Source organism: Mirounga leonina, unplaced genomic scaffold (genome assembly GCF_011800145.1).
Source record: "Mirounga leonina isolate KUSES-001 unplaced genomic scaffold, KU_Mleo_1.0 Mir_176, whole genome shotgun sequence".
In the NCBI taxonomy this organism is placed as follows: domain Eukaryota; kingdom Metazoa; phylum Chordata; class Mammalia; order Carnivora; family Phocidae; genus Mirounga; species Mirounga leonina.
The window spans coordinates 7,638,745-7,710,232 of record NW_023270454.1 but is presented as its reverse complement, the minus strand read 5'-3'; the positions used below and the strand labels follow the sequence as shown (position 1 = coordinate 7,710,232).

General features: G+C 46.8%; 1 protein-coding gene across 1 annotated transcript; it reads right to left on the bottom strand.

Moving 5' to 3' along the window:
• Positions 1 to 20,113: 20,113 nt before the first annotated feature.
• Positions 20,114 to 46,219, bottom strand: SCARA3 (scavenger receptor class A member 3). Its single transcript, XM_035022611.1, has 5 exons — positions 45,203 to 46,219; positions 43,899 to 44,018; positions 39,484 to 39,582; positions 37,311 to 38,354; positions 20,114 to 22,000 (listed from the first exon to the last, which is right to left on the bottom strand). The coding sequence occupies exons 1-5, from the start codon at positions 45,510 to 45,512 to the stop codon at positions 21,549 to 21,551; spliced, it is 2,025 nt and encodes a 674-aa protein (XP_034878502.1). The 5' UTR covers positions 45,513 to 46,219; the 3' UTR covers positions 20,114 to 21,548.
• Positions 46,220 to 71,488: the final 25,269 nt, after the last annotated feature.

Genomic DNA, 71,488 nt, shown 5'->3' with positions numbered 1-71,488 from the left:
GCATACTGATGATTTGCTAAACTCTCCCCAGTCTGGATTAAATGTAAATATACCTTGCTTTGGAAAGATAGCCTAGCTTCTTTACTTTTTTATATTTTAAAATAAAAACAATGCTTAATACAGTCACAAAATCCAAATGGTGCGAAAGAATATAAAGGGAAAGGCAGATCTCCCTCTTACCTCTGTGGCCCATTTCCTGAGCTCCCCTTTCCAGAGGCTTCTATTATCAGGCTTTTATGGATCAGAATTTAAAAACAGCTATGTGTTTTTAAATTTAAATATTTTTCACATGAATGATAGTGTAATGTACATGTTCTTTTTTTTTTTTTAAGATTTTATTTATTTATTTGAGAGAGAGAGAATGAGAGACAGAGAGCACAAGAGGGAAGACGGCAGAGGGAGAAGAGACCCCCCGCTGAGCAGGGAGCCCGATGTGGGACTCGATCCTGGGACTCCAGGATCATGACCTGAGCCGAAGGCAGTCGCTTAACCAACTGAGCCACCCAGGCGCCCTGTACATGTTCTTTTGCACATTGCTTTTTACAAATTTTAACTTTTTAAATGTATTTCAGAAATTATTCTTTATCAGTTTAGAGGACTGCCTTATTAACAGCCTGCCTTATTAAAAGCCTGTGCCTTTTTAATAGCCTCATAATTTTATGTTGTAGATGTCTCATAATTTAACTAGTCTTATATGAATGGGAATTCAGGTTAATTTCTAGTCTTTTGCCATTACATACTGGACAATAAACATCCTTGAACATACATGGAGTCAAGCTCAGCAAGGTGCTGGCCAATCCAAAGTTACTGGGCAACTTCTGATGAGTCTCTCAGGTGCCCTAATATTGGGAAAGGTTGCATCTCTCTGGATAAAGGATAAAGATATCAGTCTCTAGAAGTATGTGTCCTTTGTGATAAATAACCCAAATCAGCTTTCTGGTCCAAATTGGTCTTGGGGGTTGCCTGGGATCCCTTAGGGTCCACCCAGGGTCTGGCTCACCTTGAGCAGAGCTGAGAGAGCACCTCTGGGACTGTTCTCCTCCCACCAGGTTCTGTAATGCACGGGGGCCCTGAGAGGACTGTCAAAGTAACCCTTTAACATAGGGTTCTCCAGATTCTAGAGCAATTTAGTGTCTTCTCAGTGCCGAAACACGCACATCCAAACATAATAGGACTTTTGTTTCCAAAGACAGGGCCTTGGGAAGCCTGTTCGACCCACCTGAATCCCTCCTCTGTGATGTGGGAAGATCATGAGAGATAAGGGAGACACGGCTCAGTGCGTTATCAACTTCACATTGGTTTAGCTTGGAACTGCCACAGAATAATCACACTTGTGACCAGCAGCTCCTTTTTCACTTCCTCATTCTGCAGGAGCCTCCATCCTCAGCCTGGCTCAAAGCCCTTTCCCTCTTAGCTTTCTAGATTCTGAGAAAACAAAAGTTCCAACTGTTCCCCCAAGTCCACCCCCTTGGATAGAACTGTGGGGCCTATAGACCCCATACCTAGAGAGTGGCTCCCCTGGACACTTCCAAAACCGGTTGATCAAATTTCTCTCCCAGGATCCTTTCAGGCTGCCTGGACACACTCCTTTCAGGCACTGCCTCTGATTTCCAGACCTTTTCTGACTGACTGGTTTGGTCACTGACCGGCAGACTGGTGGGTAGGGAACCAGGTGGCAGGCAGGCCATTAAGTTCATGGTAAAGGGTCAATGGCAAAGTGAAGGATGTGGACTCAATTAGCATGTCATTAGACAGTAAAAGGCGAAAAATATTTCAGACACTATATGCCTTATACCATTTGTTTCTTTTTCTTACTTTAATGAAATGTATAGGACCTCCAGCTCAATGTGAGTACAAGTGGTGATGGCAGACACCCTTGTTCTTGATCCTAAAGAGAATGAATTTTCTTTCTCAAGTATGCGCGTGCGCATGCACACACGCACACACACACACAAGGGCATTTTATTAGTGAATGTACTGGAAGATTGAGGGAAGGAGGTGTGGCTATGTTCAGGGATTATAATTGTATGGCTCCGAGTCTGCTTTTTGAGAAGGCCTTCTTCCTTAGGCAGGATCTTCTCTCATTTTTAGGAAGATGGCCACAACCACTCCAAGCTTTCGGTCTTCTGACCTAGCTACCTTGTAAAGAGAAAGTACCTCTTTTCTAATATTTCCAGTGCAAGTGTGGAGGCTGACACTCTTTGGTTAATTGGTCCTGCCTGGGTAACTTGTCCATTCCTGCACTGAGTGTGGACAGAGCTGTGGTATTCCCACCAGTCAGACCTGAGTCATTGGTCTGCTTCTGAGGGAATGTGGGTACTGGGGTCAACCCTATTTGAACCACATGGAGCGATTAGAGGTGTTTATCCAAAGGCATAGACAGATGGGCATTGTTACTTGAGGAGCGAGTGGGGGTTCACTCACTCCAACAGCCATCTGCTAGAGTAGCAGGTGAGCTGGGGGTGCAGGATAGGCAGGACTTAGATCTGGAAAGACAAGCACAAAAGGAATTCTTCTGGGAGGAGGAAATGGTATAAGCAAAAGCCATGGAGGTGTGCTGGAGACCAGCAGCCTGGTCTCCCTGGGAGGCTCTGTGATGGCAAAGGAAGAGCAGGGCCTCTTGCCTTTTTTGTTTTCTTCTTAAAATAACATTTGTTGTTGTTACCATCATTGGCATTATTTGTCTTTTAAGTTGTTATTATAGAGGGTTTCCAACACAGGCAAAGAGACTAGATAATGTACCCCCATGTACCCATGAACCACCCATCACCCAATTTTATAATTATCAATGTTTTGCCAAGTGTTTTATTTGTCTTATCTCATGGCACATTTTTAAGCAAATCCCAGACATCAAATCATTTCAGCTCTAAATATTTCAAGGTATGTATCTTTAACATATGGAGGTTTTTTTGGTTTTGTTTTTTTAAAGATTTTATTTATTTATTTGATAGAGAGAGAGAGCACACAAGCAGGCAGAATGGCAGGCAGAGGGAGAGGGAGGCTCCCCACTGGGCGGGGAGCCCGATGTGGGGTTCGATCCCAGGACCCTGAGATCATGACCTGAGCCAAAGACAGACGCTTCACTGACTGAGCCACCCAGGCGCCCCCATATAGAGGTTATTTTTTTTTTAAAGTAATCACAGTACATTATTACACTTAATAATGTCTTAATATGGCCTAATAACAAATCTGTGTTCAAATTTCCATGATTTTCTCAAAAAATGTCTTTATAAATTGATTTGTTTGAATTAAAATCCAAAGTCCAAACATTGCACTTGGTTGATACATTTAAGTCTCTCTCTTTAATAAACTTTTACTTGAAGATTAATTTTAAACCTCTTTTAATCTGTAACATCCCCTCTACTTTACTTTTCCCATGCCATTTATTTGTTGAAAAAATGAGTCATTCTGGGTTGACAACTCAAGATCATGAAGATGGCAGGTGTTTGTCTCTTTGGAGTTGCCGTTGGTTGACTGGAAGATAGATCTAGGGGCGCCTGGGTGGCTCAGTCATTAAGCGTCTGCCTTCAGCTCAGGTCATGATCCCAGGGTCCTGGGATCGAGCCCCGCATCAGGCTCCCTGCTCTGCGGGAAGCCCGCTTCTCCCTCTCCCACTCCCCCTGCTTGTGATCCCGCTCTCACTGTGTCTCTCTCTGTCAAATAAATAAATAAAATCTTAAAAAAAAAAAAAAAAGATAGATCTAGAGGCTTGATTACAATTAGGGGCAATTTTCTTTTTCTTTCTTTATTTTGGCAAGTCAACTTAATAGGTGGTGCTGTGTACAGCCTATTATCATGTCAGGAGGTATGCGATGTCTGGTTCTCTTAAAGGGAACAGCTTCCATTTTTCACTTTCATGAAAGGTGTTTGCTGTGAACTTTTTTGATAGATACAACATTTTAGGTTTAAAAGTTCCCAGTTTGGGGAGCCTGAGGGCTCAGTCAGTTAAGCATCTCAGGGTCATGGTCTCAGGGTCCTGGGATGAAGCCCCCTGCCGGGCTCCCTGCTCAGCAGAGAGCCTGCTTCTCCCTCTCCTTCTTCCCTCCCCCTGCTTGTGCTCTCTCTCTCAAATAAATAAGTAAAAAATCTCAAAAAAAAATTTCCATAGTTTGATTTCTTAAAAGTCATGAGTGGATGCCTTATTTATGAAATACTTTCTCTGTATCTATTCATCTATTTCCTTTTCTGATTCTGGTAACAAGCTTTTCTATTCTCATGGAATAGGATAAAGTTTCCCTATTTTATCTGTTCTCTGGAAGGGTTTGTGTTGGATTAGAATTGTCTTTGAATGTTTTGGTAGAATTTGCCTGTAAATCTTTCCCCATGGGCCTGGTGTTTTCTTTGTGGGGATATTTTAAACATGGATTCAATGTCTCTAATGGCTTCAGAATATTCAGGTTTTCTCCTTCTTGAGTCAGTTTTGATGAGTTACATTTTCCTGTGAATTTGTTTGGTCCATCTAAGTTTTCAAAGGGACTGGCACTAAATGTTCGTAACATTTCCATTTAATGTCATCTTTTTTATTCCTAGTATCTTTTACTGATGCTTTCTTGCATTTGTCTTGATAAATATTGCTTACAGTTTATCAGTTGTATTAGTCTTTTAAAAGAACCAACTTTTGGGGCGCCTGGATGGCTCAATTGGTTGAACATCCGACTCTTGATCTTGGCTCAGCTTATGATCTCTGGGTGGCGAGATCGAGTCTTGCGTGGGGCTCATGCTCAGCACAGAGTTTGCTTGTCCTTCTCCCTCCCCCTCTGCCCCACTGTGCTCTCTCTATCTAAAATAAATAAGTAAAATCTTTAAAAAAAAGAATCAACTTTTGGCTTTGTCAGTCCTCCCCATTCAAATCTTCTTTTTCCCATTTCATTAATTTCGGGCCTTCATTATTTCCTTCTTTCCACTTGATGTGTGTTCTGGCATACCTCAAACTTTTCAAGTGGGATATGTAGCTCATTTATTTTAGCCCTTCTTCTTTTTCTAATATAAGTATTTAAGAGCATCAATTTTCTCTTCAAGTATTGCCTTGACTACATACCTGAACTTCTGAGATTTAGACATTTCATTATAAAATAGCTTTGAAATATTTTCTATGTCTATTTCAACCGAATTTTTACTATAATTTCTTTTTTTCTTGTTTTTTTTTTTCTAAGTAAGCTCCACACCCAAAGTGAAGCTTGAACTCACGACCCCAAGATCACGAGCTGTGTACTCTACTAATAAAGGCCCTATAATTTCTCTTTTGACTCATGAGCTTTTGGAAGTGAATTTCTATTTTTTTGAATAATTTTTTAAAATTCAGTGTTAATTTACATTCCTTCAGTTGAAATGCACAGATCATGTGTATAGTTTGATGAGTTTTTCCAAGTGCGTCCTTCTGTGTAAGTCACACAACTGTCATGACACAGAGCATTTCCATGACAGTGGAAACTTGTCTTACAGTCTCTCCATCAGTCCCTGCTCTTGCCCTGCACACCTTGAGGCTGCAACTATTCTGACCTCTAGCATCACAGAGTAGATTTGCCTCTCCCAAAATTTAATAGAAATGAAACCATATTATATGTACTCTTTGGTGTGTAGCTTCTCTTCAGTATAGTATTTTTGAGTGTTTTTTTTTAATGTTGCTTGTATTTTTTGGTTGTTGCTTTCTTTCTTCTTCTTCAACCTCATCCTCCTCCCCTTCTTCTCTTTCTTCTTTTGAATGGCTCATAGTCCATTGCATGAAAATACAACAATTTATTCATTCCTCTGTTGATGGATATTTGGGCTCTTTCCAGTTTGGGGCAATTATGATGAAAGCTGCTGTGAATGTTTTTGTACAAGTCTTTTTGTGGAATATGTTTTTATCTCTCTTGGGTAAATACCTAGGGGTGGAAGTGTTGAGTCATGGGGTAAGTGCATGTTTACCTTTACAAGAAACTGCCAAACTAGTTTTCCAAAGAGGCTCTACCACTCATACTCCATTATTGCTGGATATTTAAGTCTTTTCAACTTTAATTATTCTAGTGAATAAAATATGGTATCTTAGTTGCTTTTTAAAATCAATTTTATCGATGTATAATTTAAATGCAATAAAATGCACACATTTTAAGTGTGTGATTTCTTGAGTTTTGACAGATATACACACCTGTGTAATCACCATCCCTAATCAAGATATAGAACAATTCCATCACCTCGAAAAACTCTCATGCCCCTTTCTAGTCAATTACACTCTACTTCTGCGCCAGTAACCACTAATCTTAATTCTATCATTTTTTATTTGTTTTGCCTATTCTGGAATTTCATATAAATGGAATTATATACTATGTACTCTTTTTTGTGTGGCTTCTTTTACTTAACATAATTACTTTAAGATTCATATTTTTGTGTCCAACATTAATATTTCCCTTTTCATTGCTGAGTAACATTCCATTGTATGGACATTTGGATTGTTTTCACTTTTTGGCTATTATGAATAAATGTATATTTTATATATGTTTTTATTTCTTTTGGATAAATTCCTAGGAGTGGAATGGCTGAACCATATGATAAGTGTCTGTCTAACTTTTTAAGAAACTACCAAACTATTTTCCAAAGTGGTGTATTATTTTATATTCTGCCAGCAGTGTATGAGAGTTTCATCCTCACCACAATCTCACCAACACTTGGCATGGTCAGTCTTTTTAATTTTAGCTATTCTAATAGGTTTGTGGTGGTATCTCATTGTGGTTTTAATTTCTATTTCCCTGATCACTTATGATGTTGACCATCTTTTCATGCACAAATGTCTTTTGGAAGTCTGCTGAAATATTTCACCCACTTTTATGGGTTATTTATCTTCTTATTACTGAGTTGCAAGAAATACTTATATATTCTATTTGTAAATTATTTGTCACATATTTTCTTCTAATGTGTAACATGTTTGATCATTTATGTGCCTGGATCTCTTAATGTGCAGATTTTAATTTCATGAAATTTAATTAATCAATGTTTTCTTTTATGGTTAATGTTTTTCTTGTTCTAGCTGAGAAATCTTTGCCACCCAAATATCATGAAGGTATTTTTCTGTGTTTTATTCTAGAAGTGCTATAATTTTTAACATTTATATTTGGTCTTCATCTATCTTGAATTAATTTTTATGTTTAGTATGAGTTAGAGGTCAAGATATATTTTCCCCCTATGAATATTCAATTGTCCCAGTACCATTTTTGAAGAATCTTTCTTTTTTTTCATTGATTTCTTTTGGCTCCTTTGTCAAAAAAAATCAATTGACTATTTAATATTGAGCTCATTTCTGACTTTGTTCTGTTCCATTTGTCTGTTCATCTTTGTGCCAATACCATACTATCTTAAATACTAAATCTTCATAGTAATCACTGAAATCAGACTATGTATGTCCTCCAAATTGGTTCTTTTGTCAAGAATTTTTTTCTTTTTTGCTATTTTGTGTCATTTATATTGCTATATACATTTTATTGAGATTTTATTTATTTATTTATTTGAGGTGGGGGAGAGGGTGTGCAAGTAAGGGAAGGGGCAGGGGGTAAGGAGAGAGAAAGGGAGAGAATCCCAGGTAGACTCCACACTGAGCATGGAGCCTGATGCTGGGCTCGATCTCACCACCCTGAGATCATGACATGAGATGAAACCAAGAGTCTGATGCTTAGCCAACTGAGCCACCCAGGTGTCCCACCATATACATTTTAGCATCTGCTTCTCAATTTCTACAAAAAGACATGCAGGAACTTTGTTTGGGATTTCACTGATTATAGATCAATTGGGGAGAATGTCCAACATTAAGGCTTCCAGTGTGTGAACATGTATATGTCTCCATTTATTTTGGTCTTTTAAATTTTCTCTTAGCAACATTTTATAATATTATATGTAGAGATTTCACACAAATTTTGTTAAAGTTATTCCTAATTATTTTATGTTCTTTGATGTATTGTGATATTTTTTTAAAATTTCATTTTTTAATTCTTTGTAGCTAGTATATAGAGACATGACTGATTTTTATATTTTGCTCTTTGAACTTGATAAGTTGTGTTTTGGTAAAAGTAAGGGTTTTTTTTTTTTATTGGATTCATTAGGAATTTCTATGTATACAATTATTTTGTTTGTAAATAGAGACAATTTTACTTCTTTCCTGTTCTTTATATTTTCTCTGCTTGCCTTATTTCACTGGCTAAGACCTCCAGTATAATGCTGAATGCAAATGGTGAGTCAACACCCTTGCCTTGTTCTTGATTTTAGAGAGAAAGCATTTGGTCTTCCATGTTTAAGTATGATGTTAATTGAAAGATTTTCATAAGAAAACTTTATCAAACTTTGATTCATAGTCTGTTGAGAGTTTTGATTAGAAAACGTTGAATTTTGGTCCTGGGTGGCTCAGTTGGTTAAGCATCTGCCTTCAGCTCAGGTCATGATCCCTGGGTCCCAGGATCAAGTTCTGCATTGGGGGGGGGGGGGGGGGGGTGTCCCTGCTCAGCAGGGAGTCTGCATCTCCCTCTGCCTTTCACTCCGCTCATGCTCTCTCTCTCTCTCTTTCTCTGCCTCTCTCCCTCAAATAAGTAAAATCTTAAAAAGAAAAAGAAAATGTTGAATTTTAACAGTTGATTTTTTGCATCTGTTGAGATGATCAAATGGTATATTAACTGATTTTCAAAATGTAAACTAAACTAGCATTACTGTGATAAACCCCACTCAGTCACAGTGAATTATCTTTTTTTATATATGGTTAGATTTGATTAGCTAATACTTTAATTCAATTTGTTAAGAATTTTTGTATTCATATTCATGAAGATTATTGGTCTATGATTTTATTTTCTTGTACTTTACTGGTTCCCTCCTTATCTTTTGAAAGAGTTTATGTAAGATTGGTATTTGTTTTTTAAATGTTTAAAATAAATTGTCTTTAGGAAAAAGTTTTTGATTATTAGTTCAATTTTTTAAATGTATATATGGGGTTATGGAGATTTTTGATTATTTTATATTAGTTTCTGTAATTTTTGTCTTTCAAGAAATTTTTTCATTTCATCTAGATTGTTGAATTTGGTGGTATAACCTTGTTCACAATATTACTTTATTATCCTTCACTGTCTGTAGGATCCGTAGTGATGTCTTCTCTTTCATTTCTGATATTGGTAATTTATTTCTTCTTCCTTTGTTTTTCCTGATCAATTTAGTTAAGAGCATATCAATTTTATTCATATTTTCAAAGAACTAACTTTTGGCCATGTTAATTTTCCTTATTGTTTGTCTGTTTTTATTGATTTTGGCTTTAATATTTATTATTGTCTTTCTTCATCTTATTTTGTGTTTACATTTGTTTTCTTTTTCCAGCTTCTCAATGTAGAAACATAAATCAATGATTTAAAAATTGTTTTTCAGGCACCTGGGTGGATCAGTCGTTAAGTGTCTGCCTTCAGCTCCGGTCATGATCCCAGGGTCCTGGGATCAAGCCCTGCATTAGGCTCCCTGCTCCGTGGGAAGCCTGCTTCTCCGTCTCCTACTCCCCCTGCTTGTGTTTCCTCTCTCGCTGTCTCTCTCTCTCTGTCAAATAAATAAATAAAATCTTTAAAAAATAATAATAATAAATAAATAAATAAAAATTGTTTTTCTTTTCTTATATAGTCGTTTAAAGCTCTAAATTTTTTTTCTAAGCACTACTTTATCTGCATCCAACAAATTTTGGTATGTTGTATTTACTATATCAGTTAAAAATATTTTCTAATTGTCTTTGTGAATTTTTTTCTCTGACCTATAGTTATTTGGAAGTGTGGGGTTAGAAGCACCTCTCTTTCAAACAGCATATCATTAAGTCTTACTTTTTAAAAAATCTAGTCTGACATTCTCTGCCTTTTGAGCATTTAGTTCATGTACATCTAATGTAATTATTATATAATTTGTTTAAGCCCATATCTTCTTTTTGTTTTTTATTTGTCCTATTTTTTTTCATTAACTCCTCTTTCCCATCTATTTTTAGATCAATTAAGTATTTTTAGTATTTCATTTTACCTCTTCTATTTGCTTTTCTGCTATACCTCGGTTTTATTTTTTAGTGGTTGCTATAAAAGTTACAATATACATCCTTACTTATCACAGCCTACCTTGAATTAATTTTTTTCACTCACATATAATGTAAGAACGTTCCACTTATCTACCTCCCTTTCATTGTTCCACTAATATCACTCATTTTGCTCTTCTGTTTGTAATAACTTCACAATGCATTGTGATGATTTTCCCTTTAACAATACATTTTCTTTTAAAGAAATCAAGAAATAAAAAGAAAAAGTATTTTATATACATAAACTTAGCACTTATGGTATCCTTCATTAGGTAAGGGAATGTTACGTGTGGAACTTAGGTTTCTAACTGGTTTCAGCCCAAAGATCTTCCCTTAATATTTCTTTTTTGTGCAGGTCTACTGGTTATGAAATTGCTCAGCTTCATTTATATGAAAATGTCTTTTATAGTCCACGTTCGTGTGCTTTTACATGTTGACATGGTTTTAATATCGTATTTAAGAAATTGTTGCTTAACTTACTAAGATTTTTCTATGCTTTTTTGATATTTTATATTTTAACTTTTACATTTAGGTTTATAATCCATTTTGAGTTAATTTTTATGTATGTTATGAGACCAGGGTCAAGATTCATATTTTGTATATTACTATAATACTATTGTTCCAGTACCATTTGTTGTAAAGATTATCCTTTCTCCATTGAATTGCTTTGGCATTCTTGTTGAAAATCAATAGACAATATATAAGTAGATCTGTTTCAGAATTCTCTATTCTGTCCCATTGATCTATAAGCCTATCTCTATGCAAATACTACATTATTTTGATCATTATAGCTTTGTAAGTCTTGAGATCAGGCAGTATGAGTCTTTCAACTTTGTTCTTATTTTTAAAAATAATTTTGGCTCCTCTAGGTCCTTTGCATTTCCAAACAAATCGTAGAATAAGTTTATCAATTTCCTTAAAAATTCCTCATGGGATTTTTGTTAGGATTACACTGAAGCTGTATAGAAATATGGAGTAAATTCATACTGTAACAATATTGAGTCTTCTGATCCATGAACATTGTATATGTACACATTTCTTTAGGTCTTCTTTAAGTTCTTACAGTAATATTATGTGATTTTCCATTTTCTAAATTTTAGGTATTACATGTATTTTGCCAAATTTATTACTGAATATTTCACATTTTGATACTATTGTGTTATTATTTTTTATTTCAACTTCTAATTGTGCCTTGCTAGTATATAGAAATACAATTGATATTTGTATATTGACCTTGTGTTCTGAAATTTTATTTACTCATAATTATTATGAATCACTTTTTTTGGTAAATTCTTAGTATTCTTTACATAGACAATCAAACTATCCTCAAATAAAGACATTTTTCCTTTTACCTTTTTAACCTGGATATCTTCTCTTTTCTTTTACTTCCTTTATTGCATTGGATAGGATTGCCAATACATGGTTAACTCAAAGTGGTAAAAGTATGCATCCTTGACTCTTCTCAGATCTTAGGGGAAAGCATTAAGTCTTTTATCATGAAGTATGATGTTAACTGCAAGTTGTTTGTTTATTTGTTTCTTTGTCTTAGGATATTTTTTATCAGATTGAGAGAGGTCCATTCAATTCCTAATGTGATGTGAGGTTTTTCTTAATTAATGAATTTTGGATTTTTTTCAAATGCTTTTTCTGCATCTACAGAGATGATCATATTGGCTTATTTTCTATTAATGTGGTGAATTATCTTGATTTTGAGAGTTAAAACAACTTTGTATTCCTGGGATAAAACATTCATGATATATTATCCTTCTTATATATTGTTGGATTCAATTTGCTAAAATTTTGTTAAGAAATTTTGCTTCTATATTCTAAGGATATTGATCTGCAGTTTTCTTTTTGTATAATGGTTTTCTTTTCCTGTAATATGTATTAGGTTTTGTTATCAAGGTAATGCTGGATTCATAGAATGAGTTAGCAAGTGTTTCCTCCTCTTCTATTTTCTGAAAGAGTTTGTGCAGAATTTGTATTATTTTTTTCTTTAAATGTTTGGCAGAATTCATCAGTGAGCCCAGTTGGGTCTTGAGTTTTCTTTGTGGGAAGGTTTTTTTAACTAAAATTGTATTTATTTAATAGTAACAGAGTTATTCACGTTTATTATTATTGATTTCTTCTTGAGTGAGCTGTAGTAGTTTATGTTTTTCAAGACATTTGTTTATTTCATCTAAGTTTTGACGTTATTGGCTTAAATTGGCTTAAAATTGTTCATAATATGTCATTATTATTGTAATGTCTTTATGATCTGTAGTGATGGCCCCACTACTGTTGCTGATATTAGTTATTTGTGTCTTATTTCTGATCTGTATGATTAGAGGCTTATTCATTTCTTGATCTTCTCAAAGAACCAGTTTTTTTGTTTTATGAACTTTTCTCTGTATTTTTTCTTTTATTTTTTATCTTTATTATCTCTTTTCTTCTGTTTACCTAATTTTCTTTTCTTTTCCTAGTTTCTTAAGGTCAAAGTTTAGGTCATTGAATTGAGAACTTTCTTCTTTTCTTTCTTTCTTTCTTTCTTTCTTTCTTTCTTTCTTTCTTTCTTTCTTTCTTTCTTTCTTTCTTTCTTTCTTTCTTTCTTTCCTTTTTTTTTAGTAGGCTCCATGCTCAGCGTGGAGCTCAACACAGGGCTTGAACTCATGACCCTGAGATCAAGACCTAAGCTGAGGTCAAGAGCTGAACACTTAACCGACTGAGCCACCTAGGCACCCCAAAAGCTTTCTTCTTTTCTAATATAAGTATTTAATGTTACAGATTCCCCTCCAAGCACTGCTTTAGTTATGTCACATGAATTCTGTTATGTTATGTTTTCATTTTTATGAAGTTCAAAATATTTTCTAATTTCTCTCGCAATATTTTTCTTTGACTCCTGGGCAATTAAAAGTGTATTGTTTAGTTTCCATTTATTTGGAGACTTAGCTATCTTTCTGTGTTCGTTTCTAATTTAATCCCATGTGGTCAGAGGATATACTCTGAGCGGTTTCAATTCTTTTGAGTTTGTTGATACTTGTTTTATGGCCTACAGTATGCTCTGTCTTGGTAAATGTTTTATCTGCCTTTGAAAAGAACAAATATTCACTGTTGTTGGGTGCAGTGTTCTTGTCTTATCATTAGCTCAAATTAGTTGATAGTATTGTTCAAATTTTCTATATCCTTATTGCTTTCCTGTTTACTTATTCCATCAATCATTGAGAAAGGCTTTGTTACTGTGTGTCTAAAATCAGTTCACAGTCAGCTCACAAACCCTGGGATTTTTGCCCTACACATTCAAGGAAACTCTGTGCCCAGCTTCTTCCTGCCCAGTACCCTGTCTCGTACCCAATTCCAACTGCCTTGGCAGCCCCAAAGTCTGACCTCTACTACTTCCAGCTAGTGAGACCACTACTCTCTCTTTGGGCCCCACCTCTCTGTGAGATGCTTTGGAAAGTGTTCCTGGGCAGGAAGCTGAAATGAATCTGGAGCTCACCTCTTTTTTTTTTTTTTTTTAATTTTATTTACCAAGTACAGTATGTGACAGCTACTTGCAGCTCAAGAACTATTTGTTGAATGAGTGAACAACTTCAGTGGGATCTCCATACTACCTATTACATTTTTAAAATGTTTCCACGTATGGAAGAAGGGAGTTCTATGAAGCTAAAATAAGGACAACGATGGATGATGGGGAGCAAGCAAATTTCAAGTTGTAAACTTAGGAATCCGGCTTGTCTAGGGCATTTAGAAGTTCTTGAAGTTCAGAAGAAGAAGGAACCATCAGACTACAAATCCAAAATCATCACGTGGAGATTCTTTCTTTCTAAGTCAAGAGCTCTGCTTTATCACAAGGGAGAATGTCAGAAGCAACAGAGCTGACTTAGGACAGTTGGTTTCAAATATTTTTATCACACCCCCTTTAGTGAAAAAAAATTTTGAATTTTTAAAAATTTCCCAATATATGTAAATATATTTATTTGTAAATTATTTTTTATGTTTTATTATTGGCTAATGTCTCAAGGCATAATTGCACTTAGGGCACTGTTTATTATTAAAGATAGTGAATATAAATTCATTTTCAGATCATATTCTTGGTCATTCCAAACTTCCTGGCTGACTTCATGTCAGACCTGATTTCATGGAAATAAACTGTGACTTAGAATAGATGAAACATAATTAGTAGACATTTTAATATTTAATAGTTTGTTCCTCACCCCCGAGGATTTAGTTGGGTGCCCATTTTGGAGACCTTGGGCCATAGGGAGGTTGGTGGCCTGGCTGAGGGTAGGCACCTGTCTTCCTTTGCAAAGCCTCCAGCTTTCACAGCAGAAAGCCTGCTCCTGTCTCTAACTCCTGCACTGCTCTTCCTAATCCCCAGATGTGTTTAGTGACAAGGCAGCTGAGACAGAGAGGCCTGGCAGCCCTGAGATCTGGGGCCTTATTACAGCTTTGTCAATAGCTTGCTCTGGGTCCTTGAAGAAGTTTGTTTCTGCGGATCTCAGCTTTCTCAGCTGCAAAGCACAGGCCCAACTAAATTCCCGATCCTATCATTCTGTAAGAAGTATCTCACTATAGCTGGCTTCCGTAAATGCTGGGTTCAAAGCCACATAACGTCTACATGCCTTAAGTGAATTATTTGACTTTTCTGTGCCTTGTTTTCTGATGTATAAAATCAAATACTTCTAGTTTGTGAGACTTGGATGAGATGTTATACATAAATTAAAAAAAAACATAGTTCACTTTCTATATCTCTTACACATGTGGTTCTCAAATTTTATTTGGGGCATCAGAATTCCCTGGGGATTGCTCCCCATCACTCCTCCTTTGATGCCACCCCATCTGTGCTTCTGGAGCAGTGGTGGAGGCTGGCAGTCTGCATTTCGATGGCCTCCTGGGTAATTGTCCCTGCTAAGAACACTGCCCTAATCTTTGTGCATCTCCTACCACATCAAACACAGAGCCTTGCACTTTGGAAGTGTTCAAAAGAAAACAGAGGGACTGGACAGGTGATGGCAAGGAAAACAAACAACCTGTGCTTCTGCAGGTCAAGCCATCCCCTGGGAGGCTGCACGCTGCGCAGCCTGCCTGTGTGTCCCTCTAGTCCCTCCCCAGCCCAGCCCAGCCCAGCCCTGCTGGAAAGCACAGCATGGTCAAACCATGTTTGTCAGTTCCCTGCTCGCCTCTCCTGTAGCTCTGTTTTGACAGGTGTGTCCAAGGCTGGCAAGCACACATAGCCAGCTCAGCCCTGGCCAGGGAAGAGGAGCCAGGGGAAGTTCTGGAGGCTCTGCTTAGGCCATGTCCTACCCCAGCTGGAGGGGCCGTGAGGCGGCGGCCCTCGCTGAGGAATGGTGGGCAGGCCTGGGGGGTTTTAGACATATCCCAGTCCTGTGGCTTCCAGGAAGCCCCTTTGCTCTCCTTAGAAGGAAGCCCAGAAGTTCCTTCAAGGCTTTGCAAATCTGGTGGGGATTAAAACAACCTGATGGCAAAGGCCATGATTCTAATCCGGTGACTGAGATCTCACAGGCTGTCACCTCTCCGTCTGGGTTCAGACTTTAATGCCTTAGCCCTGGCAAGTTCCAGGAAGGCAACTAAGCAGGGCAGGAGGAGGAACACTTGGTTAGAATTGCAAGATAGAGGAATCCAGGATATACCAGGTGACTCCCTGATGAAATGTCAAGACTGGACCACTCTCTTTGTTTCCTAGCAGAGAAACCAAAAGTCAGAGAGGGGCTTTGTCAGTCTGCAGTCTCACCATGAATGGAGAGCCCAGGGGGGCAGAAGTATGACCTGCTCCAGTTCCATGTCCGTGAAGGAACTCCATCATGGAGTCCACCCAATCATCCCACTATGAAGTGGGTGGATCCATCTCACACAGTGTGCACAGAACAGTGTACTGATTCAGAGTGTTTGCTACACGCTTGATGGTTCCAGCCCCCCCACTGCCCCCCCCCCCCCTTAACTGCGGCCAGCTCTTGGGCTTCCCAGCAGCACCTAAAATGGTCTGGATACTATGAAGGGTCACATTAGTAGTAGGGGCCATTTGATGAGAGAAAGGGACTAGGGGGTACTTTCTGGGGAATGTGCATCAGAAGGTGCTCAATGGTTGTGACCAACAGCAAAAGGGCCCAAGAAGTAGAGTTGCAGCACAACCAGAGATGTGAGAAGTTGCAGGGACCAAGACCCGAGAGGCCTGAGTTCTAGTCCCAGATGGTGACAAACTCCTCACCTCTAGCAGTCTTTGCTTTCTGTCTTGGAAAGTAGAGAGGCTGAGCCTGGTGATGCACCAGATCACTCTTGGATCTAACAATGCGGAGAATGTGGGAGTGGGAGTTGCAGGGGCTGGAGTTCTGGCTGGTCATCTGCAGAGGACAGTGGTGAGTGCCACTGCTATTCAGGAAGCTCTGGATCTGTATAATGACCCTCGTGACAATGGCTAGTAGCATAATCACCACCGCCATGTATTCTATGGACTGGATTGTGTCTACACAAAATCCACATGCTGAAGCCCTAACCCCCAATGCAACTGTATCTGGAGATAGGATACTAGGAGGTAACTGGGGTTAAATGAGATCATAAGGTGGGGCCCTAATCTGTCAGGACCGTGGCCTTATAAGAAAAGGAAAAGTGTCTCTCTCTCACTCCTTTTCTCTCCTCTCAGACACTTCTCTCCCCACCCCCGACCCTGGAACCAGATGACACAAGTCAGGAAGATCTGGCATCTTGCCCTTGGACTTCCTAGCCTCCAGAACCCTGAGAAAATTCATTTGTATTGGTTGAGCCACCCAGCCTGTGGTACTTTGTTATGGCAGCCCGAGCTGATTAATGTACCAGGCAACTGGCCAAGTGCATTGTTAAAAAGAAAACCATGGGCCCCAAATGGAGGTTCTTGGGCCAGGCCAGGTCATCAAACCTGGGCTTCATACCTAACCTAACTGCAGTTTCAATCTCCCCCAGAAATGTAGGTCTCAAACCTGTCAGTCAGGAATTTTCTGATAAGCGCCAATGAGATTCATCTGTGGACATGGGTCTTCTCCCTTCCCCAAAGGAAGATGAGGTAATCTGCATCATAAAACCCCCTGCTCTTCCCACCATGGGAAGGTGATTTTGCCAGCAATAATCCTTTCTTTCCTTTTGCTTATAATTTTTTGCCCCCCCATAAAAACTCTCCATTTTGTACAATTCCTCCAAGTGCCCCTCTATTTGCCAGATGGGGTGCTGCCTGATTCATGAATCATTTAATGAATCCAATTAGATTTTCCAAATTTTTTTTTTTTACAGTATCCTCTTACTTAATCCCCTCAATGACCTCAGGAGGTAGGTACAATTATAACCCCCATTTTACAGGAAGGGAACAGAAGCTCAGAGAGGGTAACTCGCCCAAGGCTGAGTTTCAATAGAGGTACATCTAAAAACTCATTATCTGTGTGACTTTGGGAAGTTAATCTCTCCAAACCTCAGTTTTCCCATGTGTAAAGTGGGAATAATAATAGTACATGTGGACATAATAGCTACATTCTAAATTGTAGTGAGGATTAGATGTGTTATATGTAAGGTCTTTAGAATGGTCTTCTGTTGCATAGTAAATCCTCCACTGGGGTCTGTTACTATTAATGTCATTATGATTCTCTTACTCCTTTATTGCCAACCACAGACTTAATGGCCAGCTTTGCTCAGAGTCAATCTTGCTCTCGTGTCTCTAATTTTACCACATGACCCCCTCCCTGTGTAGCCCCCTCCAAACCACACGGCCAGAGAGGCTGGTGACAGTTGTCCAGGACACATGAGTTTTTCTTATGTGTTTACTTCTATGCTCTCGAATTGCTCGGTTTTTGATCCTTGGAGCCTTGTCTCTCATTCTGGATCCCAACTCATCCCTTGGAATGGATCGCAGATCTAACTTTTCCAGACTTTGACTCCAGGACATTAGCTTGCCCTTGGGCTTGGGCTCCCCCAGCTCCCAGGACCCCTGGCTCATGCTGGGGAGCATGACCCCTGCCAGACATGCCATCAACCCCACTCTGGACGGTGATTGTCTGGAATTTCCTGGAGGTGTTCTTGGGGACCCAGGCTGTAAAATGACACCACTGGATGGTCCCCACTGCCTCCTTCAAGGCCCACCAACTCTGCCACGGCCTGGGTGATGCCTTCCCTGGCCTACTCAGCCTCACCTGTCACTCTTGTCCCCAGGGCCCCCTTCTTCTCAGAACCCTTGGCCTGCTTCATGTGCGGCTTGAGGTGGAGACCTATCGTTCACTCTGTTCCACCTTCCCCTCCTAGAGGTGACCCCCACAGCACAAAGCCTCTGTGCTAAACATTATTTTTAGATGTGTCTGTGAGGATGTTTCCAGAAGAGATTCACAATTGAATGGGTAGATTGAGTAAAGATCAGCTTCGATAAAGTGGGTAGGTATCAATCATCCCATCTGCAGAGGGTGAGAGAGTAGAACAAAAAGGTGAAGAAAGGGAGAATTCTATCTCTGCCTGGCTGTGTGAGCTAGGACATGGGTCTTCTCCTGCCTTGGGCTGGAATTTACACTGCGGACTCTCCTGGTTCCCTGGTCTTTGGACTCAGACTAGAACTACACCATTGATGCTCCTGGATCTACAGCCTGCAGACAGAAGATCATGGGACTTCTCAGTCTCTGTATCTCCCTCTGCCCCCCCCACCCCAATATATACACACACACACATATGTATACAGTAGTCTGCCCTTATCTGGAATTTTGCTTTCCAAGTTTATAGTTACCACTGTCAACCACAGTCCGGAAGCTGATGATCCTCCTTCTGACCCACAGGCAGAAGGTCAATAGTAGCCCAACACGTAGGTCCTAACGCCTACGTCCGTCACCTCACTTCAGCCTATCACATGGGCATTTTATCATCTCACATCCCTACAAGAAGGGTGAGTACAGTACAATAAGATATTTTGAGAGGAAAGAAAAAGAGACCACATTCACAGAACTTTTATTACAGTATATTGTTATAATTGTTCTATTTATTATTATTGTTGTTAACCTCTTAACTGTGCCTAATTTATAAATTAAACTTTATCATAGGTATGTATATTTGGGGAAAAAAGCATAATATATATAGGGTTTAGTACTATCTGTGGTTTCAGGCATCCACTGGGGGTCTTGGAACATATCCTTCACAGATAATGGGGGACTACTGTATAGTCTATTGGTTTTGTTTCTCTGGTGAAAATACGAAAATACAAAAGTACAAAATACAAAAGCAAAACAGGGCATAGGACTTACCCTAGGCCATGTTTTACCAGCAATTGAATACACTATGCTACCATACTGAATATTTGTGTCTCCCCCAAATTTATATGTTGAAACCCTAACCCCCAGTGGGATGGTATTAGGACGTGGAACTTTTGGAAGGTGTTTAGGTCTTGAGGGTGCAGCCCTCATGAATGGGATTAGTGCCTTTATAAAAGGGACCCCAGAGAGCTTCCTCCCCCTTCCTGCCATGTGAGGGCAGGGTGAGAATATGGCCAGCTGTGAGCCAACAAGCAAGGCCTCACCAGACCCTAAAATCTGCCAGCACCTTGAGCATGGATTTTGGCCTCCAGAACCTCGAGAAAGAAATGTCTGCTGTTTATAAGTCAGCAGGCTGTGGTGTTCTGTGAGAGCGGCCCAAATGGACTAAGACATTAGCCTGGTCCATCAGCCTGGCTGATTCACGGGGGACCCAGCTGTGCTCTGTTTCCTGTGGATTCTGGAGAGCCAGGCCCTCGGGGGGAAGGTCTAGCCTGGCCTCTTCCTCCTTTTCTCTTTTATCCGCCGGTCTTAGAGGCGGCAGAGGGAAGCCTTGGGAAGGTATCACTCAGATGTCCAGCTCACCTTGTTTCTCACTGGGTTCCTGCTCGTTGTGGGTAATTCCCCCACGTGCTCTTGGTCCCTGGCCCCAACAGGACCACCATGAATTCCTGGCAGAGCTCAGTGTTTCTAGATGGAGGGGAAGGTGGTGAGACCCAAACTCCACAGTGAGTATCTAGGGGACCCCTCGTCCACTGGTTTCCCTTCGAGGGCAGGTGAGGCATTATGACCCTGCTTGGGCCGAAAGGACCAGAAGACACCTCCCTCCTGGAAAGAGCTCTTTACTGAGTCAGTAATACTACGTCGCGTGATATCATATGTAGACAGGATTACACGGCAGTGGGGGCGGGCGGGAGTGCAAACCAGTTGCACGCCTATTACGAGAAGGGAGGTGGCATGGAGGCTTTTGGAAGGCTGAAAGGGGCTGGTGTCTGAGTCGGGCCGGGGAGGAGACAGCTCCATGCCCCGGCCCAGGAGTGGTCGGAATCTGTTGAACACCAAGGAGGGCAGCTCCACAACCAGTTTAGCCTGTGGGCTGCCTTCACCTTGCCAGGGGAGCTTCCCAGGGCTCCTTTGTGCCCGTGTGCGCAGGAAGCTGGAGGTGGTCAGGGGTGATGTCAAAGTAAGCCTCTTGTGCACATTCAGGCCCTCTGTCCTCACGTCCAGTCTTGCTGCCCATGCAGAGAGGCCTCGGGCCATTCTGAGTCATGGTAGGGTGAGGTGAGCGGGCACCTGTGGGCAGGAGAGCTGGGTGCAGGAGGGGAGAGCTGTTGTTACCCGGCTTGGCCTCCATCAGCCGCCACAGAGGGGCCCGTCCCAGGAGGGGAGCAGGCTGGCCTGGTGCAGAGCAAGGGAGCCAACTCCGCAGACAGCCCGCCGACCCCGGCCTCTTCACACTTGCTTCTGTCCCCCCACCCCCCCTTCCTCCAGCGTCCCAGCTGCTGGGCACCACTCTGGGAGAATGTTCCAGGGCCTAGATAGCCTTCCCATGCAGATGAGACTCCTCCTTGGATTTCTTCTAGGATGCTCCTGGGAGAAGGAGGCAAGGATGAAGTGAGGAATTTTCTGGAGACATGAAAAAATTGCTGAACTCATGGGAGCACGGTGCGCAGAGCCTGGGGACGGCGGCACAGGTGGAGTCCCTCTGGCCCGGATGAGGCAGGGGCAGCTCCCGGGACTCCATTCCCAAGGTTAGGAGGAGAATGTTTTGGTCGCCAAATCCCCCTTGTCCCTAGAGTTTGAACCACATCCCCTGCAAAGGTTTTCCTGGGTCTTCTCAAGCACTGGGAGCCACAGGGAACTGCTGGCCAGGTTGGTTCTGAAGATGCTGGAAAGCTGAGTTGGTCGGGAATTCAGAAATAGATTCAAGACCTTCCTCCCAAGGTAGCCACCTCCCTGGCAGGCTCAGTCACAGGAGAGGGGGCATCTCCCCCTGCCCTCTCCTCCTGCCCAGCCAGGGAAGCCTGGTTGGCCCCACTGGGCAGCAGAGAAACGTTGTGTGCGTGTACATGTGTGTGTGAGGGGCTGCTTTCTATGGTACAGTCAGTACTGGGGAGCCCGGAGGTGCAGGGACAGGCTGGGGGGAGGCCCCTTTGGGATCAAAGGACCACAACCGTCTGTAGGTGTGGCTTTCTGGGGGGCTCGCTCTGCCCTGAGGCCCTTCCTGCCATCCTGTGTAGCAGTGTCTGGGACTGGGGCCCTTAGCAGCGCCTCTGGCTTCCTGGTGGGCCTGGGGGCCCTGGGACTCCAGGGGGCCCCTGGATCCCTGGTTCACCCTTAAGCCCCATGGGCCCCCGCTGGCCCGGGGACCCTGTCTTCCCAGCAATCCCTGGTTTTCCTTGAGGCCCTGAGGGTCCTGGAGACCCTGGGGGCCCCTCTGGCCCTGGGGGCCCCACATCCCCCTTGGGGCCTGGCTGTCCTCTTGGGCCTCCACTTCCAAAGCTTCCCTTTGAGCCTTTGAGGCCTGGGAAACCTCGAAGGCCAACCGGCCCCCTTTCTCCCACAGGTCCTCTGTCTCCAGGCTGCCCCTGAGGCCCCTGGGGTCCCGGGGGGCCGAAGCTACCAGGGTCTCCTTTTGGTCCTCTGCTGCCAACGGGCCCCTTCGTGCCCATGTCTCCTTTGAGTCCTCTTGGTCCTGGAGGGCCGGGGGCACCTAGGGTCAGAGAAAAGAGGGGAGAAGTCAGTGCACGAGGGGCAGGTCTCCTGAGGCTTTCCCATGAAGCAGGTGTGGTGCCCAGGCCACAGGGACGAGCCCGAGGGTTAGCCAGACACCAAGGCCAGGTCTGCCAACTGACAGGGCTCGGGCTGATTCCGTGACTTCTCTAGGTCAGCCAGACCACCTGTGCAGTGGGGATGAGAAGCCTCACCTGCAGACTAGCAGGGATTCGGAGACAAGGCGTGTAAGTGTGCTTGAGTCCTGGTGCACGGTGAGAATTCATTGTTCCGACTTCAGGGCTCAGCTTGGGAACTGAGAGAGCTGGACAGCTCAGGGAAATGGCCAAGACTGTCCAGGTCTGGAGGCCAGCTTGGCCTTCTATACCGTCTTGTGGTCTTTGATAACCCCCCGCACCATGGACATCACACCTTAGACTCTGCGCATGACTGTTAGGGGACTAGATAGAGATGGAGTCAGGTGACATGGGGCAGAAAACCAAAAAAGTGAGGCACGAGAGGCAGACCCCTCCCAGGATGAGTGCATGGGCACAACAGCCCAGAGAAAGGACAGCTCTTCCAGGAGGCCCACCCTGACTATCCCAGCCTATTCTCTGAGCTCCTGAGGCTACTACTTGCTGAATCGTGCAGGTGACGTGTAGAAAAAAAAGTCACAGTACAGCGAAAGCAAACCCTTGGTGCCTATCTGGTGGACCCCGCTAGACTGTGGAACCCCAGGAAGAGAGTGAGGGTCGCGGCTCACATCCCCCGCCCTGGGCATGACGCCTGGCACATGGCAGAGAACTCCCCCACAGATGTGGCCCCCTGCTCCCACCCGGCTCTGGCCTAGCACCTGGGGGAGATGCCCAGATAAAGATGTGGTCTGTCCTTAAAGAGCCCAGGTTAGCTCCCAAGTCAGGGGTCAGATAACCATAATATCCTTCTGACCATGTGGGTCTGAAAGTCACCACCTCCCAGAGTTGTACCAACCCTGAGGACACAAAGCAGAGTGTGGCCATCACTCTGTCCAAGGCATCTCTCATTGCCCAGAGCATGGAGGAAAGAGGACCCTCTGGCTTCGTGAGGATGCCCAGCAAAGACCTGGCTTTCTTCAGTGGTGTCGCAAAGGATGCTGGGTAAGGTTGGTGGGAGCAGTGGGCCCCAGGGCTGGCCTGGGGAATGAATTCTCATGCCCGGACTCAGCTCTCCCTGAGAATTCTGCTGCTACATCATTCCTCTTGCAAAACACTTCCAGCATTTTTGAGCGAGGTGGGAGCCAGTCCAGTTCCTGCATTTCACAGAGGAGGCAGCGAAAGCCCAGAGAGGTGAAGCAGTATCCTCAGGGGCCCCTGAGTGGAAACCAGAACCCAGGTGGGCCTCTTGGGGTGGAGGGATCCTGCAGCTGGGAGCTGGGAGCCCTGCCAATGGCCGTGACCCAGGTCTGCGATGCCAAGGCCTCCTCCCCAGCTAATGAGAAAGCAACTGCTGTGAATCCTGGTGGATGCTACCCGCTGCCCACCCTCACTACCCACCCATCCCCCATGCTCCCCACCCCTGCTGCTCCCTGCGTGTCTGCTTCCCAGAATGTTTCTGTGGAACAGAGTGTCAGTGACACCATCCTCTTTAAGATCTAAATTGGGATCTAAACTGGAAACTGGAGCCCAGACAGAGTCAGCCCCACGAGGGCCAATAAAAACCTTCCAGCCATTCCCTGCCCCCGCCTGCCCATGCCCACTTCCCCCACAGGGGGGATGTGGCCCTGTGTGGGCTTGGCTCACGTGGCCGGCCAACTGCACAGGCGGGGATTCCGTCACCGGGCTGGCGGGGGCAGGGGTGGGGCTGGAGGGGGCAGGGGTGGGGCTGGAGGGCTCTGGAGGGGACCTGGCCTGGGAGCAGCCAGGAGGCAGGACCTGCTCTTCAGTCTGCAGAGGGCCTCCCCCAGCCCCTCACCCGCCCTGCAGCCTGCAGCGAGGCAGCCCAAACAACCTGGGACAGGGAGGGGCCCTGTCCCCACACAGGGACCCCCCCCCCCCACAGCCTGGCAGGACATGCTAGGAGCTGGCAAAGTCATGGCACCAGTCGGTCTTCACCCCAGCTCTGGCCTCGGCACCTGGGCCAGCAGAGCCATCAGAGGTGGAGAGGCCTCTGGAGGCTGGGTGGGCAGATGGGACTCAGAGGGCCCTGGAGCGACGCTGGGCGCCTTCCCGCCCACTCTGGAGCTCGGCTCTCGTCTATCAAATTGAGAGTCACAGTTAACAGCTCCGAAGGGCCCCTGTAGCTCCGCCATCACCCCTCCTCCTGCCTCTGTCCCTGCTCCCTGGCCTGTTTCCCTGGGCTCAGCCTCTGCCTGCTCCAGGAACACAGCTCCCTGGTTCTTCACCCTCTCTCCTTACAACCACGGCTGTGCCTTCCATCCTTGTTCCCTGGATGGAGGGGTCCACAGTCCCCGTTTCCAGCAGAGACTCAGGAAAAGCACGAGAAGTCTCCTCTCGACGAGGGTGCCCTGCTCTGAGCAGCCTCCCGGTCCGGCAGGAGCCCCCTCACTCTCTCCCCGGGACCCCATCCTTCCCTCGCCACTGTCTTCATCAGGTACCCGCTCCTCTCTTGCTCAAGGGACACAGCAGCTGGCTGCCAGGACTTCTCAGGGTCTCTACGCCGGTAGTGAGGGAGAGAAGGCAGAGGGTAAAGGCCCCCTCTTCTGCCCATCCCCCCAGCCCTGCAAGCCTCCTCTTCCTGGGGGAGTTCCTGGTGGCTTCCTTGGATGGGGAAGGCTGGGCGCCCACGTGCCCGGGGAGAAGGTGTGTGCCCACCTCGTTGCCCCAGGAGGTGGCAGCCCCCAGCCTGAGGGGGAAGGAGGACTTCAGGGAAAAGAGCCACCTCCCTTCTCCACACCCCCAGTCGTGGCTGCCCCCACTGACCCCATCTCTGAGGACACAGAAGGGCGTCCTAGACAGTCCCCTTGAAAACATCAGTCGGGGTGGCCGCGTCTGGGGCTACTTACCAGGCCTCCCTCGCTGCCCACATCGGGGACCAGTGGATGGAACCTGTCCCGTGTCGGTGTGCCTACGACACCCAGCCCCCGGCTCACTCTCTAACTTCTCTGTGACCTGCCTTCTCTTGGAGAAGGGAAGGACAATGAGAGCAGCGAACATGTGTCTACCGAGTCTCTCCTGTGTCGGCGCCGCACACGGAGCTTGCTGTCCCATTCTACAGATGAGGAGCAGGGGGTGCGGGGGCTGGCGGCTTGCCCAACGGGGTAGACAGGACTCAAAGCCAGGCCTGCAGCTCTGAAACCCATGCTCCTTCCCCCGACCCTGCTGCCTCTGGTCCTCATCACGCTGTGGCTGGGGCTCCTGGCCCTTTCCCCAGCCCCTCCCGGCCTCCCCCTGCCCGGGCCTCCTGCCTAGTGCTGCCCAGAGGAGAGGGACGGTCCACACGGAGCAGGGAAGGGGAACCCGAAGGTGAGCCAAGCCTCAACTGGTCCCTCCTGGGCCGGCTGTGAATCATGCAGTCAGAGGGGAGGGCCGGCGGGACCTGGGTCTAGCTTAGGAGGAAATAAACAAGCGTAGTTTCGTGGTTAGCTTAGGAGCCAGGAATGTGGACAGAGGCTGACCGAGGCACTCTGCAGGACAGGGTGCCCCTGACGCAGCCCATAATCCAATCCTGGTATCAGTAGGGCTAAGGGCAAAGGAGGGGCGGGCTGGATCCTGCTCTGGGCAGCGGGGGAACATTTAAGGCAAAGGAGGAAACTGAGCGGCAGAGGCGGAGGTGCAGAGTTGGGGGAGAGGCACGGGGCACCCTGGAGTTCTGGGGAGGCCCATAATTACTCAGGAAGCCAGAGACTATAATTAGGCCATCCCGGCCCATTAGGGTAGAGCCACAACTGACTGCATGTCTGGGACAAGTAGGTGGTCTGCTCCTGGTCCGCACTGGGAACCCGGAGGGGTGTGTGTGTGTGTGTGTGTGTGTGTGTGTGTGTGCAGAAGCACCCAGTCTGTCAGCACCCAACACGGCCCATCCATGGGTGGGGTAGCGTGTGGGCAGGAGGGGCCCACAGTCCTTCTCATGGTCCAAAGCAGCAGGCCAGCTTACAAGGATAGAAAGAAGTAGAAACAGAAGGGGTGCCTCTCGGAAGACTGGTTCCACGGAAGGCATACTGGCCTGGCCTTTGGGGGACCCGGGTTTGGGCCCCAGCTCTGGTATTAACAAATCAGATAGCTGGGTAAGTGTCTGTCCCTCCTTGCACCTCAGGCTTCCCTCTATTCACTGAATATGTTGGCCTGGGTCAGGGACTGTCGGTACAGGCAGCTGTTACCCAAGGAACACGGGAAAAATGACAATGCACTTGTATTCTGTGGCACACTAGACTGCAGCAGACCAAACTTCCCACGCAGAACAATCCGAATCAGCAGATCAAGTAGCAAGACACCCTTCTGATGGCTTGGGAGAGAGACCAAAGGCCAAAATCACAGGGAGAAGGGAGACCACTTAAAGCCTGGCTTTCTTTGCCACCTTTCTTCTCAAGGCATTTGTCAACTAGTGATTAGTGCGGGCCAAGCAGCCAAGAAGCCGCACAGAAGGCTGCAGCTGTCAGACTGAGAAGTTGAGCAAGGCTTTCAGCAGCTTCCCTGGAGCTCGGGTTCAGGGCTGCCAAGATTCAGGAGGATGCGAGGCTGTGAGTACATTTGCTGTAAGGACCACAGGGCAGAGAGGTCGAACGGAACAGTCAGCTTCATTCAGCAGTGCTGGGGAGACAATAATTGGAGTTCAAGACCGACAAGGTGGTAGGGCCCTAGTAAACAGTCCTCCAGGACCATGCATTGTGAGTACGAGTGTGACAGAAACAGGCCAAGTGTTGGGCCGCCTGGGTGGCTCAGTCGGTTAGGTGTCCGACTCTTGATTTCAGCTCAGGTCGTGATCTCTGGGTGGTGACACTGAGCCCCGAGTTGGGCTCTTCGCTGGGCATGGAGCCTGCTTAAGATTCTCTCTCTCCCTCTGCCCCTCCCCACTCGAGCACACACTCTCTCTCTCTCTTGAAGAAATAGGCCAAGTGTCACCTTCCTTGCCCACCCTCAGCTTCTAGCCTTGTTTATGCTTTCATTATGCATTCACTGAGCAAATGTTTTCTGAGTGCCTTCCAAGGGCAGGCACTCTGCTGGGTTTTTGGTGAGTGAGACAAGGAGCCCATCACCAGGCAAATTAGATTTGGAATCATCCCTGAAATTAGGACACCATTTTATAGCTCACAAAAACTTGTTCATACCCGTTGTTGACAATGATACTCATGGGATATATGTAAGGCAGGTATTAATGTTCTTAGATGTGGATGAGGGAAACTGAATTGAAAGTTTCCAAGAGCCTTATCCAAGGTCACCTGGCTCATAAGCAGTGATGGTTTCCTGTCTCCAGTTCCCAAGTAACAGTCTTAGCCCAGACACTGTCTATCACAGACACAGAAATCATCCTACAGAGTAGGAAGTGAGAACGATCCTATGGGAGGCACAAAGACTGTGGAAGCATCACAGGCTTTCTGTTGAGCCAGTGGAGCTAGAAGAGGTCTCAAGGATCAGCTGGTCTTATCCTTTCACTTACAGATGAAGAACAAAAACAAAAAACAGAGGCTTAGGAAGATTAAGTGATTCTGTCTACAGACTCAGAGCAAATTAGAAGTCAGACTTCCCTCCCGTGTCGTTTAAGAGTCCAGCCCTTCAGTCAGCACTCGGCACCTTCTACACTGGCCATGGTCCCTGCTGTCCCACCCCCGGTGTTCTAAAGAGCGGCTCAGCTCCAGGCAGGGGGAGACCTCATGGCCAGCTCCAGCACGTGAGGCTGGCGGCCCCTGTCCGTGCAGGAAAGAATGAGAAACAAGTGCTTGTAGGGAAGGATGTACATTTGGTGCCTGAAATCTTCTCTCTGATGAGAAAGCTTTTACCTGGGCTGCTTTAGCAACAAGAGGAATGGAGACAGACGTGCAGGGGTTGAACCAAGAGTCGGGCACGGCTGAAACAAATGTCCACCTTGCTCACCAGCTAAGATGAGGTCCTTTGATGACAACTCTGTCATTAGTACCACAAGAGCAAGTATAAATGCCCATGACTCCTGTTGGGTGGTACTTAGAGTGAGGTTCCCCTCCAGCGCTCTGAGTATCATCTTTCCCTTCTTCACTCTCTGCCCCGCACCCCTACACCTAGGCAGGACCTGAGTGGAAAGTTGTTTCTGGTGCCTGCAAGCTCATGCTCTCAGTGTCTCCTCTTCAGGCTGGACACTGGACACATGCATCTCAGAGCCACGGAAAGGGGTCAGCACTTAAAATCATAGTGTGACCTTGAGTTAATGCCTTAGCCTTCCCCAGTCTCAGCTCACCTTTCTGTAAAATAGAGACACCAACTCCTTGGTGTTGCCTTGTCTACTATACAAAGGTGGTTGTGAAGCCAAAATGAAACAAAGCGTGTGAAGGGGCTTTGTCATTGGGAAAGCTTTATATTTCACTTGTTCTTGGGTTCAGTGCAACAAAAATACAAAATTACCAGAGAATGAACTATAAGAACTATCTAGTAATGCCTTTGCTGGAAAAATGCATCCTAGAGGATGTATCCTAGAGATACGTATGCTAGACGAAATACTGAGGGAAGGTTTCAGTGACCCAAGAAACACTCAGTACCTAGATTTGCTGCAAAAATGTGACAACAGGCAAACAAGACCTACCCCCACCCAACACCACCAATTTAGATTAAATAAAAAATTAACCCTAGTGGCAGTAGAAATGTTCACTGATGTAAAATAAAGGCAATACAGGTTTGAGACTAGGTTAAAGCAAAATAGAGAATCAGAGAGGTTGGTTCCAAGTCTGTGCTCTGCAGAGAGAACAGAGATCCCTGTTTGGGATCGTGGGGCCCTCCCTCCTTTCTCCTTGGAGCTCCCCAGCTTATCAGGCCCAGATGTCTGGCCCCCCAAATGTAAACCATAAATTCTGGAACTGCCAGATCTCAGTGGCTAACTAATTCTATTATTCTAGAGCCAAGACTGGTTATATTTTCAGGTTGAACATTCTTTCCACAAAGACACAGGCTTCCTCGGGAAGGGTCCAGAGAACCTGGGTATAGCCATCCAGATTCCTAGCATAAAAGAATCCCGATTAGGAGCTTTTGGACTACTTTCCAAGAGAAAAACTGTTGGGAATACTGCTGTGAAAGAGTAGAATGAAAAAGTAATAGTATCTGTTTGGAATTGAGTTGTGTCCCCTCAAAATTCATATTCTGAAGTCCTAACCCCCAGTACCTTGGAATATGACCTTCCTTGGAGACAGAATCCTCACAGAATGAATTTTAAATGTGGCCATTAGGTAACGCCAAATCCAGTATGACTGGTGTCTTTATGAAAAGGGGAAACTGGATACAGAGACAGACCCGCACAGAGAGAAAATGACAAGACCCAAGGAGAAGCCGGCCACATCCAATTCAAGGCCTGGAACAGAGCCTCACGGCCCTTGGGAGGAACCAATCCTGCCGACACCGCGATCTCAGACTTCTGGCCTCCAGAGTTGTGAGACAGTACATTTCTGTTCTTTAAGCCTCCTAGTCTGTGGTACTTTGCAACAGCAACCTGAGCAGATGAATACGGTGTTTATTTCACAATGAAGTTCTCATAAGCAGAAGCCATAGAGCATTTCAAGTGAACTGAAGGAGTGGTCCAGGGAACCCACCTCCGATATGGAATCTAGGGGTAAGCTGGGGATGGAGGTACCCCGAGGGGAAGAGGAGGCCAGCCCCTGGCTGGGGAAATTGATGGGGAGTAGACAGCAATGCCGCTGAACATCCTGCACTATCACCGAGGAGCACATTGCATTTGCTCGGGTGCTTTTAGAGGGACAAGGTTTTATGTGACTTTGGAGAAGGCCATTCGAGGCAGCTTGCAACTTTGGATCTGAACTGCCTTGAATTTGAATCCTGTGTCCATTCCTTGATAGCTGTGCGAGTTTGGCTAGACCTCATGCGGTACCCAGTTCTTCACTGCAGGCTTTTTGGGTTTCAAGGATCCTGGGAATGAAAGGAGGTAATGTGTATGCCATACGCTTTCCCCAGGGTCTTTGTATGTGTCACTCCCTCCACCTGGAACTCTTCTGCTCATCCATGCTGACCCTGTTATGCTTGACTTACTCCTCCTTCTTTCTCAGGTCTGATAGTTAATTTCATGAGTCAACTTGACTGGGCCATGGGGTGCCCAGATATTTGGTCAAATGTTATTCCAGGTATGCCTGTGAGGGTGCTTTTGGATGAGATTAATATTTGAATCAGTAGACTGAGTAAATCCACAATGTGGGTGGGCCTCATTCAATCAGTTGAAGGCCTTACTAGAACAAAAAGGCTAAGAAGGAACTCCTCCTGCCTGACTGCTTCAAACTGGGACATCAGCTCTTTCTTGCCTTTGGATTTGAACTGGAACATTGGCTCTTCCTGGGTCTTGAGCCTGCCAGCCTTCAGACTGCAGCTACACCATCAGCTCTCCTGGGTCTCAGACTTTTGGACTCAGATTGTAATTAAACCATTGGCTCTCCCAGGTCTCCTGCTTGCTGACTCACCCTGAAGATCTTGGGCTTTCCTGGCTTCTATACCATGTGAGCTAACTCCTTCAATTCCTTATAGTAAATCAATCTCTCTTTTCAGAGATCCTAATGGACACAGGATATATATATCCTGTTGGTTGGTTCTGTTTCTCTGGAGAACCCTGACTAATACAGACTTGGGGACCAAGAGTGATTCTAAAGGAACAGAATTTTAAAGATGAGTTTTCTAAATTGATCTGGGGTTTCTGGAACTGACTCTCTAAGTTTTAAAGATGCTAATGACCTTATGTCTAAGTAGTAAAGATAGCCTAATAGTCCAAGGTATGATGTGATAATAGAGATATGAAAAGTAGTGGAGACTCCTCATCAACCACTTATGAGAGGCAAGGATCTGGGTGACCATGTGTATGATACTTTCGAATACTTTTTGTCAAAATAATGAATATAATGAGGATTGGTTGCTCCTGATGTTACTGGACAAAGTGGGGAGAGAAAAGGTTGAGCTTAGGATTCAAATTTCCAGCTCAAGTGTCACATAAATGACCTGCAAGCTTCTATGTCTGCCCTTATCCCCTGTAGATATGGGGATGAGATTGTTGAAAATCTAACATACCTCATCCTGTGACTGGCTGAATTGCAATACGGATTGAATTCCCAGCTTCCCAGGATGTCTGCTGTTAAAGTAAAGGCATTGACTGGGAAGGAATGGGATCCTGAAAATTGGAATGGGGATGTTTGGGAAGACCCTGATGGATCTGGGCATACTGGACCCCTAAATTATGATGAGTCATCTTTGACAGTGGAAACAGTTTCTCTACCCCCAGTAAAAGTGACTTCTCAGAGCACGCGGGTGGCTCAGTCAGTTAAGCATCTGACTCTTGATTTTAGCTCAGGTCATGATCTCAGGGTTGTGGGACTGAGCCCCGCATTGGGCTCCATACTCAGATGGAGTCTGCTTGAGATTCTCCCTCTCCCTCTGCCTCTCCCCACTGCACTCTCTCTTTCTCTAAAATAATAAATAAATCTTTTTTTAAAAAATGACCTCTCAACCCCTGTCTGAAGCCTGCACTGCCTGAGGAGAGGGCAGTGGCCTCCCCCACTGCCAAGCAAGACAATGCTGATGCTCCTGAGGACGCACCTCCACCACCCCTCTTTGCTTCTAGACCTATAACTAGACTCAGTTTTCAGCAGGACCCTAAAGGTGAGGTACAAAGTATGACCCATGAGGTGGTGTGCTATACTCCAAAAGAACTACTTGAGTTTTCTAATTCATGCAGATAGAAATCTGGGGAGTATTTGTGGAAATGGATACTAGAGGGGTGGGATAATGGTGGAAGAAACATAATGTTGGATCAGGCAGAATTTATTGATAGGGGCTGACTAAGCAGAGATTTTCTATGTAATGTTGCATCTTGAGGAGTTAGAAAGGGTCTAACAGTGTGTTTGGTTGGTTGGCTGAAGCATGGGCCAAAAGGTGACCCACAGTGAGTGAGACAGAAATGCTGGATCTGCCTTGATTTCATGTAAAGAAAGGGATTCAAAGACAGGGAAGGTGGGATGTTGGAATGGGTTTGTCATCCGAGACCCACTCACCTTCCCTGGGAAGGTCCAGAAGACATGCCTTTCACCACGACTGTGAAAAATAAATCTATGAGGAGAGTCTTAGAATCCTTGAAGAGCTCTGTGATCATTCTTTGTAAGCCAGAACTTGCAGGGAGAGCTGCAGTCACTGAACTGGGAAACCTAACCACAATGAGAGTAAATGGATCCTGGGATGGCAGATACCTAATGGTGGCACTCAACTGCTTAAGGCAAGGAGAGCATGGATACCATAATAGCAGAGTCAACGCAGTGATGGGGATAGACTGACGTGCACAGACCCATGGCGTTGGCTAGTTGGTCATAGTGTGCCTAGAAGTGAAATAGATAGGAAGCCTACTAAATTCTTACTTGTTCTGAATAAGCAGAGAAGTTCTAGGTCAAGTGAACAAAAGTCTAATCCAAATTATAAAAACAGTCATGGCTTCTCCTCAGACTTGAGCCAGTTTACAAACCCAGAATGACTTAAATGAAAGGGAAGCTGGGTACCCTTGAGGAAGGACCCCAGTATACACCAAATATTTATACTGTTAATTTTCCCAGCCTTCCCCAATGGGACTTACAGCTTTTTACCAGGATAACTGTACACTGGGGAAAAGGAAATAATCATCCCTTTGGGGGACTGCTGGCTCTGAGCGGACACTGATTCCAGGAGACCCAAACACCACTGTGGCCTCCAGTCAGAGTAGGGGCTTATGGAGGTCAGGTGATCAATGGGGTTTTAACTGAGGCCCATCTCACAGGAGGCCCAGTGGGTCCCTGAATCCACCCTGTGGTTGTTTTCCGAGTTCTGGAATGCATAACTGGAACAGACATACTGAGAAGCTGGCAGAATCTCACATTGATTCCCTGATCTATGGAGTAAGGGGTATTATGGTGGAAAAGGCCAATGCTCCAGCTCTATGTCATACTTCAGTTCCTAGGGAACTTGTTCTCCTTTGCACTACATTGATGATATTACACTGATTGAACCTAGCGAGCAAGTAGTAGCTGCTTTGTGAGACATTTATGTGTCAGAGCAGGGGACATAAATACGACAAAAATTCAAGGGTCTTTGGGGCATCTGGGTGGCTCAGTTGGTTAAGCGTCTGCCTTCAGCTCAGGTCATGATCTCAGGTTCCTGGGATCGAGCCCCGCATCGGGCTCCCTGCTGAGCAGGGAGCCCCCTTCTCCCTCTCTCCACTCATGCTCTCTCTCTCTCTAATAAATTAAAAAAAAAAAAAATTCAAGGGCCTTTTACCTCAGTGAAATTTTTAGTGGTCCAGTGATGTGGGCATGTTGAGATATCCCTTCTAAGGTGAAGAATAACCTTTTCCATTTGGCCCCTCCTACAATTAAAAAAGAGGCACACCTCGTGGGCCTCTTTGGATTTTGGGGACAACATACACATTCCTCACTTGGGTGTGTTATTCCAGCCCATTTACTGAATGATCTGAAAGCATGCTGGTTTTGAGTGGGACCCAGGACAAGAGAAGGCTCTGAAACAGGTCTGGACTGCTGGTTAAGCTGCTTTGCCACTTGGGCCCTATGATCCAGCAGACCCAATGGTGCTTAAAGTGGTGGTGGCAGATAGGGATGCTGTTTAGGGCCTTTGACAGATCCCTGTAAGTGAACTGCACTATGGACCCTTAGGATTTTGAAGCAAAGCCATGCCATCCTCTGTGGATCACTACTCTCCTTTTGAGAAACAGCTCTTGGGCTATTATAGGGCTTGAGTAGAGACTAGATGCTAGCCAAGGACCATCTAGTTACCATGAGACCTGAGCTGCCCATCTTGAACTGGGTACTTTCTGACCCACCAAGTTATAAAGCTGGGCATACAGAGCCACATTCCATAATCCAATGGAAGTGGTATATATGTAATCAGGCCTGAGTAGGCCCTGAATGCACAAGTAAGTTCCAGGATAAAGTGGCCCAAATACCCATGGTCCCCACTCCTACTATACTACCTCCTCTCCCAGCCTGCACCTATGGTATTACGGGGACTTCCCTATGACCAGCTGACAGAGGAAGAGAAGATTCTGACCTAGTTTACAATTGGTTCTGCATGATAGGCAGGCATCACTTGAAAGTGGACAGCTGCTACATTACAACTGGAAGGGACTTCCCTGAAGGACAGTGGTGACCGAACACCTTCCCAATGGGCAGAACTTCTGGCAGTGTACCTGGTCGTCATGCTTGCTTGGAAGAAGAAATTATCAGATGTGTGATTATAACCTGCTTCATGGGCTGTGGCCAATGGTTTGGCTGGATGGTCAGGGACTTAGAAGAAATACAGTTGGAAAACTGGTCACAAGAAAATTTGGGGAAGAGGTATGTGGAGAGTCCTCTCTGTAGGGGCAAAAAAAACGTGAAGCCATTTGTGTCCTCTGTGAATGTTCTCCAAAGGGTGAGCTCAACAGAGGAGGATTCTAATAGTCAAGTGGATATTGCATGACCTATTCTGTGGGATACCAGTCAGCCTTCTGTCACCCCTGTCACCGCCCAATGGGCTCATGAACAAAGTGGCCACGATGACAGGGATGGATTTTGTGCATGGGGTCAGCGACATGGACTTCCAGTCACCAAGGCCAACCTGGCTATGGCTACTGCCAAGTGCCTAATCTTCAACTGCAGAGACTACCACCAAATCCCCAATATGGCACCATTCCACAGGGTGATCAGCCAGCTACCTGGTGGCAGGTTAATTACACTGGACCACATCCATCATGGAAGGGGCAATGTTTTGTTCCTGCTGGAATAGAATCTTACTCTGGATATGCATTTGCCTTCCCTGCATGAAGTGCTTGTGCCAAAAAATACCATACAGAATGCATTATCCACCATCGTGGTATTCCATGGTATTCCAGTGTAGCATTGCTTCTGATCAAGGAAATCACTTCACAGCAAATAAAGTTCAACAATGGGCCCATGATCAGGGAATTCCCTGGTGTTGCCATGGTCCCCACCATCTTGACACAGCTGGCTTGACAGAAGATTGAAATGGCCTTTGAAGACCCAGTTCCAGTGCTAGCTAGGGGGCCATATCTTGCAGGGCTGTATGTGGTCTGAATCAGCGTCCAGTATCTATGGTGCTGTTCCTCTGATAGCCAGGATTCACTGGAACTGCGATCAAGGGGTGGAGATGGGAAAGACACCACCCACTATCACCCCTAGTGACCCACTAGCAAAATGTTTGCTTCTTATTCCCACAACCTTAGGCTCTGCTGGCTTAGAGATCTTTGTTCCAAAGGAAGGAATGTTTCTGCCAGGAGATAAAACAATGACTCCATTGAACTGGAAGTTAAGACTGCTGCCTAGTCACTTTGGGCTTCTCATGGCTCTGAATTAATAGGCAAAGAAGTTATTGTGCTGACTGAGGTGACTGATCCTGACTACCAAGAAGAAACTGATCCACTACTCTAAAATGGAGGTAAGGGAGAGCATGTCTGGAATTCAGAAGATCCTGAAGAGTGTCTCTCGGTGCTACCATGCCCTGAAATAAATTCAGTGGAAAACTATAATGGCCCAGTCCAATCTAGGAAGGACCCTAGATTGGGAATGAAGGTTTGGATCACCCTACCAGGTAAAGAATAACAACCAGCTGAGGTGCTTGCCGAGGGAAAAGAAAATACAGATGGGTAGAGGAAGGAGGAAGTTATAGATATCAGCTATGACCATGTACTCCTTGTCAAGAGTATTTCTCCTTGTTGTGTTATAAATATATAAATATCTATATATATAGTATTTTTGCTTTCTTCCCTCTCTTATCCCCTTATCATGTAACATAAAATATAAAATATATTGACTTTATATCACAGTATTAACTTTATGTCATAGTATATAAATTATGAGATATCAAAGGGAAAAGTAAATATCCCTCAAGGATTTTACCTTCTCTTCTGGGGAAGGGGTTAGTGTGGTTTTGATTGTACACAGGATACTCGCATCATGAGCATTAGGCAGAATTGTAACCTTGTTCGTATCTCCATTTGGGGATTAAGTATTATTTAAGGAGATGTGTATGGGTGCCAAGTTGACTTGTGGTGGTTAATTTTATGTGTCAACTTGACTGGACCACAGAGTGGCCAGACATTTGGCCAAACATTCTGGATGTGTCTGTAGGAGTGTTTATAGATGAGACTAACTTTTAAACTGTTACTGAGTAAAGCAGATTGTTCTCCTCAATGTGGTGGGCCTCATCTAATCAGTTAAAGGCCTGAATAGAACCAAAGACTGACCCTCTCATAAGTAAAAGAGAATTCTCCTGCCTGATGGCCTTCAAACTCCCCATCATCTCCTCCTGTTCTACAGCAACATCTGGCCTTCCGACTCAAACTGGAACATCAGTTGAGCAGATTTTGGACTTGCCAGCCTCCCTAATTACATGAGCCAAGTTTTAAAATAATCTCTCTCTCTCTCTCTCTTAGTGGGTCTGTTTTTCTGGAGAACCCTGACTAATGCAGGGGTGAGATGAGAGGAAAAGAGAGCATCAGAGTAATGAACATCCCAAGGGGCAGGTGGCTGAGCACCCCAATGATGGGGTGGAAGGGAGAAAATGAGAAAACAGAGTTTCCAAGATGAGGTCTCTCTATTTCTCTGTGTGGACCCAATCAAACACATCCACGTATGAAAATCCAGTTTTGTATGGCAGGCAAAGTTAGGAGTCATAGCACCTTTACAAAAGAGGTTTGTAGGTACAGTAGACCTCCCTTATCTGTGATGGATATGTTCCAAGACCCCCCTATATAGCCTGCTTTTTCCTATATATACTTACCTATGATAAAGTTTAATGCATAAATTAGGCATTTCGTGAATGTTGTCTCTCTCTATCTCAAAATATCTATGGTACTGCATTTGCCCTTCTTGTGATGACCTAAGATGATAAAATGCCTAAGTGATGAGATGAAGTGAGGTGAAGGACACAGCCATTGTGACATAGCATTAGGCTACTATTGACCTTCTGGGGATACCTCATTAGGAGAAAATTGAAACCACAGATAACGGGGAGCAACTGTGTTTTAAAGCTTCCAGTTGCCCTAGGCATTTGCTACAGGATTGCATGAGCCTACCAAGACTTTTGCCTGAAACCAGGTACTTCTGCGTCGGGCAAGATCACCACAGCCCTCTGAGAGCTCCATAGCAGGTGTGGCCCAAGTCTGGCTCTTACCTCTTAGGATGGTGACATTGCGAAGGATTTCTCCATGCTGCGTGTCCACAGCCTTCATCTCCTCCACGATCATGGAGAGGTTTCGGACGTTGAAGTCCAGCCGCGCACTGAGCAGGCTGAAGTGCTCCCGGAGCAGGTCTGTGGTGCCCAGCATGAGGGAGACGGACTTGTTCAGGTAGTAGAGCTCCTCAGCATGGGTGTGGAAGCCCAGCGTGCAGGAGAGCCGCACATCATCCAGGTACTTCAGCATGCTGTGCACGTGGTTGTCGGTGGCATTGATGTTGGTGAAGATGGTGCCGATCTCGATCTCATGCGAAGTCATGCGTCCTTCTAGCGTCTCGAACCTCTCCACCGTGCGGTTCTGGGCATAGCGGGTGTGGTATTGCAGATCATGCATGTTCTCTTCGTGGTCGTCCAGGAAGGACGAGATGTTATCCAGCTGTAGCTGCAGGCCCATGACCTGCAGCACCAAGTCGTGCATGCTCTCGGCATTCTGGCTGATGCGCTGGGAGGAGACCCCCAGGGTGGCCTGGATGTTCTTGACTGCTTCTCCGGTCTTGGCTGAGGTGGTGCGCAGGCTGCTGAAGAGCCGGGTGTAGTTTTGCCAGTCGGTGACAATCTTCTGGAGGGTCAGGGTCTCCTCGTCAGTCTTCCGCCGGATTCCGTGGATCCACTCCGAAGTCTGCCCCACGGTGAAGTTGATCTGGTGGACTGTAGCCTTGACATCATAGCAGTCCTGGGTGAGGTCCTTCAGAGAGAGGTCCAGGCCAGCTGTGGTGGCCTGCCAGCCTCTCACCTGGGCAAGAAAGAGCCCCAGAGACTGGTTGACCTGGTGGATGGAGAATGAACAACTGCCCATCTCCTGGGAGATCTGACTGCTGGTGGTGGAGAGCAGCTCGTGGGTCTGAGAGGTCTGGTCCAGCTGCACCTCCTGGGCCAGAAGCATCTTCTGAATTCCCTCCAGCTCCTCCTGCAGTTTTCTGATCTCTTGCTCCAGCTGCCCAGCCTCGTGGCAGAAGGAACAGTTGTTTGGGGCTTTCAGATCTTCAGGGGAAAGAGACAACATTTTGAGTTGCAGAAGGATCATGGGACAAAAGTTGCTTCTTTACCTATTTCAGAGCATAATGGATTGTCAAGTGGCTTCCCGATCCCTCTTCCTATCCTAAGCCTGCTAGGAAATCCTTTTTGGAAAAGCCTTATCATCTCTATGAAATATTATTTTACCAAATGTCTTTACTCTGACATGAAGAAGTGGGGACATTTTTTTCCATCTCGCCACCAAATTCTCGAGAATATATACCTTCATAACTTTCTAAGGTTGCCAAGAACCACCCATTTACACTTTATCTTAGTATTTCTCCAAATATTTTTATATTTGGTAACTTATGGAGAAAAGATGGTGTGGGGATTATTTCTCCCTGTGACAGTCGAGAAATGAGGCACAGAGAAGAGGCTTGCCAAATATCACTCAGCTAGTACTTTCTCTTTCTGTCAGGGCAGGCCACCTCTACACATTCTATTGTGGCTCCTTCTGTCTCAGTCTCAGAACGAGAAGGCCCCTGGTTAAAGCAGGAGATAAAGAGTATCATGAATTGGTAGGGTAGGGTAGGGGAGGGTAGACTTATCAAGAGGCTTTGGAAGTTCTTAAAAATAATTTCTGGGTGGCTGGGTGACTCAGTCCGTTAAGCGTCTGACTCTTGATTTTGGCTCAGGTTATGATCTCAGGGTCCTGGGATGGAGCCCTGGGTTGGGCTCCTTGCTCAGCGGGGAGTCTGCTTCTCTCTCTTTCTCGGCCCTGCCCCCTGCTTGCACTTGTGCTTTCTTTCTTTCTCAAATAAATACATAAATCTTTAAAAAATAATAATAATCTCAGATACATAAGGATGACTGAGGAATTGACTGTCTTTGGGTTCCTTCTCTACCTGTAGGCTCCAGCTAGATCCGTACCACTCACAGAAGCCTTGACCCCAGTGCTGGGTGAATCCCAGGGCAGCAGCCCTCTCTGAGTGGACAGGGAGGAAGGGAGCCATAGCTGCCTTTTCCTTGTGCCTGGAAGGTTGGTGAAGGCTGCCCTACTCCAGGGCACCATGGCCTGAGGTGGACACTCACCCCTCCCCCATTAATACTGGTCTCCCTTCATACTCATGAGCACACCTGGATACTGGACACTTACCCAGTCCTTGGAGATTTTCCTGCATAGACATAAGCTTCTTGTCATAAATGGCCTGGGCCAGGGAGATGTCTTCTGAGAGAGAGTCCACTTTCCTGAAAACTGTATGGGAAATACAGATGAGAAACTGGGGCAGGGTCTTAGTTCAGAGAAATGGCAATCATTTATTGAGAAGGTATTTTTACCAGCCTCTCTGCCACCAAAACCTTTCACCCTTCTATGGGGCTTTTCAGTGGTGGTAAGGGAAGATGCTTCTTATGGCCAGAGTTCATCATGCATTCCTTAAAAATATATATCTACATCTATCTATAGATCTAGGCAGATCTATATCTCTTTATACATCTCCCTTAAGTGTTTACATGTATGTATACATATACTTGTGTGTATATATGTATATGTATGTGTGTGTGTATACATATATATATACCCCCCTCCAGATTTTAAAACTAGGACCTGACCACAGGCTAGACTAGAATAGGGAAAATTAAGAAAAAAAAACACAAAAAGAATATAAAAATTATTTTTAATCCTACCACTGAGAGATAATAGCCATCAATATCTCCGTGTATCTCTTAGACTCTTACTTATCTCCATAACCATTCTGTAGTTACATAGATATATGTATACTCTTTTAGAAAACAACAACAGAAACCTGGAATGTTTGGAATATCTCATCTATTTTCTTTCATTTTGCTTCACTGGTATCATGTCATGGACATTTTCCTATTGAGGTTTAAATCACTTTTAAAATCATTAATTTTAATGTCTGTATCATACTCTATATAAATGACTCAGCGATTATATAAAAATCCCCTGTGGTTGGGGGACCCTTCTGAGCCTACAAATAAAACTTGATATGTAAATATGAGTAACACTTGTTCCTAGAAATAATCCTTATATTTGATGGTTGTGTATATATGGTTATTCTCTTAGGATAAATTGCTTGAAGTAGAATTAATGGGTCGAAGGGTATTAATATTTTTGAAGTTGGACACATGGTTCCAAAGTGACCCCTAGGAAAGATTTTACCAGCTTATACCAGCTTCTCAGGGGCCAGTGCTGGCCAGGGGTTAGAGCACATCTGGGCAGCAGCAGAATCCCTGGCTTTCTCTAGCAAATGCCTGGCTGGATGGGGAAGTGAGAGGAGAGGACGGGGTAGACAAGATGCTTCCCACAGAGCCTACGAAGGTAAGTTCCGGGGGATGGAAAGTCCCCCAACAAGAGAGTTAGGGAATGCAACTTCTGGTCCACATTTGCCTCAGATTTTTGGGTATCTTCAGGCAAGTCAGTTAATCTTTCTGCAGCTTGACTGAATCATCTGTAGAAGGAAAGTATGAAGCTAGATGACTTCTAATGTTCTTCTCAGATCCAAAATTCCATTTTTTTGGAATCTCTGGCTTTTAATTAACATTGTACATCTCAGAGCTGTTGAGACTTAAATACTAGCAGTGACATGTTGAGAGATCCTGGGAACAGTTCCCTAGAGTTTATAGTATTTATTATTCCATTTGAGCCTTCCCCAAATTAAAATTGCTTATATAGATGGGGGGAACAGAGGTGTAGAGAGGCTGAATGACTTGGATTCCTATCCTAATGCTTTATAAAGTCTACCTCCAAGCCAATAGCCAAGGGCTCATTCATGTAATTCACCCTGTTCATTTCCTCACTGTGCATTTCAAGATCTGTAATCACATATTAATTTGTTTAGTGTTTTCCTTACTTTTTAGATCTTATTTTTTTCTCATCCTTTCAAAATTATGTCTTATAATGTATACTAAAAAAAGTACACATATATAATTTATAAATAAATACATATATTTTACAGGTGTGAGATTATCATTTTTTTCTTTCCTAATATGTAAGCACAAAAATTTTCAAACACAGCAATCAAGGCTTGGATAGTGACTATCCTACTCGTACAGTGGGCAGTAGTGTATCTACTGTCTACTTTCTATAATTAACATTTTACTATATTTACTTTCTTGTACATCTGTCCATTTTATCTTTTTATCCATTCATCAGCCCATCTAATTTTTTGATGTATTTTATTTTATTTTTTCTTAAAGATTTTATTTATTTATTTGACAGAGAGAGACACAGCGAGAGAAGGAACACAAGCAGGGGGGAAAGGGAGAAGCAGGCTTCCCATGGAGCAGGGAACCCGATGCGGGGCTCGATCCCAGGACCCTGGGATCATGACCTGAGCCGAAGGCAGATGCTTAACAACTGAGCCACCCAGGCTCAGTATTTTAAATCAAACTTTTTAATGATGGGGTGCATGGTCAAAAAAAGTTCATAGGTTATTGCTCTAGGCCTAGGGTTGGCAAAGCGGGATCTGCACGCCGAATCTAACCCAGGGTCACTTTGTTGGAACAAAGCCATCTCCATTCATTTACGTATTGTCTCTGGCTTTACGATGGCAGAGTGGTTTTGACAATGACCATGTGTGGCCCATAAATCCTAAAATATTTACTACCCTAGCCCTTTACAGGAAATTTCCCAAACCTTGCTCTAGATTATAAGCTCCATAAAGACAAGGCCTATATTTTATTAAGCAGTATATGTCCAGTGCGTATCACAGTTCTTGGCTTACAGTATGCATGCAACAGATAATCCAATTAAATGAATAAGTGGATTTTCCAAGTCCCTATGAGGAAGACTGATTTTGCTCAACCCTCTGGACTTTATCCACAGTCCTGACCATAGTACCTTGACTAGGACGGTCCACATATATACTCACAAATCTCTAGTCATTCATTTGACGAATATTATTGAGCACCTACCAACCAGGTCAGGATGGTGTCAGCTCTACTCTAGGGACTTGGGATATCCAGGCTGGAGACAAAAACAAAAAGGAAGCCTAAAGTTCTCCCCAGATGCCCCGAATGCACTCCTCAACCGCAAATTATTATGATCTTCTGCTCATTCACTCTGGATCTTAGGGCAAATCATTTCACCTTCCCAGATATGTGGAATGAGGTCGGCCTCCCATTTCGGGGCTCGTTGAGATGATTCGTGGATATCATGTATGCGCTAGGACCTGGCACCTGGTGGGCACCCCACCACTGTCCACACCCTCTGAAGTGGGTCGGCGCCTGTGTTCCACTCTGGGCTCAGGCCTGTGGCTCCCGGAGCTTTATTCATGGTCCTGCAGGTGTGGAGAGCTGAGGCCCTGTAAGGCCTGGCCAGGAACAGACTTGGGAAGTTCAGTCCTGTTTGCTACCTCATAATGGTGGACAGCAACTCCTCCCTCCTTCCCGGGCAGGATCTGGGCCCCTTTCTGAGAAGCCAAGCCCCATGAAGTGATTTAGTAGAAAGAAGTGGGGCTGAACGGGGTGAGGCGCTTGGAAAGTTCTTGAATTGAATTTTCAATGCTCTTTGAAGGGTTAGAATCCCCCAGACAAAATGGAGAATTGCTCTCTCTGATGGTGAAATGTGAGAGACTCACTTTGATGTTCCTATCACCTGGTACAAAGTAGGTGCTTGGCTTCTGTTGGATTAGTTAAAACCATCAGGACTCCTGGGACATGACTAGAGTGTCTATTCTAGTCATTAGCATGCTGGCCTCTTGCCCTCAAGCCAAGAAAGCCAGTTGCTGAGTATCTCTAGCCAGGCCCGGGAGCAGGTGCCTCCTAGACTGAGGCACCCCCGCCCCCCGCCCCCATTCCTCACTTGTCTCACCTGAGTCCCGGCCTTGTCCCCAATGCCTAGTCCATCGGAACAAACAAACTACTGGCCTCCCTTAGGAAAGACATCTGGATTTTCTCAATCTGAAGCTGACTGGCTTGGGACTGCAGCGAGAAGGCGTCAAATTCGTTTCCCTTCGTTTAGCATGATCTATTAGCATCCAGAAGGCAGAGGTTGCCCGAACCTGGCTGTGCGCTACCATCTGTGTTGGCTACCATAGCCATACAAGCTGTGGTGTGTATGACAGCCACCACACTCCAGGTCCCTGGCCTTCACCTGCAGGGCTCCGCTCTAACAAGCGAGGTCCAAGTGAGACTCAGGAATTTGCATTTTAACAAATACGCGGGATGACCTTGATGCAGGCAGGCATCCAACCTCACTTTGAGAAACGCTCACAAAGACCATGGAAGGGGCTTCGAAATTGCCCAATCCAGGGATCTCAGCCCTGGATGTACATTACCTGGGGTGGGGCCCATGCACCAGTATTTTTTCAAAGCTCCTAGGTGATTCTAACATGGAGCTGAAACGGGGAAACCCGGGGCTGGTCCTGTCCTCTCATCTTACCAGTAGGAAAACAGAGGTCCCGAGAGGGGAAGTGCCTTGCTCAAAGCCACACAACTACTTACGGACTGGAAATCAGAGGCCAGTCTTTGAAGTCTGAATCAAGTATGAAGATTCCCCAGCCAGAAAGATGCTGGCCTACCCCGAGGCTGCGGGGCGCCTGCACTCACCCAGGGAGGCCAGCACGGCCACGGCCACTAGGAGTAGGGCCAGGAAGAGGTAAAGAATCCGCACCGATGTGTGCAAAGACAGGTTCTTCTGGCAGCGGCTGCAGCGGGGCCCCGGCCGGTCTGTTGGGGGACAAAGGAGACCAGTGGCTGAGGCTGCAGGTAAAGGTCCAGGTTCACGTTCCCGCTCCGACCTATCTCATCACCTCTCAAACCAGCCTCAGAAGGGGAGTTGTTCCCCATCCTCATGTCTGCCCATCTCACCGTGTTCTCTCTAGGTCCTCGAGCTTTTAGCAATAGAAGAGACCAGAGTCGGGGTCTTCAAAGAACACCCCCATCAGTGCCATCCTCTCTCTTAGGGCAACATCAATGGGCCCAAGGTGTAGGGAAACACCTCTTCAGGAAGACACATTGGCCTTATGATGGTCCACAACATGGGGCAGCCGGCCTGTGTCACCATTGGGTGACTAACGTGTCCCACTGTGCCTAGGATATTCTGGGCTTTAGCCTCGAAAAATCTCCTATTGTGGGAATTCCTCAGTATGGGGCCAACCAGTCACACACCCTGGGAAACCCCTCAGCCCCCAAACGTCTCAGGTGACAAGGAGTTCTCCTGGAAACGGAACGAACGGTTTCAGCCCACCGGCTGGGTCCCTGGTATGGAAGAAGAAGGAAGCCAGGTGGCCAAGGTCCAGTGGGAATGCAACTGTGAAACTGTTGTGACATTTCTAAGGCAGATTCGACTTCAGCTGCACATTTGAGTACTGGGAACATTTAAAACTCCTGATGCCCCTTTCCTACTCCAAACCAAAAGGAATCAGAATTTCCGAGGGCTGGTCACGGGCTTCCTGGGGTGATTACAATATACAGCATGGGTTGAGAGTAGCTATGCTAGTCTATCCTGAAACCCACCCAGAAGCCCTCCTCTAAGTAACAGTTCAGGTGGCATTGGTGTCTGAGATTATCCATTATCCGTCAGGTGGGTCCAGAAGGTCAAGGGGATGAGCCACTTGGGTGGCATGGGATATGGTGAAGGGGACAGTTCTGGGCCAGTTAGAGGCCAGGCTCTGGGGGAGATGGCAGAGGTCCCTGACTGATCTCAGGAGGAGCCCTGGAGACAGATGTCACTCGTGTCAAACTTTGACGTCATCTACACTGCATAACCCAGGCCGATGCAACTCTGCCCTTCTACCCTCCGGGGAGCAGTGGAGCAAGGACAGCCAGGATTTTGAAGGCTTGTGGAGAGATAAGTCACCAGCCTAGGGATGGGGACAAGGAGATCAGAGGGCAGCCCCCAGGGCCCTTACCCTCTGGTGCACATGGGAAGGTCGGCATGTCCTCGTCGTCACCAGCCGGCTCCTCTTCTGTAACACACAACGCATCTCCGTCGCCGGTGGGCGACCTCACTGTGATGGAGCCGGTGCGATCAGACCCGGGGTGGGAACCTGGAGCCACACCCACCCCTCTCCAGCTGCCCCAATCCCCACACCCCAGGCCCACTCCTGCCCTTGAATCCAAGTCAGCCCGCTGGAGCTCCAGGTGGCCGGACAGTAAGCAGAGGAAAAGGGAAAGGAGGTAAGAATCAAGTGGCTGAGGAACTGAGATATCCCAACACATGTGGGTAAGGAGATGTTATGATCTCCCACAGGCTGGTAAAGATACACAGGCCAGCTCAATTGCCTGTTGTCTTCTGCACCTTGCTCAGACCCTTGGGGTGGAGTAAGAAGGAATAAGAGCCGGTTGTTTGATCCAGCTCAGCATCCTTCCATTTCCCGGCACGTGGTAACACAAGCCGAATTCCTTTGCTCCAAGGTCAAGGGTGAATCTGCAAGACTCTGCATCCAGCCCAGCTGGGGGCCTGCAGAGAGGAGGAAGTGGGAGTGAAGAGGATAGAAGATGGTCACAGACCTCTGCCTCACACACTGCCTCATCCGGGACCTGACAGGGTGTGGAAGGGACCATGGGAGGAGTAGGTCTCATGTGGGAAGGCTGACCTGGTACTGGTTGCCTGGGATCATGTGTTCCTTAAATAAGACCTAGGTGATGGATTCCCTCATTCAGAAGAGTGCTCTTGTTCCCCAGACACCTCATCCCTCCTTCTCCTTACAAGACCTGGTCTTTTGTAAATGATGAGGAGAAAGATGCCCAAAATAGGCAGAGTGAGCCAAATTCCCAAGTGGGTGTTTAAGAATTGAGCTAACCAGTACTTTTGCCCTGGGAAGTGTGTGGGGGGCAGGGGGATGTGCAAGCTGATCATGACAACCAAATTCCCGGGAGATGTCTGTTGAGGGGATTTTTTACAACTATGCCTCAGGGCACCTGGGTGGCTCAGTGGGTTAAGCGTCTGCCTTCGGGTCAGGTCGTGATGTTGGGGTACTGGGATTGAACCCCACACTGGGCTCCCTGATCAGCGGGGAGCCTGCTTCTCCCTTTCCCTCAGCCTCTTCCCCCACTTGTGCTCTCTCTCTCTCTCAAATAAATAAAATTAAAAAAAAAACTATGCCTCAAAATCCAGAGGCAATAAGAGAAAAAACTGATATATTTGACTATATGATAATAAAATACTTTTGCATGACCAAAAAACTGGGAGAAAATATTAACAGTACATATTACAGATAAAGGGCTAATATACCAAGTTTATAAAAAGCTTTAAAAAATTCAAGAAATGGAATGAATTCAGTAGTCACAGGATACAAAATTAATGTATAGAAATCTACTGCATTTTTTTAAATGTAGGTTCCACACTGGGTGTGGAGCCCAATGCAGAGCTTGAACTCACGACCCTGAGATTGAGACCTGAGCTGAGATCAAGAGCCACCCAAACACTCCTGTTGCATTTCTATACATTAATAATGAAGCAGCAAAAAGAGAAATTAAGGAATCAATCTCATTTACAATTGTGCCAAAACCAATAAGATACCTGGGAATGAACCTAACCAAAGAGGTGAAAGACCTATACTCTGAAAACCATAAAACACTGATGAAAGAAATTGAAGATGACACAAAAAAATGGAAAGACCTTCCATATTCATGGATTGGAAGAACAAATATTGTTAAAATGTCTATACTACCCAAAGCAATCTACACACTTAATGCAATTCCTATCAAAATACCAACAGCATTTTTCACAGAATGAGAATTAACAATCCTAAACTTTGTATGGATCCATGAAAGACCCTGAATAGTCAAAGCAATCTTGAAAAGAAAAACAAAACTGGGAATATCACAAAGCTAAATTAATCAAAATGGTATGGTACTGGCACAAAAATAGACACATAGATCAATGGAACAGAACAGAAAACCCAGAAATAAACCCACAATTATCCGGTCAATTTATTTTTGACATAGGAGGAAAGAATATGCAATGGGAAAAGGAGAGTTTCTTCAACAAATGGTGTTGGGAAAACTGGACAGCTCCTTGTAAAACAATGAAACTGGGCCACTTTCTTACACCTTACACAAAAATAAACTCAAAATGGATTAAAGACCTAAATGTGAGACGTGAAACCATAAAAATCCTAGAAGAGAGTACAGGCAATAATTTCTCTGACATCAGCTGTTACGATCTTTTTATAGATTTGTTTCCTGAGGTAAGGGAAACAAAACCAAAAATAAACTATCAGGACTACATCAAAATAAAAAGCCTCTGCATGGGGAAGGAAACAATCAACAAAACTAAAAGGCAACTTACAGAATGGGAGAAGATATTTGTAAATGACATACAGATAAAGGGTTAGTATCCAAAATATATAAAGAATGTATAAAACTCAACACCCAAAATATGAATAATCCAATTAAAATGGGCAGAAGACATGAACAGACATTTCTCCAGAAGAGACATCCAGATGGCTAACAGACAAATGAAAAGATGCTCAATATCACTCACCATCAGGGAAATGCAAATCAAAACCACAATGAAATATCACCTCACTCCTGTCAGATGGCTAAAATCAACAATACAATAATCGTTAAGTGATGGTGAGGATGTGGAGAAAAAGGAACACTCATGCACTGTTGGTGGGAATGCAAACTGGTGCAGCCACTGTGGAAAACAGTATGGAGGTTCCTCAAAAAGTTAAAAATAGAGGGCGCCTGGGTGGCTCAGTTGGTTAAGCGACTGCCTTCGGCTCAGGTCATGATCCTGGAGTCCCTGGATCGAGTCCCGCATTGGGCTCCCTGCTCGGCGGGGAGTCTGCTTCTCCCTCTGGCCCTCCCCCCTCTCATGTGCTCTCTCTCATTCTCTCTCTCTCAAATAAATAAATAAAATCTTTAAAAAAAAAAAAAGTTAAAAATAGAACTACCCTATAACATTATGATCCAGTAATCACATTACTGGGTATTTACCCCCAAAATACAAAAACACTAACTCAAAGGGATATATGCACCCTGACGTTGATTGTACGTTATTTAGAACAGTCAGATTATGGAAGCAGCCCAAGTATCCATTGATAGATGAACGGATAAAGAAGATGTGATAGATATATATATGTCACATGGAATGGAAAATCATTCAGCCATAAAAAGAATGAAATCTTGCTATTTGCAACAGCATGGATGGAGCTAGACAGTATAATGCTAAGAGAAATAAGTCAGTCAGAGAAAGACAAACGCCACATGATTTCATTTGTATATGGAATTTAAGAAATAAAACAAATGAGGGGTGCCTGGATGGCTCAGTTGGTTAAGCGTCTGACTTTGGCTCAGGTCATGATAGCAGAGTCCTGAAGATGTCCTCACTGGTCAACTCTGGAATAATTTGAGCCCTAAAATAATTAAGTATAATAATTCTATTGTAAGTCATTGAAAAAATAGGAATTCATGAATCCATACCACTGATAGATAGATAGAAAGAAAGATAGATAGATAGATAGATAGATAGATAGATAGATAGATAGATAGATAGATAGATAGATGATAGAAGGAAGGGCTCTTCCTTTTTTTTTAAGTTCTCGGTTTATTAATCCTCTCTTGAAAAATCTGCACCATCACCGCAGATAAAGTCACCGCGGAATCTTTACACCTTCTGTTGTCCCGTTCCCAGCTCACTGTTTGCCAGCACCAACCCTGGCTTTGCAGTCCCTCTGACTTTCTCCGTTCTGTTCTTGGACTCCTTTCCTTCCCATTTTCTCGGGGTCTTTTTCTTCTCATACAGGCTGTATCTTGCAAGTCTATGTTTGGGTTCATTTTCCTTTGCATAATCCAAGGACTCACAAGTCATGTCAACACCAGTTGTCTTACCACCACCAAAATGGGTTCTGAATCCAAATATAAAGAGGCTATCTGGTGTGGTGTTGTATATTTTGGCTAGATTTTCCCCGAATTTCTGTCTTAGGTACTGTTGCCTTTCCTAGGTGAAGAACATCAGTGGCCATTTATTTCTGCTGAAATAGTCAGTGGGTCAAAAACTTCCTCGTCTGGTAAGTGTGTCGTTCATGATGGCGGCCGAGTTTTAAGCAGCCAGGGAGGAAAAGGGAAAGGCTCTTTCTTACAGTAGTGCAGAAGCTGGGAAATCAGCACTTTGCAGCCATTATAGTAAAGACCAAATCAGGTAAGAACCATCAACAGATCCTACCTTTAGGGAAAATTTTGACGAAGAGCAATATATACGCATGGTCTTAAAGTGTCTTCTTACAGACGACTTCTTAGTTATGAGGGAGGGGGGAAGCCCCAGTAATTATTTCATGGGGAAATCAGGCAACACTCCGATCAGGTGATCAAAATGAACATCACCTATGAGGGACAGATGGACACTGTGTGCCTCCAGATGGGACAGCTGAAGCAACACACACCGTCGTGCATGCAATTTATTGGCCAAGAATGCATAATCCCCAATCCAATCAGGAGCAAACATGAGAAAAACACAAAGTGAGGATCATCACATTAAAAGAGAGTATGTGGGGGGACGCCTGGGTGGCTCAGTTGTTAAGCGTCTGCCTTCAGCTCAGGTCATGATCCCAGGGTCCTGGGATCGAGTCCCACATTGGGCTTCTTGCTCAGTGAGGAGCCTGCTTCTCCCTCTCCCTCTGCTGCTCCCCCTGCTTGTTCTCTCTCTCTCTCTCTCTCTGATAAATAAATAAAAATCTTAAAAAAAAAAAAAAAGAAAGTATGTGGGAGGGGGGCTGTCTTTGGCAAAAAATGTCAGTCATAAAAGACAATAAAGGTGAAAGAGACAAGATGACGAAATGCAATCCTTAACATTAGACTGGATCCTGTGCTGGAGAGAAAAGGCAATCCGCAGAGGAGAGTGTTGGCCAGCGATAACACTGGAATGCACACTGTAGGGTAGATAAAGTATTAAAGCAAGTTCATGACGTTTACGACTGTACTCTGACATATTCCTATTCTTAGGAAATCCACCCTGAATGTTTAGAAGGGCCATGAGGTATGTGTTTCAGAAAAGATTATGTGTGTGTATACGTCTGCTCATATGCGTATGCGCGTGTGCATGGACGCTTCACTGAAAATCCTTGTGCATAAAATGTTACGCACAGGTAGGATCTTCTTAAGATAACTTCCTAAAAATAAATTGACTGGATCAGACTGAAAGGACATTTTAATGTTCTGGAAACAAACGAACAAACTGCCATCTGGAAAGGGCATGCGAATTACACTCCTGCCCACGCAGCATATGATAGACACTGACGTTCTGGTCCCTCCCCGGTGGTTATCATAAAAATAAATGTTTTTACAAGTTTAACTCAAAGCCTCTCCGTATTTTATTTTGCACATTTAAAAGCGATTAAGAGGCTGACCATTATCAAGTGCTTACAAGCCATTCTTTTCCATGCATTGTCTATATGTAGCCTTTGCCCATTTTTCTGTTGAGCTGTGGAGAGAGAGAGAGAGAGAGAGTGTGTGTGTGTGTGTGTGTGTGTGTGTGTGTGGCGTTCGTTAAGAACGTAACTTTTTTATCACGTGTCTTGCAGATGTTTCAATATATTTATTTCGAAAAGTGTTAAAGCTTGCGTGTGCACAGCTCCCTGGCCACAGTGCCTTCCCTGGGTGGGGTGGGGGGCAGGGGGCGGAGCGGGGAGGTGTGGAAGGTCATTCACACTGTACCCCCTGATTAAATGGCAGAATCCTGAGGAGTCTGTCTGGATTCAGGACTCTTTCTTCCAGAGGGGATTTCCTTGACTTTTGCCAAGTGCCAGGGGAACTACCAGTCTGGGACCACTGTGGTTTGAGTGATTAAACTGGGTTGCCCAAGTATGCACACTGAATATAAACTGGACCCCGGCCCATGTGAGGGCAAGCTTGTATTTCCCTGGCACAGCCCTTTCCACCCTCTGGACTCTCTGGAGACATCTGGTTTCCTAGTCAGCTCTCTGGCAGGTGCATCCCCACCTCCTCCAACCTCTTGCCCCTCTCCTCCCCTCCCCTTTTTTCCAAGGAGCAGACTGGGTCCGGGGGAGCTTCAAAATCTTTAACCAGAGGTATGGGCTTTGACCAATCAGAAAAGACTGGGACAAGAAAACAAAATAAAACAGGTAGAATGGCTATCCCAGGGCTTCACAGGGTGACACAGTGTGACAGGCTTTCTCGTGGGGGTCTTTGGGCCGGCTGCCCCCCTCCTTGCGCCATTCGTAACCTTGTTCCTCCTGCACCCAAGACTCTAGGTTCCTGACATCCAGCTTCTATATTTGTTGAATGTGGGTTTCAGCTCCTAATTGGAATTTTTTTTTTCTTGGTCTTCAGAAACTTCCTCAGTTTTCTTTCAACTTTAGCTATGCATTTAGTAGTCCGCTTGTCGTTTACTACCCAAACTTCATAATCCAAGAATATTTTAAGCTGGGAACACTAGAAGTAGAAGCTTGAAGTTTTGTTTTTCTTTCTTCCCTTTTATAATGTGATAAAAATTTGGGTCCTGCCCTGTGGCAATCTTCACAACAACCCTATAAACTTTACAGTCTAAAGTGTCACTTCTATGGACAAAAAGACTGAGGTTCAGAAAAGTTAAGACTGTTGCTTAACAGCACACAGACTATGCGGTGAAGCTGAGATCTGAACTCGGAAATATTTCCTGCCATACCAACTGCCTCCTCGGAGAAATGAGCGAAGGTCCCACAGGTGCGAGAAACCTGGCTTCTGCAACAAGGTGAGCGGGTAGAATTGAAGGGGGCTGGCGCCGCCCGAGCATGTGATGGGGGCTCAGGGGCTCTGGCCATGACCTGGAAGCAGCCTGAGTGGCCTGAGACCTCACTTCCCAAACGCTGTGCAGCTGTGACCACTGATCAGGACGGGAGCCAAGAAGCAGAGGGGCAAGGACACTAGGTCAGTGAAGGCAGCCCTAAATGGGCTCAGGAGGGGAGGGATGGAGGGCGACCCCAAGTTAAAGATGCCGCCATCATGCCTTCTGCTTGTCCTCCAGATCACAGTTTATGCATCACTTCCTCAGTGGCCTTCCTTGAGCTCCCAGACTGGACCCGTCCCTTGTTATAGATTCCTGGGCATGCTCTGTGTCGTCCCATTGTAGACAGCAATATACCTTTTATTATTTCTCCAACAGCTCTCTTCCCCAGTGTTTAAGATCTGAGGGCAGGAGATGTGTCTGTCTTGTTCTCTGCTTTATCCAAAGGCCCGAGTGCAGTGGATGGCACTGCAAAATGCTCAACAAACACGATTTTAAAGGAATCTATGAATGATTTTACATGATATGTCCAGTCACAAGTGGGTCTGGGCTTGCATGTGGAGCGGGGAGCTTGGTCAAGAGACCAAGGTTAGTATCCCACTCTCAAAGATTGAGCTAATTTGGGGGGGAGGGTGGAGAGCTGGGCTCATATCCAGTATTGCATTTGGCCCTTATGACTAGCCTGAGAGATAACAGGGTGGGAAGTCATTCTCCCCATTTTACAGGTGAGGAAACTGAGTTGGGGGCAGGGGGTTACCTTTTAACTCCTGGCTACAGTCACAGAGCCGGCCGTTGGCAAAACCTTCTGAATCCTGGCTGTTTTCCTTTCCACGGTAACAGCCTCCAGCTAGCGTCTCTCCGCTAGAGCGAGTGTGTTCTCATGAGTGTGTGCATGAGCGTGTGTGCGTGCACGTCTGGGGAGGGGGGGTCCACTTGCAGAAGGAGGGCTGACATGGCAGCTACCACTGATCCCCTCATCAATAACCTAGGAAATCAACCTTGCCAGCACTGTGTTGTCTCAGGCTGCCATCCTGTCGTCAATCTACCAAGTTTACAAGGGTAACTATGCCTGGGGGGGAGGGGGGGGTTGGTTACCAGGATTACCATCCCTTTCCCATAAATGTATGCCTCAGACGAGGCAGGCTCGGATCCCTTGGTACCTTCTGCACTCTGTCTGACCAAAACCTCACCCTAACCACCCTCTCAGCCCCAGATGATCTCAGCCAGAACCACGCTGCGTGCTGTCAGATTTACCGCCGCCTTGGTCCCCAGGGGAGGTATTCCTTCCATTCGTTGGAGCAGAAAGGCCTTCCTGCCCCTGTTCCTCATTTCTCCCCACCCCTTGATGGTGCTTCTCTGCCCTCCCTTGGGACTCGGCCTCCTCCCTGTTCTGGCTCCAGGGCCAATTTCACCACTTGGCTGTTTATAGCCTTTGCAAGGGAGCTGGGAGGACTTAAATCAAGCGAGGCTGACACCGACCTTCAGCAAATGCCCTCACAAAAGCACACAGCTTTGTCATCACTTTGCTCTCCCATTGAGGGCCCCCAAAATTGGCAATCGTTAGCGAGTGGGAATTAAGAAAGACCCCGTTCTGGGACTTGGCAGCCCTCGGGCAGGGAAATGACGGTTGCCAGCCCGGAGCTTGGCTCTCTGTAGACGAGGGGCTCACAAGTGTTTGGTGCTGTTCCCTCTGTTGACATCTCAGCTCCGTAGCTCACGCCCTCCCTGATCCCCGAAGGGGTGTCCTCCTTTTTCTAATCCTTTGGACTTCCTGTTCACCAGCCCTGCGCTGCAGGCCTTGGGGACCCCTAATTTACCTATGTCTGGAATGCTCTAGCAACTCTCCACTTTAGCCTTGTTCATGTAAATGGGAACATAATCCAAAGCATTTGGGAGGCTTTTATAAGCCAAGCCCTTTGCAAGCCCAGGCTCATTATATTCACATTACACCAAGATTGTTCCGGTCGGGGACAGAGGAAGAAACAGACGGGGAGCACTGGGGAAAGCTTGGCTTGAGGATACAGAGGCTATGATTGATCAGAGGATGATTGATTAGACAGGAGTCTGTACTCCCTCTTCTTGCTGGGCCAAGGGGTGGCGGCGGCTGGATAGAGACGGGAAACGAATTTGCCTTCTGCTGCGATCTGACTTAGTGTTGGGTACGCCGGCTTTACAAAGGGTTTTCAGAGACAGGGAGTGTGGGAAGGAGCTGACAATCACAGAGCCCATCTGTCATGGTGCAAAGGCTTGGAGAGGTGAAGTGACCCGCCAGCTAGTTTGTAGTTCCTGAATGTCCAGGGATCGGAAGGCAGATCCAAACCCACGTACAGAGTACTCACGGGACCGCACACAGCTAAAGCTCAGCCAGGCTGCAGAGCTGGGATAAGCCCTTTCCATCCAGGCCAGACATCTCTTTACATCTCCTTGAGGTCTGCAATCTTCCTCAAGCCTCAGTCAGCCCCAGGCTGATCGCAGAGTGGGTGTTTAAGAAAGATGGGTTTGCTGACCCTTCGAGAAGGCCTGCATCCCTAGTTAACTCTTAACTTCCACTATCTCGATTAAGAGCTCATTTTTATTTAAAAAAAAAAAAAAGATTAATGACTTCAAATATGGTTTAAATTTGGTTTATTTAAGGTTCTCCATGACTAGGGGGCGTTGGGGAGTGCTAAGGCATTGAGGATGCAAAGGCTTAAAGCAGCAGACTGAGGCTTGGCTTAGCATTAACATCCGGGGGCCTAGTGTTTGAATTGAAAAGGCACAAAGCGGGAGGGCACAGGAGAATGTAGGGTCTGCTTCCTCTGCCTTTCTCAGAACTAGAACAAGGCATAGGATATTCCTCTCCTAAAGCTAAAAGGCCTCTTGGGGGGAGGGTATTTTTTTCCAGTGGTGTCCCAATTAATTACCTTAGAATACCAGCAGCATTTTACAGCCCTCTAAAATAAGGCTGTGGCTCTTCCCTGTGCCATACATAAGTTATCAGTGAAATCGAGGACTTCCGGCAATGCCGAAAACTGAGGGGACCTGAGTGTCAGACATCACGGACTGCCAGGCGTCTGCAATGGCTGAAGGAGAGGCCATGTTGCAGGCGATGGGTAGCTAAAGGGAGGTTATGTTTCCAGAAAGGGAACTAGGCTCCATTGCCTTCTTCTTTTTTTTTTTTTAAGATCTATTTATTTATTTGACAGAGAGAGACACAGCAAGAGAGGGAACACAAGCAGGGGGAGTGGGAGAGGGAGAAGCAGGCTTCCGGCCGAGCAGGGAGCCCGATGCGGGACTCGATCCCAGGACTCTGGGATCATGACCTGAGCCGAAGGCAGATGCCCAACGACTGAGTCCACCCAGGCACCCTGGCTCCATTGCCTTCTATCTTTTTTTCCTTCCTTTTCCCATTTTGCTGACTCCAGGATAAATTGTGACAAGAGGGGGTGGGCTTGGGAAAGGACACTGGAGAAGAGATGATGCCTGGACTGAAAGTCTCTGGGAAGGCACCGCTCTCACAGCAAACTTGGGACAGCAAGCTGTTCCAGTTAGCAAACATCTAAGCCAGTTTCTGCCTCCCCTGTTCCAGAGGCCCCAAGGGATTATAGCTGTCACGAGGGAATATCCCGGTCGCTGTGATAAAGAAGCCAGGTCTGTGAATGACCTACCAAAGGCACAGCCAGGCTCCCTACTCTTCATCTAGTGCTCTCTACACAAATTGCAGGCAGTGTGCTTTAAACAAACAAACAATCCAAGAGCCTTCGAAGGTCAGTGCTGCAATCTCAGACTCCTAAAGCAGTGGCAACCACTGAAGATTTGAAAGAGCCTCTGCTCCTCTCATTCCTAAGGTCATAACAGCCGACTCAAATATCAGGACAGCCACAAGAGAAACCACTTTTTTTCCTTAAGCCTCTGCTCCCACAGAGCCACGTAGAAAGTGTGATCGAAGGTGCATGCCTTGGCACATGGTTAGGCGTGACTGCTGACTCTGTTGGGGTTGAGCTCTGTTCCCTTCTCCCGGGGGGGTGGAAAACAGCCTGGACCTGTGAACAAACTGCTAACTTGCCTGTGGTTGCCGACTCCGGCTTTCTTTCGGTTGACCAAAAATATGGAGTTAATTCACTCCTCAGCCTTTCTGGGACTGCAATCTTCCGTCAGAGTCAGCAAGAGGGAGAGATTTGAGGAACTGAATAAAAGGTCTTTCTTTGGGAACTTCAAGGAACATATTTTGATGATTATCTTCTACGGAGTTCACAGAGTGGGTTTTCAAAACAGCCAATTGGGTCGGTAAAAATAAAGATTTCAGAGTCTTCTCAGGAGCCAATGCTATATTTAAAGTTGCAAAATAGCTGTAGTTTAAGGTCGGAGAATGTTATAATTAAGGTTGCAAAATTGTTTTCATTAGAACCCTCCCACCATTACCCCCTCCCCGCAGGCTTCCTGTGTGGATACATCTATAGTCCGGTGGGAATCGGTCTGCCCCTCTCTGCTCTAATGAATCTGGTCCTTCCCTTTCAGATTCTCCTGCTCATCAAGTCGTCGTGATCTGCTTCCATATAACAATCACCTCTTTTCTGCTCCTTCATTCCTAAAATCCCATTCGATGCTCTGGGACAGGTTTTCTCTCTCCTGCCACCTCTGTCTGAATCCTCTGAGCCAGCCCACAGCCTGCCTTCCACTGTTCTCCTGGTCACCACGCAGGCTGAGGGGAAACTCGCCCTTTCTCCTAAGCCCTCTCTGTCCCCAGGGGCTTTCCTCCCCTTTCTCACCCTGTGTTTCCAACAGGAGCACTCAGCCTCTGGGTGGCGCTCTTCTTCATTAGGCAGGATTTACCCGTGGGGTGTAGACTTTTGGCATCCTAAATGTCAGCAGTGGTCCCTGGTCATTGTGATCACTCCAAATGCCCACCCCATTTCTAGATACCGCTTCAAGGGGTGGTGTAGCCTCCAGTCGAGAAAACAACCCTGGTTATTCACTCCATGCAACAGACCCAACCCTCCCCCATCACATACACATTAGTCCTCCTTTGTGTAGAAAGCAGCTCCTCTGGTCCCCCTGAACCCCCATATCCCATGGGAATGGGGAGGTGGGGTGGGAATCACCAGTTGCTTGATCTCTGTTGTCATTTCTGGATCTTTAAGTCCCTCACCCTCCTTGTGTTTCACCGCTTGAGGTCTCTGCTCTCTCTCTCTGAGACTCTTCCCTTCTCTCAGCTTCATGTGCAAACTAGAGAGCCCACCATCTACTCACAGAGCTGCTGTGGAAACCCAACGAGGTGACAAATGACAAGTACCTGGCCCACAGTAAATACTTGATAAATGGTCGTAGCTGTCATTTTTACTGGGATTTTTTTTTCGATCCTACTGGACTTGCTACTGTCATTTATTGTCCTTTCTCGGTGCCCCTTATGCTCAAGACCGATTTCCAACTTTCACGAAATCCATTTTTCAGGGCATCTAGGTGGCTCAGTCGGTTAAGCATCTGACGGTTAAACATCCGACTCTTGATTTCGGCTTAGGTCATGATCTCAGGGTCATGAGATCGAGCCCCTTGTCGGGCTGTCTGCTGGGTGTGGAGCCAGCTTGGGATTCTCTCTCTCTCTCCTCCTCTGTCCCTCCCCCCCCAAAAAAGAAAGAAACCCATTTTTCAAACTATGTCCTGTGAACCACTCTGGAATTCCAAATTATTCTTTGTGAAAAAAAAGTTCTTTGATCAAGTAAGTCTAGAAAATGCTGCATATTCTATTACCATCTTAGAAACTCACATTAACATAGTGAAGATTTTGACAAGTCCCGCAAAAAAAAAAAAAAGCCCACTTCAATTTGTGTTTATTTTTATGTTTCTCAAACATTTGATGGTAGAACTTCCTGCCATTCTTGAAAAAAAAAAGATGCATTAAATCCCATGGAACTGGTATTCAGAGGTGCACCAGCTTCGGGGAACACTGTTCTGGATAAGCACATCACCTGGACTGGATTTTTTTTTTTATCCTGTCTCCTGCCATCAACTTTAATGGAGGCAACATTTGTTGAAAATCCACTGGTTCTCTGGACCTCAGGGCTCCTAGGCCGGGGATCTATGGGTCTCTTCTCCGCCTCAACCACCGTTCAGCCACTGCGCCCTCAGGAACAGAAAGTTCCCTGCGGTTCCATCTGTAGGATCTCAAGGACCTCTCCCACTGCTCTTCCCACTCCCCGCTGCACTAAGCCTTTTCATTCCTCACTCCATTCTGCCATCAGTCTAGCCCCCCAGGATAAGCTTCAGCTCGCTGGAGCCGTTAGCTTTATCTTCTGGCCCTTGTGCCCTTCACCCTTTCAGCCTGTCTTCTCTGCACTGCTCGGGATGGCGGGGGGGAACCCAGCCCAGGGGGGAGCATGTCGGAGAGCAGTGTGGATTTGTCTTCAGTCAAGTTCTGCCACCTGGATCCTTGCTCGCTACTCCTCCTCTTCTCAGCCCGCTATTCCCCAAAGATGAACCTACTTCCTCCTTTTCTGAAAAGATCAAAATTCTCCACCTTCCTCAAACTCGCTGCGGGTATTACACCTCGAGCCCAGTGGGAATGAAGGGCCCGCTTGTGCCTTTGGAGCAAACTTCAGATGAGAATGCCTTTTGACTCCCCAAACCCCCTTCTAGGAGTTTTTTCCTCAGGGATACTTACACAATGAGGCAAAGATGGTTGTGTAAAAATTACCACTGCATGCTATGATGAACCCAAGGAAAAATGTAAATAACTCAAATGCCCATCAATAAGGGGTTAGTTAAATAAGTGATCATAAAAGTTGTATATGGAATATCATGCAACCATTTAAAAAATAGTGCAGCTCTCTATTTTTTGCCCAGGGAAGATATCTATAGTCTATTGTTGAATTTTAAAAGTACATATACAGAATAACATGGAAAGTATAATCTTATCCATATGAAAAAAAAAAATCTGTGTGCAAATATACCCAGAAAGATTTCTGGAAGAATGTTCATTCAAATCTTGTCAATTATCTCGGAGGGGTAGGAGTTCCTGTAAGTACTTTTTTTTCCCCCTTTACTGAATTTTCCAAAAATTTTCATAAGGCGTATGTATTATAAAAAGATTAAATGCAACAAGCCTATGTCTGTATATGTCATTTCTCCCTTCCCTCAGGTCCCCAAAAAGAGAGGCTTTCTTTTCTCCAAGGCAAAGCTTTCCTGCTGCTACCTCCTTCCTCACCACGTGACCCTTTCCTTCATCTTCTCTCCCTCTTCCTTCCAATGAGCACAGGCCGGCCCCACCTCAAAAACCCCTTCTTGCCTGGCCCTGCTTCTTACGGTCACTACTCAGTTCCCTTTTCCTGAAACTCCTCTAATGCGAGGTCTCCCTGCACCTTTGCTTCAGACCTACCCATTGCCCTCAGCCTGGGCAGTCTGGCTTTCTCCAATCAATTGACCCTGTTGACGAACGGTCAACGTTGTTGGCCATTTCCTCCTTCTTGGAACTCTCTCCTCTCAGCTTCTGTGACATGACCCACACAGTTCTCTGCCTGTGTCCCTTACCAATCCTGGCTCCTTCCTTCACTCATTTTCTTCCTCCCATTCTCTGGAAGTAGAGATTTTCCAGTGTGCGCTGAAGTCCTTAGAGCACGTCCCCAGGGAGAAGCAGCAACAGGGCTGTCTCCTGACAAACCCTTCCAGGGCCACTTCAAAATCAAAAGGACACAACAGGAAGTCCTTGGCATGGCACTCGAGGCCTCCTGGTCTTGTGGCTCCCCGAGTCTCTGAACCGACTCTCAACTCCAGGCAAATCTCCCTACCCATCACTAAACAGTTACAGATGAGAGAAACCCAGCTTTTCCCAACATTATTTCCTGTCTCTCCTGACAACCCCCTGAATGACCTCATCCAAGTTTTGCCCACCCTTCAACTCCTCCTGAAAGCCCCTCCAAGCAGCCCCAACTTGTAATGCTCTTTCTCCCCAGGATTCCTACCGAATCCACTGTATATGCCATTCATCTGTTCTGTTACTTCTTCTCCCTTCGTTATCTGGTTTTCCTCTTAAGTGTGTCTGTCTCGTCTGCCTGAGGGCAGAAACTATCAGTGTGGGGCAACATCCCGGAATAACCGATAGCTTAGCTTTAGGTTCAGGTGGACGTGAAGGTATCTCATCCAAGCCTTGAAGGAGGTGTCTGCAGGTATCTATCGAGAGGTGGTTCAGGACACCATCAGAAATACGCGTCCGGAGCCCAGTATTGTAAACCTGGTATCACCAGCCTTTCCCCACGTGTCAAATCCACACGGCTGGGTAAGACCGTTCAAGAATGGGTGCCCCCTAAGAACCAGAGGCTCCACAGCTGATACCAGACTCATCCAGAAGAGGAGCAGCAAAGGAGGGAGACAGGAAAAGAACCAATCCTGGCAAAGGGTAAGCTCCTTGAGAGAAAGGATGTTGAGCTCTTTGCATCTTTCTTGGCCCTTAGGCGTAAATAGACATACAAACTCTGACATTTGGCAGATGGTCAGTAAACATGAAATAGAAGCACGAGTCTTTATTGGAGGCCTACATTAGGTTCTGGGGATCCCATCCATGGTGTTCCTTTTGCCTTTCAGGATTTCAGCCCAGTGGGGGACTCAGATTTACCCACTGGCAGATGTAGTGGATACCTCCTAAGTGCCAGGCACTGGGAGAGAGTGAGGCAAGAAAAAGGCAGCCTGGGTCGCCACATTCATGCACCTCACATTCTAACACTACCTTGTGGGCTCCACAGTCTTATTCTGAGAGAAACATAGATACAGATTAATAGATAGATGGATATATATCGTATATACACACACACACACACGCACACCCTGTATGTACAGTGGAATATTACATGACCATGAAAAAGGATGAGACCCTGCCACTTGCAACAACATGGATGGATCTAGAGGGTATTATGCTAAGTGAAGTAAGTCAGACTGAGAAAGACAAATACCATATGATTTCACTTATACGCGGAAACCAGAAAAAAACCCCAAATGAATAAACAAAGAACAGAATCAAATCTATAAATACAGAGAACAAACAGATGGTTGCCAGAAGGGAGGTAGGTGAGGGGGGTGGGCAAAATGGGCGAAGGGGTGTAGGAGATACAGGCTTTCGGTTATGGAATGAATAAGTCATGAGCATAAAAGGCACAGCATAAGGAACAGAGTCAATGACATGGTAACAGTGTTGTGTGGTGACAGATGGGGGCGACACTTGTGGTGAGCCCAGCTCTATTGTACACCTGAAACTAAGGTAACGTTGTGTGTCAACGCTACTCAAATAAAAATAAATAAATAAAGACACGCTCTCAGAAGGAGAAACAAGAGTAGAATGTTAGAGCTGGAAAGAACATTAAAGCTGATCCAGTCTACTTGCGGATGAGGAGGGCCAGGGAGTACCAGTGACTTCGTCATAACTACTAGCTTATAAAGCTGGCGGGTGAGCGGACTAGCTCTAACCCTGGGCTTCAGTGCTCACAGCACAGACACACACACACGCACACACACGCGTGCACGCGCTACCTGAAGCACAATCAAACACGGGCAGCGTATCTATGAGTGATGAGGGGCACGGTCCGTCCTGCAGCTGTGCTCACAGGCCTCGCACCCAGCACAGCTGCCTGGCCTTCATGAAGACTGCTAAGCTGTTCCAGCAAACATCTACCGAGAAGCAGAATTCTTTTTTCTCTCAAATTAGCTTTGGGATGTGAGTCTTCGGTTATCAAAATTACCCCAGCTGGATGGCAAGGTGAGCTGTGTGTGTGTGTGTGTGTGTGTGTCTCTAAGGGTTTGGAGCTAATCTCCATCATCTGAGCCCTCGGGTCCCCCCGAATTGAGCTGTTTAGTGGCTCTTTACGCCCTGCTCTTTACACATCAGCTCCTTTTCTTTTAGACTCAGGCTCCTTCCAGCGCCCGCGGTCTGGGGATGGGGGTCAGGCTTTCAAAGGGGACCCAGTCTACCCGCTTGTGAGTGGGTACAATCCCCTCTGCCAAGCTGTGGGTGACAGCTTCTCCTGGGACCACACGGCTGTGCTCTGCAGCCCCGGCCGCCCTCTGTCCACGGAGTGTGGGCAGGGGTCTCTGATTCTGTAGGGAGGGGCTGTTCCTCCCATGCTTGGGGAACAGCGGGCTGCGCCTCTGCCCTGTATGAGCGGCTGAGGACAAGTCTCCCAGGGGCACAGAGTCGCCCTGCAGTGGGACTGCTTCCAGCCACCTCTCCACCGAGTCACTTCCGCTCCCCGAGTGGCACTCAGGCTCAGAGTTCCTGGGCTGAGTCACATTGCGTCAGGGCAGGATGGGCCTCAGGGACCACCCAGTAGGAGAACGAGGCCCAGAGAGGGAAACACTTTGACCAGAGCCTCACGTGGGGCCAGGAATAGAGCCTGTGTCTTTGACTCTCAAATCACAGTGGACCATGCTGCTTCTAAAGGGGGGGGGGGCGCCTCATAGAGCTGGAAGGGCTCCCCCCACAGGACCCTCTCACCACAGGTGTGTAAACCATCCCACAGGTGGCTGTTAATGGCTCACACAAGCCAGTGGGAAGCTCCAAGATGGGCCTGTCACCAAGGGCCTGGTGGCAGCTTTTTGCCCCTCGGGTATGAGAAGGGCTACACCTGGGGCCAGGTACTGGCTGGTATCGAAAGATGTGGCTGCCTGGGAGGCCTGGCCAGAGGCAGGCAGGCAGGCGGGCAGGCGGGCAGGCAGGAGGGGCCCCGGGGTGGAAACAGCGTGGCTGGCAGAGTAGGCTCTGGCGCCTGGCCATCGGTGGCCATGCTCCTCAGCAAATGCATTTTCTTGTTTAAGTACCGTCCTCACCAACGCCCCTCTCCCCCACAAAGCATAACATCACCGTGTTTTGCTTTGAGGGGGGAGGTAACTCTTTGCCAACAGATGTAATTCTCAGATTGGTGGGGCCTTTGGAGGAGGGTTGGAAGCCAGTTCCCCTTGGGGAAGGGCCAGTCTGGAAGGGCCGTCCTGCTTTGCTGGGCACTTTCCTTTTTCCATGTGGGTGAAAAAACGTCCTGATTTTTCATACTCCACAGATCCAAAGGCCAAATATTTGCTGTCTGCCCTGCTTTTTCCATCTCAGGTAGAGGCGGCAGCTCTTCCTGGCTCCTGGGGAGGATGAGGGAAGACCCTGGAGGGAGCTGTACTGGGAATCAACCTTTGTCTTCCCCTGCAGCCCTACAGCCCGTGCCCCTGGGATGTTATGGGAGATCATGGAAGGTTTCCCAGAGACTGGAGGAAAAACACATGGGAGCTGTCCCCAAAGGCCTCAGTGAACAGGAGTTTGGCCCCACGTGGTTGGTGAGGTTGTTGGTTGAGAATGGGGAAAAGGAGGTGAGAGGCACAGACCTTGGGAACCCAAGGAGGGAGCCCAGACTTCCAGCCAGCACGCCAGGAGGACCCGGAGACCTGCTAACATGGTACAGTCCGTCCTCCTCCAAATACTCATCCACACCAGCTTGTTTCTCTTCCACTCAGAGGAGTGGAATTGCCTCACTGGGTTTCAGGAAGGCAGGTCATGTGCTCCTAACTCCCTCCTCTATGGGAGCAGGATGTCTCCTCCATTTCAGAGGACTTCTGTCCTGTCTTGCCCTCACCAGATTTTCTCTTACAGTGTTTGTCAGGGATGTTGGTGGAGCCAAACCCTCCGAGTATGTGTAGCATCTTACCATCGTCACTAAGGTCCAGAGCAGTGTGGGCCCCAAGCCTGTGGTGAGATGTGGTCTAAGACCCTTCCAGAGGCTTCTGGGTACCGACCTACCCCAGGCCGGCTAACGGGGGTGGGTACAGCTCCATAGATGTGGTAGCTGAGAGCAGGAACTTCGTGGGTGAGACTCCTCTCTGCAGCCAAGGGAACTCCCTGGCGCTGATTATAACTTGCTTGCCTCATCCCAGACAGCCCAAGACACGGTGAGGCCATCGGAAGCCCAGACAGAGGGGCCAGAGGGAAGGAAGCGACAGAGAGGCAGGGGCATATTAGCCAGTCCTCTGGCCTGGAAGTCAGGCCCCTGGGCCCTGGTTCCCCTGACTAGCCGTGACTCTTAAGCACGTTCCTTCTCCTATCCACAGGATCAGCAACATAATTTGTAGAGCCCAGTGCAAAATGAAAGCGTGAGGGAACCCTGTTTAAGAGTTATTAAGAATTTCAAGACATTAAACCTAGTATGTATGAGGGCTTCCGATTGCAGGGACCCGTGGGGAGGCACAGGTTTGCACACCCAGGAAGCTGCTTCTATCTGTTTGGGCCTCAGTTTCTTCAACTATACAACATGGCAGCTGTATTCAGTCAGAGGTTTGTCTGTGAGCCCTTTCTTCACAGGAACCCTCAGCCCCTTCTATGTAAAAGACACAAACAGAGCTGCTTCTTCAACAACACCCGAGAGTAGAGTTTAAAGCCCTTTAGATGATCTCGAAGGTCTTTTTCAGTCCCCACATTCAGGAAGTCAAAGAAGTGGGGAGGTTCTCACTGCCAGGAGCCCAGCACCTGCCGGAGGTTCTAGGGAAGGATCACTGACAAGCACCAATGAGAGCATTCAAAACCTAAAAGGTTCCCTGTCCCATAGGATGATTCCAATGTCTGCTGCTCGCCTAGCCTGAAAATGAGTGTTAAGACAAAGTGTGCTCTTTCCCAGGCCTGAAGAAAGCCAGGCCCAGGTATGAGCACCTGGGACCAAGTCCCTTTCTTGTGTCCATCCCAGGACCTGGCTGCAAGGGCTCCGGTGGGGATGATGACCCAGTGCCCTGGGGAGAGCTCAGGCCTGGACCACACGCCTTCCCTAGCCGCTGTGTCCCTGGGAGGTCAGAGGGTGGGTCAGCCAGGGTTCAGAGGCAGGAAGGGCAGGGTCTGGCCTGAGGGACTTGGACCCAACAGGTCTCTCCTGAGGAAGGGGTTGAAGTTCCTGGAGGAGAATCCTAGGCCTGGCGCCCGGCAGAAGGCCAGGTAGGGGCTGCAGGAGCCTCTGAGATGGGTCCCCTGGATGGGGATTTAACGCGGCCAGAAGGTTGGGCTAGTGGCATCTTTTTGCGATGACCGGTTAAAGGGATCAGGAACTTCTCTGGAATTTACAACTGTTTTTAGGGATAGAGCAACGCACAGTGAGTGAAGGGAGCTGTGTGTGAACTCTCCCTCCCCTCCTTCTCCTCTCCCCCTCCTCTAGACTTCAGGGCTCCCGCGGTCCTCCCGACCAATGCCTTCCGCAGGAGGATCAGAGGGGCCGGCAGAGCCCGGAGCTCGCTCCCGGGGAGACGTCCCCTCCGCAGCCCCGCCGGCAGGAGAGGCGCCCGCCGCGCCCCGGGCGGGGTCGCGGGGGGGCGCGGGGGGCCCGCGGGGGGTCGCCTCGGGCCTCGCGCGCGCGGGGCTTACCTTTCATGGTCCCTCCTGCGGGGCCTCGGGAGCGCCCCGGGGCGGCGGCTCGAGCTGCCGAGTGGCCGGGGTTCGGGGGGTGTGGGGGGAACCGGCGGCTCCTCGGCCGGAGCCCGCTCGCCGCCCTACGCGCCGCCCGCTCGAGCGCCCGGCTGCGGAGGCGGCGCGCCGAGGGGAGGGTCCGCGGGGTCGCAGCCGGGGGGCGCCGGGCCGCCCATCCCGCCGCCGCGGCCGCCGCCCGCGCGCTTCCCGCTGGAGGCCGGCGAGGTCTGCGGCCGGCCCCGCGCCCCGCGCTCCCCGCCTCCCGCCTCCCCCTCGCTCGCTGGCGCGCGCTCCCTCCCTCCTCGTCACTCCCTGGGCCCCGGCCCAGATCCACTAGCTCGGTAGTTTCAAAAAACTGCCGCGGCCGGCCTCTTTGTGCCGCCGCGGGCCCCCGAGCCGGGCCCGCCGCCTCCCCCGCCCGCCCCGCGGCCGCGGCGCCCCCGGGGGAGCGCGCGGGGACCCCCCCCACCTCCCCAGCCGCCGCCCGCACGGGGGGCCGCCGCGTGGCTGGGCTGGGCCGGCGGGGGGGCGGGTCTCAGCCCCGGACGGACTCCTCACCCGTCTCAGGGGTAGAGGGGACTGGGGGGAAGGCAGGATCCCCGGCTTCCAGCCCCGGGCTGCCGGGGACTGGCCCCGCCTCAGCCCTGAAATTCCGCGTCCCCGCCAGCCCCTCAGTCTCGGGAAGGCCAGCGAGGGTGGTCACCCTAGCTCTGCCGCGCTGGGTGGGTGACTTGGGGCGGCCGCTTCATGTCTCCAAACCTCGGTTTCCTGCAGGAGGGCGTTGGGCCCCAGGCGCTCCCAAATTCTGTGATTTTGTACAATGACATCGGAGGGAAACTGACCTCAAGCCAGGAGTTGTGACTCTTGTCAGAGGCTCTCCTCTGGGGTCCTCACATGTCATTCTTCATTAATGGAACATTTCCTGCCCACCTTCCATGTATCAGCCTCTGTGCCCAGCTCTGGGAGGGTGAGGAATATTCCATGCGGTTGCACCTGGTGAAGAAAGCCAACAAGGAAACTAGGAATGGTGCGGAGGTGTGATGAACACTGTATCAGGGTAGTGCAGGGAGAGAGGGGACCGCATCCCAGGGGCAACCCAGCCTGGCCTTTCCCCACATCCCCCACACTTCCATGCCCGCCCCTGTTTGGTCCTAAGAGTAAAGCAGGTAGGACCAAAGCAGAGACACTTTCTTCTAAGCCAGGAGCCGAGAAGGGGCCACGAAGGGGGGGGGGGGGCAAGTTTCAGTTTGTAAAGCACATTCTCTCCATTCTCTCACCACAGCCTCTAGAGCAGGAGCCAGGACCCATGGTGCCCATTTTACAGAGGTGGAGCCTGAGGTTCAGAGAGGCTGTGGCCCACCTCGTAGTAGGTCACGAGGTACTCCTTGAATCTGGATTCCGAGTCCACCTCAGCCTCCTAGGATTGCGGCATGGACCAGGAGAGCTGCTTCCTAAATACCAGGGGGATAGTCACATCAAAGGAATCCTTACCTAGTTTCCCCTGTGTTCATGTATTTTATCTTCCCTGCGGCCTTAGGAGACAAACACTACAAATGTCTTCATTTTTTAGTGGAGGAAACGGAGGGAAGGAGAGATTAATCATGTGCTCACTGTCACGTAGCTAGGAAGTGGAGACCTTGGGACTTGAACCCTGCAGGCTAAATCTGGCGCCTGTGTGGATCGCTACAGTATACCATATTGCTTCTCATAGCAGACACTCAAATACTTATTGACAGAAAGAACAGGCAAATGACCTTTAGTTTTCTCCATGCTTTCTTTAGCTGGCTTGATCCAAGACGTTTAGTGACAAAAAGGGCCTAACCCTGATGTGAGGGAAGGCCCCCACCCTTCTCCCTGACCCTTTGCATTTGGAGGGTATATATAGCCTCTGGTATTGCTATGATATGCAAATGCATCAGCAAAGAAATGAAATAGGCCTGTGTCTGGCTGCACACGGGCCCTGAGTGAGCAGGGCTGGACCCCAGCCCTGAAGAGGTTCAGAGGATGAGCTCCAGTTCCGAAAGGATGCAGTTGGAGAGGGGACCCAGCAGTGTGGAGTGGCAAGAAAGAGCTGGAGGTGAGTTGGCAGGCAGGAGGGGTCAAAGCACTGAGATAGTTCAGAGGGAAGGCAGAAAGATGAAGATAAAGGATGATCACAGATCGCAGATCAAGGGAGGAGCCAGGGATTTCCTAGAGATTACACCAGCCCTTGGATGGAAAGTCTTCAGCTTCAATTTCAGGCATCTTCTACCAACAGCTGGAGGGACGGACCCAGGGTCAACCGAAACAACCTCCTAGCTCTCCCACCCCGGCCCTGCGCCAAGAGACCAGATGATGAGGGGCTATCAAGATGGGGCTCAGGCTGGGACTTGGGCACAGAGGCACAGAAGACACAGGCGGGGTGGAGTGGGATAGAGAGAAATGCTTAATATTGTTTATAACTTGGGCTGAGGGTGGGTGCATTTGACTGTGACACATGAGCCATACTTCTGTTGGAAGCCAGAGGAAATTGCTATAGGGCAAAGGTCATTTAGAGGGAAAAAAAAAACCAGAATCACTAATGGTGGAACCCTCTGTGTATTAATGAAGGTAGAGAGTCTCATGTCAGTTCTTGAGCAGTGCTGTGGTTCGCTCAGAACAGAAACCCCCAGGGAGCTCCCCCAAACTTGCTTTTGTCTTTTCTACTACAGACACAAAACTCCTTCTCCTAAAGTTCAATTCCTCCCTCTGTGCTTTTGATCCTCTCCTCTCCCATCCTGTTCTTCACCAGCATTAGGACATTGCTTCCACTTTTCCTTCTTGGAATGTAACTTCAACCCCCAATGTTTGCTAAAATTGCTTCCTTCCTCTTAGTTGCCAGAATAATAGCCTTTTTGAAACGTGTATCGTCTTCAACCATTTTGTAGACTTAACACTGTATTAGTCAGGGTTCTCCAAAGAAACAGAACAAATAGCCAGGAAGAGGAGACCCAGGGAAGAATTAATATTGCAGCTCAAGTCCAAAGGCAGTCTACTGACAGAATTCCCTCTTTCCCTGGGGAGGTCAGTCTTTTTTTTCTATTGAGGTCTTCAACTGATTAGATAAGGCCCACCACAGGATGGAAAGTAATCTGTTTGACTCAAAGTCTACTGATTTGAATGTCAACCTCAACTGAAAAAACACCTTCCCAGAAGCATCTACAATACTGTTTGACTAAATACCTGAGTACCGTGGCCTAGCCAAGTTGACATGTAAAATTAACCATCACAAACACAGTTCACAGTTCCTTCTTAAAGCTCTCTTCTCCCCTGGTTTCTCTGATCCTACATACTTCTGTTTCTTCTAAGCTTCTTTGACTTCTCTTTCTCTAATAGCTTCTCCTATTCAGTATATTTTCTAAATATGGGCATTCCCTAGCCTGACACTAGTCAGTATAAGTAACACTCACTGCTGTGACAACAAACCCTACATCCCACTATCTTAATACAACAAAAGTTTATTTCTCACTCACATCACAATCCCAGGTGGGCTGGGCAGTTCTCTTCCAGATGGTGACCCAGGGACCCAGGGACCTTCCATCTTGGGAAGAGAGGATGGAGGGCCATGCATAGCAGGATTTTATGGGTTGGGCTGATGTACAGCACTTGGACCCATATTCCACTGGCCAGAGCCTACCTAACAGCGAGGGGGCTTGAAAACAGAGTGAGCTGTGGGCCCCGGATGGAGAAGAGAAGCACCGACCAGTAGGTGCTGGCATTCTCCGCAGTCCATTCTCCCGGCCACTAAATATCTGTTTGCTTCTTTGTCTTCACACATAAAGCACATTCACTCCCCACCTCCTGCCTCGGGGTGGGGCTGTTCAACTCCACGTCCCGCCCAGACATTGCGTCGAGCTCACAGTCCAGGCTCTCCCTGTGATTCTGTCTTTTCTGTCAGCTCAAGTAGCTCCAATCTCAAATGGAGGAGCATGGATCAGATAACCACAATTAAAACGCCCATTTGGAAAAGGGAAGAGAGAGAGAGCCAGAATAGCTTTAGGTCTGTGGCTATTTTGAGACCCCCTCAGTTGCTCTAAAGGCCCCTAACCCTAGGATGGGGGAAGGTCTTTGCTTAGGCCCTCGTTCAACTCTCTGGAGGAGCTCCCTTGTTTATTATACCCTAGGCTCTGCTCTCTAGAAGAACCTTCCTGGTCTGCCACCCTCTTTGTATACATCTGAAGTGGGTGCTGGGGGCTGAGTCTTCCCTGGAGTTGCTCAGTTCTCCCAGCTCACTTCCCTCTGGAGCAGGGTTATTTTACAGCTCCCATAGTTGAGATAAAAGGTAAAAGTCTGGGCATGTGGGGTTTTTTATGTGTTCAGTTGGTTTTGGGGTTTGGGGGGTGTGTTTGTGTATGATCAAGTCCCTCAAAATTTTAGCAAAGTCTCATCTATTTGCTTCTAGTCGATTCCATGGGCTAGTGACCACACCTAGAGTTTTTTCTGGACATAGTTTCCAAACCTGCTTTATTTCCTTGTTTCTGTCCCCTGTGCCTCTTTCTGTCTCTCAAGGGGCAGGTTGCTACCTTGATGCTACAAGACTTGACTGGGAAGGTCATATCCTTAATCTGATATTTTCCCCAAGGCTGGGTCTCAATGGGCCTTTTCTGCTGTTTGGGATCTAGAAGCCGTTGGTGTTTTCCTCCCTATCAGGCTTAAATTTTCTGAACTCTCTCTGTTCCCTTTTATTTCTCTTTGCAAACCATCCATTTCTCCTGAGCTCATCTTTTTCTAAGATTGCTTTGCCAAATATCACCAACAGCAGAGAACATAGGCTATCACTTTCTTTCCAACAAATGCCCCTGAGCGTCAGTAGGCATGTGGTCTGCTGTCCTAAATAGCACGGACACAGGTTACCAAATATGTTGCTACTGCATAATAAAGATTTTCATATTTTCAGCCTCTATTTGCAAGTTCTTTGCACCCTGCTACACAGTTGCTAAGCTATGCCACATATTTATGTTTTTATGACCGTGGAATCCCATTTCAAGAGAGTTTCTGTAGTAGTTAGAGCAAGTAGCGCTGGCTCTGATAAATAACTGCAAGACTTTAAAGACAGCACAGCAGTGGTTTATTTCTCACGTATTTCACAATCCATTGCAGGTTAGGTGGCTCACTTACAAATGCTGGCTGGAGGATCCAGCTTCTTCCGTCCTGAGATGCTGCCATCTTCAGTAGGTGGCCTCCCAGGTTGATGGAGAATGGAAAGAGAGGTCGGAGGATTGTGGATTGGAGATGAGCACAGCACAGACCTAGAAGAGGCACACAGTCACTGTCAGCCCCATTCCACCGCCAGATCTCAGTCACATGACCTCAACCAAAGGCAAGGGGGCAGGGAAATATCCCTTAGCTGGGTTACCGCGAGGAAAGGGGGAAACATGGATGCTGGTGAGACCTTCGGTGCATTAACAAATCCCTCTCCAGCCCAGACCTTAGCAAGGTTTTTGCCCTTACTCCCCCAATGAGCTCTCAAATGCCATGGATTAAAACTCCTCGCAGTGTGACCGCCTTGTTCATGCTGCCTTGTTAATCACCCAAATAATCATTCCTGGAAAGCTAAAGAGAGAAATATTTTTGGAAGGCAGGTATGCTCACCACCATACCATCAATGCTGCCCAGGAGTAAATTTTTGAAAGGACACAGAGGGCCAGTCCACGGTATTTCATAACAGTGTTCCAGCAATGTCGGCCATCCAGGAAAATGTAAATCCCATTTTCCTATTGGACTCCATTTAAAATAAGAAACAGAATTTCCTGGGGGAAAAAAATCCATTGATATTTTCAGTTGAAGAGGTTTGCCTGGAGAAGTGTTAAATTGGCCTTCTTCGGCCCATTCTCTGAACTATGTGCTATTTTCACAATTCTTAAGTTTCCGATCTTTTATTGCTTTCCCCCAGAAATTCACCTAAGATTTCTCCCATGTGTAGGGATTCTTGCCTCACTTCACATTTATCAGTATGAGAATTTTTGAGAATGTATAGTGGCTAAGAGGCGCCCTGCAATACCACTCTTTACCAGTGGGTGATGCTATATAATATGAATTCTTCTAGCCGGCAAATTCTTTTTTTAA

Coding starts and splice junctions, on each gene's coding strand:
- SCARA3 (XM_035022611.1), bottom strand. CDS start 45,512: ATGTGTTGGGATATCTCAGTTCCTCAGCCACTTGATTCTTACCTCCTT. Junction 44,019..45,202: donor CTTCCCATGTGCACCAGAGG/GTAAGGGCCCTG, acceptor GTCCCCCAACAG/ACCGGCCGGGGCCCCGCTGC. Junction 38,355..39,483: donor GGAAAATCTCCAAGGACTGG/GTAAGTGTCCAG, acceptor TTTCCCCTGAAG/ATCTGAAAGCCCCAAACAAC.